Here is a 72,089-nt window from a genome sequence, read left to right on the forward strand (position 1 = left end):
TGGCCACTATTCATGTCCCAATCAGATGACATGAGATAGTGGAAAATATACTGTTTACGTGCATTTTTTAAGCAAACCTATTTGGTGACATAACTAGTAATTAAAACATTTCACAGCTTGGAAGGCATTTTAATTCATAACAGATGGCTGGATAGTGTATGCAGACCCTCCATACCAAGCAACAAACAGCCCCAAGACTATAACTATATGTCTTTCATAGCAATTAAAGTCAAAAATTTTTTTTTCTAAATGGAAATTAAGCAGCTGGGTTATACTTTATTATTAAAACGGAAGTGGATATTATTTACCTTAATGGCTCCCCTTCCTTGCAAGTAGTTTGTGTTGTCTATTATCCTTCCTAATGTCATTTGAATACAGATTGGAGGGCAGAGCAAAATCTAAAGTCACCCCAGGGGGTTTGTTGCAAATGGCCTTCCAAAAGTGCGCAGAACAGCCCTTTGGTTCTGGGATGCCGGTGAGGAGGCCAGAGCAGCCCTGCGCATGACAGTGAGGGCATCTTGGAGCAGCTGCTGACAAAGGTAGGTTGATGGGAGATGTGAAACAGGGCAGTGGGAGGGCGGAACAGGGCAGTGATGGGAGAGGATGATGGATCAAGTTTGGGAAGGGTGCAGGTTAGGCGACAACGGTGGTCACCAAATCCAATCCCTGGGCCGAATTCCATGGCCTTGGTCCATGCAGACTTGCATCAGCAATTTTGTAGACATAAGTCTGAGTAGACCCCTCTGTTCCTCAGAGGCTTACCCCTGGGAAAGAGGACAAATGTTCCCTTAACTTTTTTTGTGTAGCTGTATCACATGCCCAATCTCGTCTGCTCTCGGAAGCTAAGCAGGGTCAGGCCTGGTTAGTACTTGGATGGGAGACCGCCTGGGAATACTGGGTGCTGTAGGCTTATACCATGATCTCGGAAGCTAAGCGGGGCCAGGCCTGGTTAGTACTTGGATGGGAGACCGCCTGGGAATACCGGGTGCTGTAGGCTTATACCATGATCTCGGAAGCTAAGCAGGGTCAGGCCTGGTTAGTACTTGGATGGGAGACCGCCTGGGAACACCGGGTGCTGTAGGCTTATACCATGATCTCGGAAGCTAAGCAGGGTCAGGCCTGGTTAGTACTTGGATGGGAGACCGCCTGGGAATACCGGGTGCTGTAGGCTTATACCATGATCTCGGAAGCTAAGCAGGGTCAGGCCTGGTTAGTACTTGGATGGGAGACCGCCTGGGAATACCGGGTGCTGTAGGCTTATACCATAGTCTTTCGAGACTGAAGGTTGCCAACCAACCATCACAGCCCAATCCTATGCATATCTACTCATAAGTAAATCCCATTAAAGTCCATGACACTTACTCCCAGGTAAGTGTGGATAGGATTGCAGCCTCAGTGGGGGGGGGGAAGCTATTGAGCTCTTAACGTCTTATCAGACTCCCCCCATGAATGGGATGTTTCTGCCTGCAGGATAAACAGGACTGCAACATGTGCTCACATGCAAAGGTGTTTGGTGGGAAAAAAATTATACTTCAGGGGCGACAAGATGCGCATTGAATCCTCCTCCCCCCTTGCACACCTCCATATGTGGTTTAAAAATGAGGTTTATCAGTTTCTTTTTGGTTATAAATTCTTATTAGAATTTTTTTTACGTGCTGTAAATTTGGCTGCTTAAGGCACGTGATGGTTTTGTTTCTTTAGCTGCATATTGCAAAACTGATTAATAAAAACCAAACAACTTTGGTGACTGCTGCACGCATTGGTTTGCGACATCAATGTCCTCCCTCCATGTGCTACATTATAACTTTATTTTCAGAGCATCGTTTATCTCTTATGTTGTCCTCCTACAAGTCTAACAAAGGCAAATGAGCTTCTCTGAGTGCAGTTGCCATTGTTGATGAGAAAAATCCCATGTGTGGCTGTGTATTATCTGAATAGAAGAGAATTTTTTTTAAAAATCCCATTCTTAATCACACGTTCACTGAAAGACAGATTGAAAAGCACGCTCAGGTTACAAGCCACAAAACAGGATACTGGAGAGCTTAAACAAGCATATTCTCATCGGGACTAACCTACTTTGGAAACGAGCACACCCGTGAAGTTCTGCACCCAGCCCTCCACAGCTGTGGTTTTCTTTTCCTGTTGTGTCTTTGTGATCTCCTTTTTTAAAAGACAGGGACAGCAGCAGGTCAACAAGACAGAAGCCATGGTTTTCGAAAGTAAATAAGGAACATCTGCTTGCATAGGTGTCATGTCCCTAGGAACGGAACTGTGGGAATTTTGGGGATGGTGTGGAGGATTTCAAGAAGAAAGGAGGGGAATTTACTCCTTACAGATCCAGAAATATCCTTTGCACAAAGGAAACCCAGGAACCGCAAGCCCTCCACAGTCAGACAATGTGATCCTGCCCCTTTCCTCCAGTTCAGAGGATTCCCTGGAAGACTCCATCATTAAGCCATCAGCAGTGAGCACCGGTTGATACCCCTGGACCAGCTGAGGCAGGTCAGTCAAGAAATTCTTCTTGACATTCTTCTTCTCAAGAGCCCTGCTGATCAGGCCAAAGGCCCAGCTTCCTGGATCTCACAGTGGCCATCAGACGTCTCAAGGAGCACACAAGACAACAAGAGACCTGCACCCTATTGCCACTTCCTTGCATCTGTCATTCTGAGGTAGCCTACTTCGAAAACCAAGAAGTTGCACATGCTCATCATGACTTATTATGAAGCACAACTGATGGACTTTTCCTATCTATCCAATTTAAAAGGGAATCTATCCAAGTCCCTTTTAAAGGCATCCAGGCTAGGTGCCATCACCACATCCTGTGGCAAGGAGTTCCACAGGCTAATCACAACCTGTGTAATTTTCTTTTGTCTTTTCTAACTCTCCCAGTTTTAGGAGTTATCACCGGGTTCTGGTGTTGTGCAAGAGGGAATTGAGCTTCCCTCTATCCACCGTATCAATCCCCTGCAAAGTTTTGTATGTCTCAGTCATAGGATTGGGCTTTGAGAGTGGTAAAACACACCACCTATGTTACAAGCCACAAGTGTCCTTGGGTTACAAGCCCTTGGGCATCTGGTTAGAAAGAAAAGGTTATAGCGGGTATGGAAAATCCTCTGTTTCAACTGTGGATATCTGTGTTGCTAGTCAAGACAGATAGTGCCATTTAGATGGCTCCATTGGAATGACACCACGCTATCAGTTGGAGAGGTGACAATGTGTTAAAAAAGCCACCCATAGTAGCAAAGGGCAGAAATGTTGACTTCCACCAGTAGGGGGTGCTGCAACCTATCTCGCTGGCTGTTCAGAACTTGTTGGGTGTTACTTTCCCTACATCTGATTAACTTCAACCTGAATTTTCTGTTCCCAATTATGTTGTTCTGCCGGTATAACAACAGCTGCAGTTTCTCTTTTGTTGCAGTCAAGTTCTGTACAAAACTCAGCCCTGCTGTGCTGGAGATGGGTTGATCCCTCCAGCTTTGATAACACAACCCAGATTCCAGCGACAGTACTTGGAGCACTCCACCATAGGGTGGGTCTAAGCCACTGCTGCAGACTGGTAGCAGCATTGAACCCTTGCTGCCACAGGTCATGGGCTCTTTGGGTCTGTTGTGGGCAGAAGGGGAAAGCAGGGGAGTTTGGGAGGATCAGGGAGAGCAGAGGGCATCACTCACCAGCTCTTTTGCAAATCCAAGTAGGTCCAAAGGGGTGTGTGGGGTCTGGGCCAAGGCTGAGGCATAGGATATTGGCGCCACTGCGATCCAGCCCTAGTCGATCCTCAAAACACCTCTGGCCTGGCCCAATCCCTGCCTGACCCTCTCACAAACCACGCCTTTGCCACCTTACCTGAATGGGCAGAGCATCCCGGTGGTTCTGGCACATGCACAGAGCCATTCGCGACAGTGGCTCCAAAGTGTGTGTGTGTGTGTGTGATGCTGGCGTGGCTTTTGCACTGCCACAATGGGGCCTCCAGCAGCTGATTGGGAGATCCGCTGCCAAAGAGACTCGATAGGATTGGGCCATATGTAAAGTATTGCTCTTTCCTGTGCAGAGTTGGCCCTTGTTATCCGCAGAGGGTTAGTTCCTGAAACCTCCATGGATGACAAATTTCATGGATGCTAGAGTCTAGTATCTGGTGCACCACAAAGACACAAATAAATGCTCTGTTGGGTTTTTTGGGGGGAAATAAGAATTATGGTGAACCCTCCAAATCCACGATTCCCGTATTCACAGATTTAAACATCCATGAATCAAGCCACCTATGATGCACTGCAAAGACTTACCGGCTGCCTTCAGAAGTTGCTCCTTGGTCACACCAGGACGGTGATGCTCTCTATTGGCCTCTGTGGGTCACAGAAGGCCTCATGAAGCCCTCCGGAAGCAAGTTCTGATTTTTGGAAGCAAACCAGAATTCCCTTCTGAAAACCGTAAGTCATTTTCAGAGGCCTCCATAAGGCATTCTGAGAACGCGGAAGCCAATAGAAAGCATCATGGGCTCGGTGTGACATGGGAGCGGCGTCCAAAGACTGCCAGAAAATCTTTGCAGTGCATCGTAGGACCTCCAGTCTGTGGGTGACTTGACCCACGGATGATTAAATCTGCAGCTTTGGAACCCACAGACATAAGAACATAAGAACAGCCCCACTGGATCAGGCCATAGGCCCATCTAGTCCAGCTTCCTGTATCTCACAGCGGCCCACCAAATGCCCCAAGGAGCACACCAGATAACAAGAGACCTGCATCCTGGTGCCCTCCCTTGCATTTGGCATTCTGACATAACCCATTTCTAAAATCAGGAGGTTGCGCATACACATCATGGCTTGTACCCTGTTATGGACACGGAGGATTCACTATAATTCATATTTCCCAGAAAAATAAAAAAAACACAGAGCTTTTATTTGAGGTTTGCTCCTATATTAAGAGTTTTTGAATTTCCCTTTTATTCTTTCCAAGTTGGGGTAATATAAGGAGAGAAGCTTCTCACAGCTGCAAGTTGGAAGAGAAAATACCAGTGACAAGACGGCTTTCCTTCCCAGGAAGGCTATCAATGAGATACAGCTTTTGATACCCACTGGAAATTGCCTATATTAGCATTACGCATTCATGACACCAGCTTTATCAAGTATAAAGGACAGGGTGGAACCAAAGTATAAATCATATGGTAGTTTTTGGGTTGCTCTAATCTTCCATTCATTTTTTTTTCATCATTGAAAATACAGGGACATACTTTGCTTTTCATTGCCTTAACTAAATCTTAGCTTTATGCAAATACACATCTGCTCTTTAAAATCACACTGGATAAATAATCCACATTTATTATGAAACAACTAAAAGATCCCAAGGTATTTAGAGTGTATCTTTGGTTTTAAATTATTTGCTCCAAGCAGCAGCGAGGTCTAATGGTGATCAGTTTTGATGACCCTTCACTATTAATATATTTCTTCTGAACATAGTTAGTTGGCAGCCTTCAGTCTCGAAAGACTCTGGTATCGCGCTCTGAATGGTGGGAGTCTCTTCAGAACATGGGAGTCACATAATATTGTGGGAGCCAGTGCATATTAGATGCATTGTATGCAGACTGTGCAGCATGGCCTTTCCCAGTTTGAAGAGACACTTGGCCAACAGACTGAGGCAAAGAGGCAAAGAAGGAAGGCCCATAGCCAGGGAGACAGACCAGGGACAGACTGCACTTGCTCCCGGTGTGGAAGGGATTGTCACTCCCGAATTGGCCTTTTCAGCCACACTAGACGCTGTGCCAGAACCACCATTCAGAGCGCGATACCAGAGTCTTCCAAGACTGAAGGTTGCCAACATCTTGTATGTAAGACCATCATGCCCAATTCAACTGTAGAAGGCAACTGTAGATACCAGAAGGCCAACTGGGGAGAAAATACTAATGCTTGAAAAAGAAAAATTGAAAACTCAGCATGATCTCGCGTGCGTACAAAAGAACGGAGCATGGGATCATACTGGGATATCATACTGGGATTCCTTGATAGCCAGCAATTTTCAACCTTTTCCATCTCAGGGCACACTGACAAGGTACTAAAATTGCCAAGGCACACCGTAAGCTTTTTGGTAATTGACAAGGCACACCATGCTGCAGATGGGGGGCTAACATCCCCCAATGGCCCTAATAATAAATGGCCCTCCCCCAAATTCCTGTGGTGCACCTGCAGACCATTTGCGGCACACTGGTTTGAAAATTGCTATAGAAAGAGATTCACTCGCCATTGCTATTATATATAAACATATATAGGTTGGAAAAAACAACAACATCTCTTTCCCCCATCTCTTGTGTCTTCAAAGCAACCCTATGGTTGAGCAGGGATGGCTTTCAGAACTGCTTCGCTGGATAAAGAACTCCACATCGGTCCCTAACATGGGTCCTCTCACCTCTGTGCTGGCAAAATAGTCAGTGTAGACTTGAGTAGCCCTATTGCAGGGCTTGGGCCTTTCCCTGGGGGAAGGAGACAAATGTCCCTGTCCCCCAAGGAGATGCTGGTAGCTGTCTGCTGCATAGGATGCAGTGTCAGCCGTCAGGATTGGGCTGTCAATGAATCCTGGGTCAGACGGTGTTTTGTACCAGTTTCCCCAATACGTGTATTACTGTAGTCCAGATGAACTGTGAGGATGATCCAGTGAAGAAATGCACAAGGAAGGAAGGCAGAATTAAATGCTCACTCTGTCATTTCAGCTGATGTCAACAGCTGCCATCAAAATTAATGGACTTCATGTAAACGATAGGGGGGGAAAAAAAGGCTAGCGTTTGGCCAAGTTCCATTAAAAACCAATGCTACGGTTGTTGTCCTCCCCTCTCAGGGGGACCAAATATTTATTGGCAAAATCTTTACAACTCCTGGTAACTGCAACTGCAAACAAAGCAGCTTTCCTAGTTATTTGTTTGTCTGACTCAATTAGCAAGAATGTGCTTTGATACAGGATATCCAAGTTGCAGGCTCTAAACAGCAAGGAATTTTGCACACCTCAAATTCTCCCAATTTTTTCTTTCTTTCAAACTTAGCTATTCGGAAGGTAAAGGAGACCTGATCTGAGTGCCACTGAAGCCTCCACAATCTAGAGAAGTGGGACTGTGCGTATTCTAAGGTATTATTTATTTTTTCACATTTTTATACGGCCCTTTCTCCAAGCAGTGGCATAGCTGGCCTGATGTGCCACCACGGGACACGCTGGCCACCCCCTCCAACCTTGCCCCCTCACTCCAACCCGGAAGTAATTGCGGTGATATGATGACAACATCTCCACAGTTACTTCTGGACTGTTGCTGAGTTGCCTCCTGTCCACCGCCTCTACTGCGGTCATTCCCACAGTGCAGCCGCTGGGAGTGAGACCAGCCGGCTTCATTCCCAGTGGCCCCACCATGGGAATAATGGCCCCACCATGGCCCCACCATGCTGTGGAGGCAATGGGCAGAAGGACCTGCCCACAGCTTCTGCAGCAGTCATTCGGCATAGTCACTCAAAGTGACCGTGCTAAGAATCACTTTGAGGGTGGCGGGCAGGAGGACCTGTCGCCCCCCCAAGGGAGACCCAAAGAGCCATCCAGTACCATGTGGTACTATGGAGTTACACCACTGCCTCCAAAGAGCTCAGGGTGGTGTGTATTGTTCCTCTGCTCCCTTTGCCCTCACAACAACCCTGCAGGGTACATGAGGCTCAGAGATGGCCCAAGGCCCAAGACTGGTCCAAACTCACAGCCCACTCTGTGGGCCTCTCTGCTGCTCCAGACCACGACCCCCTTCCGGTTTTGTGATTGCAACTCGGATCTGGCCCCAGATACTAAATGACCATGGTATGTCACTGCACCTGGGATCCTCATGCTTGCCACCTTGGGTTCCAGAATTGAAGAATGGTGGTCTACAAATGAAATAAATTAATATCATGGTGTTGTTGGCATCCTTCAGTCTCGGAAGACTATGGTATCACGCTCTTAATGGTGGTTCTGGAAAAGAGTGTCCTCTCCAGTGCGCGAAGCCTGGGTAAAATAGGTATGGAGGATAGGCTGTTACCCATGCAGCAAATCCTCCCTCTCCACGTCACTGAAATGGTCCAATGGAAAGGCAGAGGCCAATACGGTTGGTTCCAGCAGCGTCGCAGTTGCCAGAATGTGACTGTATTCAGCCATGAACTGCCTCAGGGACTCCAGCTCCGGCTTTTGCCTCGAGGTTGACTCCTGAAGCCTCTTCCATAACTGGATGTAGCCACAAGGCAGTGGAGGTTTGGGATCAGAGTTTTCCTTCTCTCAGATGAGCTGCCTATCATGGTGTGTTGGATCAAGCTGCTCAATAGAATATATATAAGGATACATGAAGATTTTGTTTTACAGAGCATTTCATAAATAGGTTTCCACAACTCTAATTTTTAAAATCAAAGAGATATTTATTATCCTTACATAGATCTGTTAGGTGTTGTAAGGCTGGGAAACGGCTGACCCTTCGCACCTCCATACCGAAGGAGCGTGCAGTGACAGGCTAATGTGAGGACTGGAAGTCTCACTGTAAGCTAATTACATGTGGTAATTTAGTCTGGAGGAAGACCAACTTGAAAGTGAATCCAATTTAACGGTGGGGAGATTGTTATAAGAAACATCTCATTGTGAACTCAGAAGTCCCTTAAAGTGCTAATTTTTCACTTCAATAACCAGATTGCCGCAGCAAGGATTTGAAAATTGCTTAATATTCACAGGGTATTACTGGCACTAGGAAATGGAAAGTTAAAAAAAAAAAGAAAAAAAAGAGCTAAGACTTTTTTAAAGTTCCAATTTTGTGTGGGCCATTTAAAGGGCTGGGAGGAATTGGTAATATGCATTTGAGAAATGTCACATAACTTACATATCAAATTAATGCAATAAATAAATAGTAATGACAGAAATTCCCGCCCACCATTTGTACTCCAGGGTCTTATTAAATTGGATTAATTCAAAGAAGTTCCCCAAATATTTGAAATTAAACCAATTTTATACTCAGCCCAAGTTAGTGCTGCCCCCAGGCCGCATTTTGCATCTAATGACGCCATTGGGAGTGTGATGACCTCCCTGTTCACGTCACTCTTCATAGCAGGAACAGAACTTTATCTGATGCCACACTCCCAAATTCAGGAGATTTCCTGGAGGCATGAGCTGGTGGAGAGCATCCTATATGTTCTGAGCAATGTTCAAGATGGAACCATCTAGATGGAACCTAGTTGGAGCCTGGGCTGAAGATACTGTAAATATGCAAGAGATGGAAGCTGCATTGGCCATTTCGGCCAAGAATATTGTTCACATGGTCTTAGGCAGCAGTCAGAGAACTTCAAGGCTGCGGTTGCCTTTTGCAGGTCTTCCTGGTCTTCTCAATAAACTGGTTGAAGGTGAGGAAACATGGAAGGCTCATGGCAAAAATGGATACATTTCAGGTTACCTGAAATATGGTGGGCAGATGGTCTGATCTAAGAGTTTCTTTTGAGGTTGACATATATTTTTTTATTATACAGGTATTTATATGAAATTATGTTCTTGGAAAACCTCATTTGCAAATGTGTCCACATTCCCAGTTTAGAACGGGATACCAGGATTCTACCAGGATAGTCAAAAATTCCCTGCCAAAACGTTTTTGAGTAGACTCACAGTCCAATCCTACGCATGTCTACTCAGAAGTAAGTTCCATTAGTGTCAATGGGGCTTACTCCCAGGAAAGTATGGATAGGATAGGGCTGTCAAGACGAAGACATCAATGTGTCTGCATAAATTTGAACTTTTTGCAAGAGACGGACCTCTCGCAAAGGTTCTTTTTCATCCAGATGTTTTCAAAACTTTGCAGATGTGCCCCTTTGATGGGAAGATTTGAATCTCTGCAGGAGATCAAAAGGTCCACAAAGGCTCACCCTACTCAGGACATTTGCTTGGTATGTTTGCAGAAGATTGGCTATTCCAGTTCCAACAATGGGGAACTCATGCAGTAATTTGGGAACAGCAGTGGCGTTCATGGGAACATGGGTGTTCAGTAATCATGGGAACACCAGTAATATGAATGCCACAATTAACCCAAGGCCTTCTAATGTCATAAAGTGTATGTTTCATCCAAGGACAAATATAAGAGATGGTCCAATCCTAAAGGGGCCACGTGTTGTCAGTTTGCCTCTTCTGCTTGCATTGAGTGCCATAAAGCAGTCAGTGTCAGTCATAAAAGGTGCTCTGGCAGGGAGTTAGTACGCTACCAGAATGCTGGAGCCTTCCTGCCTGCACCAGTGAATCTGTAGGTGCCTGTCAAGAAATGTAAGCTGGTGGGAGAGGGGGGGAGGAGTGGGGATGGCAGAACTGGGGTAGTAGAGGGAGAATAGGGTGGCAATAGGGGCGGGGGGTGAGTGGATCCAGGAAGGGGGTTGGTTCAGTGGCTGCTGAATCCTAAACCACTTCCTGGACCTAACCATTGCATGGGTCCATGTGAACCCGTACCAGTTATTAAGCTAGCACAGGTCTGGGTAGACAACCACCCTGTGCCACGGAAACTTACCCCTAGATAAGGAAATGATTCTTCCCTTATCCAGAGGAGACGTCCACAAGTCCTCCCATGTGGGATTCCGTGGTAGCCATTTTGGTGCCATTGCATTGCAGGGGGTACTGAGAGCTGGATTGGGCTGTATGCGGTTTTTCTTAAAATCTAAAATTATTAATGAATGTCAGTAAATCTTCCTCAGATTTCTTAACTTCAGTGATTGTCTTTAATCTGCTGTTCTTTTAAGGCCCTGCACCGTCGTCAAAGGACGTCGAAATGACTGCCAAATTTTTACGTTCCCAAACCTGATCTTGAGTTAACTCAGCTATATTTAAATATACAAGCATCCCCTCTCACTGCAAACTTTAAAAAAAAAAAAATCCCTTGAGCAAATCCTCACATCAGTCTTTCACTTCCATTTATGATCCTCAAGACATATTAAATTAATTTTAATAGCACAATATTTTCATTTGTACTCCCTGGCTACCCAAATTAAACTAATTTATTTAGAAGACACAGTTTGGTTATTAGATAGGAACACAAGGCGAATACAAAGTCATTTGTTTGGATATAATGTTTTCCCTGGATAGTTGGGTTTTATGGGCTTTGATTTTCTGGTTGCAAAAGGCCTTCACACAGAAGAGCAGCAGTAGTTATACAAATAAATCCTGGGGCCAAACCCCCCCACAATTACATCCTAAAGTTCCATTCATTTATACACAGAGTGCCATCAGAATACATGGTGCCTTACAGCCCAATCCTGACCTGCCCAGCAACCAGAAGAGCAGTGATGTCAAAATAGCTACCCCTGTATCCTTTGGGCACCAAAGCAACCACCAGAGTGTCCTTGGAGGAAAGGCACAGTTCCCTCAATGGGTCTCCTCCAGTCTGTCTTGCTATTTTGCCAGTGCAGATGGGAGGAACTCCATGTCGGGCTTTGGAGCTTCGTGTTGGGCTTTCCAGCATTGGATTGGATCCAGCCGAGCAAGGCTCTGCCAGTCCCACCCCCTTCCCACCCCAGTTCAAGCGCAACTTGATTTTCGTGTTCCAAGTGAATGTCCACCAAAGCGTGAGTCTCCGCAAACCAGCCACTGGATCACGCACAGATGCTTTCAGGTTTCCCTTAAGGTTTCAGCTATTGCAAGCACTGACCGATCATGCAGGACTGCAAATGATCAGATGGTAAAGAACCTTTGTGTGTAGTTCATGCGCTTGAAGTGCATGACTTTTTCCAAGCCCGTTCATGCTACACTTGATTCTGATTAGCAGCTGTTACTCTGAACATACCTGATCTTGTCTGATCTTGGAAGCTAAGCAGGGTCAGGCCTGGTTAGTACTTGGATGGGAGACCGCCTGGGAATACCGGGTGCTGTAGGCTTATACCATGAGCTCGGAAGCTAAGCAGGGTCAGGCCTGGTTAGTACTTGGATGGGAGACCGCCTGGGAATACCGGGTGCTGTAGGCTTATACCATGAGCTCAGAAGCTAAGCAGGGTCAGGCCTGGTTAGTACTTGGATGGGAGACTGCCTGGGAATACCGGGTGCTGTAGGCTTATACCATAGTCTTTCGAGACTGAAGGTTGCCAACCTGATTGCAACCATTCTAGTAAGAGAGATGAAGTTTCCCCTGGTAGAATCTCCGCCTCTGGATCTTGATGTGCTTTTTGGAACCTGATCATCTGTCTGGCCATTATGGTGTTCTTGTCTGTTGCCCCAGTGATCTCAGCTCGCTGCTCAAACCTTGATCTCTGCCTGACCACCTCCACCCCTCCAATGTTTTCTTGCTGCTCCATACATACATCAGTTTCAGCCTGACCTGGTCTTCATACATTCCATTGGACCTTTCAGGGACCACTTGCAGCTTTGATCTCTCAGAGCCCGGAAACCAAATATACATGCCATGAAATTCCAGTTTACAGAATCATGCTGAAATGAACTGGGCTGGAGGTGAGTTTTTCAAGTATTTCTGTGTCCATCTAAAGGTGCCTCCTCTTTTAATTTTTGTACAGTATGTCTACTAAGATGTAAGTCTCACAGAGTTCAGTGGGGCTTATTCCCAGGTAAGAGTGTATAGGATTGTAGCCTTAGTTGTCCCCCCCCCCCCAGGCCAGGCATTCAGAAGGTGCAGAAATGCTCACAGGGGAAATTCAGATGTTTATGTACATTGAAGCAGCAGCAGGGCTTCCAAAGGCTTTTAATGTGCATTGATGCATAGCAACAGACGTTTCAAAAAAAGTCTTAATTCTGCAATTGGTTTTAAAGTTGACGTCTATGAACATCAGCGCACAAGGGGGTTTACCAAAGAATCCACATTACAAAATGAGCAAAAGCAAACACGTCAGCGAGAGCAACTGGGTTAAAAAATGGGTTTCAGTAATGGCATTTTGAATTGTTCTTTAATGACATCAAAATCAGTGGCATCGCTAGGAAGGTGCGGGGGGTGCGGACTGCACTGGGTGACACGCAAAGGGGGTGACGCGCACTGGGAGGGTGATGCGCTAAAATCGTGGTGGTTAGGGGTACACCATCACGTTATATACTATTGGGTGTGGAATTTCTGGCAGAATGCAATGCAAAAAACAGGAGTGAAATGTCTCCTTTCTACCAAAAGGTATTGGCAAACAACCGGAAAACAAAAAATGCATGGAGCCCAATGGAAAGTGAAACCGAGCCGTATTGTGTGTTTACTGGCGAGTAGGTGAACATGCCTTAGTCCGTCTGAAAGGGCAGGCTGAGAGGAATCCAACAACACCAGAATGGTCCTGTTCCAATGAATGTAGCCCCCCCAAAACACCCGAGAAGGAGGTCTCTCCCTCCAAGCTGGCGAATGTATTGAGCCCTATGGAAAGTGAAACTAAGCCATATGGTTGCATTCACTCACAAGTAAGCAAACATGCCTTGGCTCCTGGGCAGTTCAGGCAAAAGGAAATGTGCGGCCACCAGAATGGTCCTGATTTGATCAAATGGAGCTCAACAAATGCCCCAGAAGGCAGCCCCCCCCATAAAAAGAATGAAACAGAGGCTTGACAGGATAAGGTGAATCTTTTTGTTTTAAGCTGCAATTCTATCCACACTTTCCTGGAAGTAAGCCCCACTGACTATAATGGGACTTACTTCTAATTAGATTGGCATAGGCTTGGGCTCTCAGTCTTGAAAAACCAGATGGGTCCTGATAGTGATATGCTTGAAATATAAGAACTTAAACTGAACTGGGTACTGGGTAGGGGTGAAAATCTTACTGATTCTTTTTTTTTGCAGGAGGGGGGTGTTACTGCAGGCAGGCTACAGAGAAAATTCACTTGGTGGAACAGGGCTGACTTTCCCTTATTTATTTATTTTACTTTATTTATAATTATTTATTTTAATTTGCTTTATGATGGTCCTGGACAGATTGTCATTCTAAAAAGTGGGTTGCAGTGCTAAAAGTTTGAGAACTGCTCTAATAAGGTGTTAGTAAGTTGACACCCTGCGGGGAGGTGACACCACTAGTGACCAAAATCACAGTTTGCAAAAATAATACCATCATGTTATATATCAATCAATGTGTAATTTCGTGCAAAATGCAATGAAACAAACTGCGTTGAAATATCTTTATTCTATCAAAAGGTACAGCCCAAAATACCAGTGGGGGTGGGGCGATGGTAGAGCACCATGCCCACCACCTGGGGCGTTGCTCCGCCCACTGCATGGGGGTGACACGCTGGCCTCCTGCACCGGGTGACACGGACCCTAGTGACGCCACTGGGTGTAATGAGGGTGGATGTTGTGTCACAGCTCCTCCCCACTAGGTATCGTGCCTGCTTAAGGCACCCACTAGGTATCGTGCCTGCCTAAAGCTGGTTAGTTTCCCTTTGCTAACTCACCCGGGTAGTCAGAGTCAAGTCCCAGTCCAATAAATGCAGATTGCCAAATCACAGTCCAAAGTCAATATGCCGGGTCACAGTCCAAGGTCAAAGTCCAGGTAAGCCAGTTAGTCAATGCAAGGTGTCAAATCAGAGTCCAGAAACGATATGCCAGGTCACAGTCCAAGGTCAAATTCTGGTCTGGTTAGGCCAGGTCAGGTCTCCTCTGGGTCAGGGTAGCCTTTGTTCCTTCTGAAGCTGCCTTTTATCCTTTGTGTCCCATTAAGTGCAAATGCAGCTCAGCTGTGGGCTACCTCCTTAGCTCATTCAAAGTCCCATCAAGGTCAAATGAAGCTCAGGTGTCCAACCAGGTCTCCATTGGCCTTGATTGATTACAGCTGTGGAGCCAGTCCTGCCCTTCCCAGAGCTGTCAACCAGCTGTCATAACATGGAATCGCTGTCAACACCACAGCATCCACCTGATGATCTTCTGATCTTCCATTACAATGGAGCATGAGGGGCACCTGCCCTGGGTGCTACACCAAGGGGGGTACATGACTGCCCTTCAGGCTCCACCCTAGTTATGAAGGAACACTGGTGGCTTCATGCTCCCCTTGAAGCCTCCACAGGGGAAGAAACAGGAGCATAAAGCCACTGATTGAGTGCTCACTTCTCCAGGGAGAACCCAGAAGTGGCTGTCTTGCAAGTAGTGCAAGGCAGTCACTTTTGGGTTCTCCTTGGAAGAAGCATTAGTGACTTTATGATCCCATTCCTTCTACTTCAAAGGGAAACCTCCACAAGAGATGGAACAGGGGCACAAAGCCTCCACGGTGAGTGCTCCCTGCTCTGGGGAGTAGCCAGAAGTGACTGCTTTGCCCAACGCAGTCACTTCCGAGTTCTCTCTGCAAGAGTTACTTGTGGCTTTGCACACCCATCCCTTCTCTTGTGGAGGCTCCTCAAGGAGATGGAATGGAGCCAGGAAGCTGCCACAGCGAATGCTCCCTCTCCCTCACACTGCCCTGGGCGCCAGGGGAGTGTGTTAGGGCTCTGACTAAAGTCGATTAGGACGGAAAAAAAACACAACAACTTGGAAAACTGTAGGAAACAGAGGGTTGGGGAGAGGGGATCTTTTCAAACCCCTTGAAACCCAGTGCCTGTACTAAAAATCAAACCACGAAAACTCAGTGCCACGTTGATACGAGTTACGACGTGCTGTGATCTACAGACAGGCTTCACTTTAGCTCTTACATCCAATGATAGAAGTTTGGCAATGTGTGAAGTGGCTCAGAGTTTCCTGCACATAAATAAGATTAATTGTCAGGGGGAGAGCTATAAAAAATGTACGCGGAGTAATTCCTTTACAAGTCGGTGCTAGCATGTCAGGCTGGATATCTGTGTAGAATGTTAATATTTAATGGAGAGTTTCGATTTTAATATGCTTTGGTTTTGGATTCGATCTGAGTTTTGATTTGGGGTAGTCTAAATAAATAACAAATCTTTACATTCCTCTGTGTTGCAGGCCTTCAGAAGATGGCCATCATATCTCCCCTCATGGCCCAATTCGATGCAGGGCCTAGGGCAGCGGATCTTATGATCTGCCGTGCAAAAGGCCAGAGTCACCCTGCACCCACCTACAAATCCTTTTACACCTTTTAACACCTGGTTACAGGCCATGGGTCCTGTTTATAAATTGCTGCTGGTTGCTCTTTTAAACTTTTTATGGGATTGCTGTTTTTCAGATGTCTGTGAACATGTTTTTACCTTGTTTTAAATTATGTTTTTAATGTGTGTTTTAATTATTGTCGTAAGCTGCCTTGGGTCCCTTTGAGGAGAAAGGCGGGACATACATACATACATACATACATGCATACATACATACATACATACATACATACATAAAATCCTTCATTAAAAAATACCAAGATTTTAAAAATATTGGCCAGTAGTGGTGTCATCCCCTCCCCCCATGCGCATAATTCAGCCCCTAGCCCCCTAGCAATGCAACTACTGGCATAGATCCTAGTAACCCCATAGAGGCTGCCGGGGTTTTACCTGGAGTAAGGGGTAAGGGACAAATGTCCCCTTCCCATGTTGTAACCTCTGTTCCCAGGCTCACTCATGCAGTTTGTCTCCACAGTGCTTGTCGAGACCTCAAAACACATTGCCTTGTGCAGAGGTTCATATAGGTTTCACCCATTGCTATTCTGGAGTCTTCTGTGTTTAAATCTTTTTTAAAAGTGGCAGCATAAATTACAGCTAGACCAACATACTGGGATTCTGTGCCCGTTTGTGATTGTTTTGCAACCAGCGAGATAGTTCTCTGAATCAAAGACGAAAGGTTTATATGAAGGGGAAAAGTCAGATTGGGTGATTGCAATAATGTTTACCATTTCTTTGTGTACATGAGACAGCCAAACACCAATAAATAGCCTTGTTGTGTTTTGTGTTTTAAAGAACCAGCCATGTTTCTACAGTCCATGCCTGTCTGAATGGTCTCTACATCCCCAATACTATGCACTCACTTTGAATACAATCATATATTCATTAGGAAGTATCTGGAATGATTAAAACAGGATAACTTTCGGGGAAAACATCAAACTATCAAACATTCGTTTCTGCTTATGGTTAGGGTGTTATACAAAGGATTGCTTCCCCGCAACAAAAGAATCAATGAAATGGATTTTCTATGCTGTCTAATTTCTCCAGCATAACAATCTGATACTATCTGTACTTTGAAAATTTAATAAGTAATACAATAGTGTTGGCAAACAATACTCTTCTTTTCCTCCTCCAAAAAGTTTAAAAAAATTCACAGCCTCTTGTAAATACCAAGCTCGGAAGGACTCTAAATTATGCATTAGGACCTGAGGTTCTCCAACCAGACTATTCAGTAACTGTTAAATGCAAAAACACCTATAAATAAGTAAACTTTACAGATCCACTTTATTCTTTTTTTTCCCCACCAGAATAAAATATCTCCACGTTTCCAAACTCTGGTTTAATTTTATACGGGTCTAGTGGCAATTCCTGCTTTTTATAAGGAGAGACACATTTAAAGGTAGTAAGGAACTGTCCAAAGTCACAAGAGTGAAATTTGAGCTACTTTTGGAACTAATCTGCCAGTCACCCTCCTTGGCCTTAATTCTAACTATATCGGACACAGGGGAGGATCCAAGTAGTGGCCGTGGGTCCGTGCCCCTCCCAAAACTGTTGCTCCAGTGGGAAAGGACCCCTGCCAGAATGGGGAGCAAAGTCAGGCACCAGGGGAATACCCACTGGGAAGGGTAGTGACATCACGCTCTGGCTGTCCTGAAGTCTTGCTGGACCTTGGGCAGGCCATGTGGCCAGAAGAAGCAGGGCTCCCTGACCTGGTGGCTGGACTCATTAAGAGCCTTCCTGTTGAGGAAGGAGGTTGCTTTTTTAGGGAGCCCCCCCCCAACACAAACACTTGATCTGCTCTAATTGGACCACCATGTTGGCAACCTTCAGTCTCGAAAGACTCTGGTATCGTGCTCTGAATGGTGGTTCTGGACCAGCGTCTAGTGTGGCTGAAAAGGCCGATTCGGGAGTGACAATCCCTTCCACACCGGGAGCAAGTGCAGTCTGTCCCTGGCCTGTCTCCCTGGCTATGGGCCTTCCTTCTTTGCCTCTTAGCCTCAGACTGTTGGCCAAGTGTCTCTTCAAACTGGGAAAGGCCGTGCTGCACAGCCTGCCTCCAAGCGGGCCGCTCAGAGGCCAGGGTTTCCCACTTGTTGAGGTCCACTCCTAAGGCCTTCAGATCCCTCTTGCAGATGTCCTTGTATCGCAGCTGTGGTCTACCTGTAGGGCGCTTTCCTTGCATGAGTTCTCCATAGAGGAGATCCTTTGGGATCCGGCCATTGTCCATTCGCACAACATGACCGAGCCAACGCAGGTTTCAGCAGTGCATACATGCTAGGGATTCCAGCACGTTCCAGGACTGTGTTGTTTGGAACTTTGTCCTGCCAGGTGATGCCGAGAATGTGTCGGAGGCAGCGCATGTGGAAAGTGTTCAGTTTCCTCTCCTGTTGTGAGCGAAGAGTCCATGACTCATACACTGTTAAAACATTTAATAACTTTTTTTTGTCTTTCAATTACTTTTTTGGTGGAAACTGCTTTGTGAATGTCTTTTGTCGAAAAGCAGTGTAAAAATACTCAGCATCACGATCATCGTGCCAGCCATCGCCAGCAGACTGCTTAACACCCCTAGCCCTCAGTAACTTCAACTGGTGCAAAACGTGGCAGTTAAGTTGTGAACTGGGGTTGCTCAGTGGGCTGACACTGCCTCAATTCTATGTCTCTGAGCCCAAATCAAGGAGCCGGTTGTGACCTTATAACAATCCTATGCATGTCTGCTCAGAACTACGTTCTATTCGACTCAATGTGACTTAGGGCGCAACCCTAACTTGCGCTAGAACAGGCAAGCCAGGAGGCTTGCGCTGTATCCAGAGCGGGATTGTGGCCAGCAGCAGCTTAACCAGAGGCAAGGGGAAACTTTTCCCCTTACCCCTGGGTAAGGGCTGCTGGCCACAATGGGTCTCCTCGGACTTGCGCCACCTCCTGAGATGGCACAAGTCTGAGGAGAGCGGAGAAGCTTAAAGTCGCTCTGTTCTCCCCGGGAACAGGGGTTGGAATATGGCATGACTGCAGATCCCAGCCCTGCCTCCCTCTCCTCACCCGCCTGCCCCCGGGGCTGGCCATTGCTCTCCCTACCCCCACCCAGGAACGCTTCCCTCCCTCCCTCCATAATACAAAGACAGCCAACCTTTCAACTTTAGGGTGGAAGGTGCACCTACCGAAATTCCTTCTTCTGCACATTTGTTAAAGATCCAGGAGCCCTAAAATTCAAAGGTTGGCCACCTCTGGTCTAATACATATAAAATGAGCATTTTTTTTTAATGCTTTAAAACAAGGTTGGGTAAGAATTTACGGAAGTTCTGTGCCTACAAGATAATTTATTTCAATGGACTAATGTTGGGAAATGGATTTGTGCTTTGCCCGGTCTCTAAAGGAACACTTTCTTCTATATGAACCTGTTTGTCCACTGTTAATTTTTACGTTGGTATTTCTACTGCTTTTTAAGATAGTAGACATTGTTGTCTTTTTAGATTTTTTTCTTAGATAGACAATGGCTATTGTCAGTTTAAATTCTGGCTATAAACCACTTTGATGAAAAACTGTTTAGAAATTCAAGAAGTCAGCCAGTAAATAAATACATATTTACAATATTTCCTTACCAGTAGAAGCTGCTATTTCTTATCTTACTATTCATTCACTAGGTAATTTTTTGTGAGTATCATTTGATAGAATCTTTGTTATGTTTTTAAACAGATGTGTTAAGCAAACCATCTTAGCAGAATTTGTCGAGAGCTGGGGCATAAACCCTGTGAATAAAGAGAGCTTTTTTAAGCAGAGTGTTTGCCTGTGCAGAGAAATTGCTTGTTCGTTTCCAATTGTAACTAAGAAGACCCAAGATAGCTGGGATGTCCCTGGTTCTCTTAAGTGCAATGTTATGAAGGATGGCCAACTTTCATATCTGTCTCAGACAGACCCCAGTTTCAGGTAAACCATTTGCTCATTTAATCTTGACAGCCAATAAATATTGTTTCAGAGTAAAGCAGAATGCCCACTTTTTTAAAAGTAGCTCTGTAGAAAGAATTTTTTTTTTTAATCATTGTAAATTACCTGAAGACATCCAGGGCTCCCCATTTCCTGTTCAGAAGAATAGGAAGCACTGGAAACAACAAAGGCAAGAAAAGCATTTCATGATATATGTGGGATGTGGAGAAGCCACTTTTGGCAAAAGTCCCAGAACACTTCTTATTATAGCTGTGTTGGGGGAAAAAAATGTGCAAAAAGGTAGGCGCAAGAGAGCATGAAGCCTTTCTAAGTAAGCAGGCCAAACATATAACAAGCTTGAAAGCAGAATTGAGGTCAAAAGACGAATGGAACCAGTGGCTGAAATGAAAAGTCCATCAAGTGGTCCATACCATACTTAGGTCCCCAGATTGGGGGGGGGGGAGGGAAAGCTTTGATATCGGGGTCATATGAGGGACATTAGATGGGGGATTCGATTATTAGAAACATAGAGAGGGGGGTTTGCGACGGATGTGAGGACCGCATGGTGACTTGCCTGCCTGGTGCGAAGGTTGCGGACATCACTTCTCGTCTAGACAGGCTAGTAGACAGTGCTGGGGGAGAGGTAGCGGCTGTGGTGCATGTCGGCACCAACGACGTGGGCAAGTGTAGCTGGGAGGTCCTGGAGGCCAAATTTAGGCTTTTAGGCAGGAAGCTGAAAGCCAGGACCTCAAAGGTAGCGTTCTCTGAAGTGCTACCTGTTCCACGCGCAGGGCCAGCTAGGCAGGCGGAGATCAGGGGTCTCAATGCGTGGATGAGACGGTGGTGTAGGGAGGAGGGGTTTAGATTCGTTAGGCACTGGGGAACGTTTTGGGACAAGCGGGGCCTGTACAAGAGGGACGGGCTCCATTTGAACCAGAATGGAACCAGACTGCTGGCGCATAACATTAAAAAGGTGGCAGAGCAGCTTTTAAACTGATCCCTGGGGGAAGGCCGACAGGAGCCGAGGGGCATCCGGTTCGGGACTCCTCATCCCTATGGGATGAGGATGGGGAGGTTAGAGAACAACAAGACAAAGGCAGGGTAGGAGAAGAAATTGGGAAAGGTAGGGAGATGGGATGTGATAGACGGTTTGGCACAATGAGAGGATGCGGGGACAAAGGAGCGAATAAGCAGCCCATCCTGGGGCATTCCGTGTATAAATGCTTTTATGCGAATGCCCGAAGTCTACGAGCAAAGGTGGGAGAACTGGAATGTCTGGTGACAAGGGAAAACATTGACATAGTGGGCATAACGGAAACCTGGTGGAATGCGGAGAATCAGTGGGATACCGCAATCCCGGGCTATAAACTCTACAGGAGGGACAGGCAGGGGCGTGTTGGAGGTGGGGTGGCCCTTTATGTTAAGGAAGGGATAGAATCCAGCAAAGTAGAGATTGAAGGTGGGTCCGACTCCACCGTAGAATCTCTGTGGGTTAAATTACCAGGCTTGAGCAGCGATGTAATACTGGGGGTGTGCTATCGTCCTCCAGACCAGAAATCTGATGGGGACCTTGAAATGAGGAAACAGATCAGGGAGGTGACAAGGAAGGACAGGGTTGTAATCATGGGGGACTTCAATTATCCTCATATTGACTGGGTCAATTTGTGTTCTGGTCACGATAAGGAAACCGAATTTCTTGACGTGCTAAATGACTGTGGCTTAGATCAGCTAGTCACGGAGCCCACCAGAGGACAGGTGACTCTGGATTTAATTTTGTGCGGTATGCAGGACCTGGTTAGAGATGTAAACGTTACTGAGCCATTGGGGAACAGTGATCATGCTGCGATCCGTTTTGACGTGCACGTTGGGGGAAGAATACCGGGCAAATCTCTAACAAAAACCCTTGACTTCCGACGGGCGGACTTCCCTCAAATGAGGAGGCTGGTTAGGAGGAGGTTGAAAGGGAGGGTAAAAAGAGTCCAATCTCTCCAGAGTGCATGGAGGCTGCTTAAAACAACAGTAATAGAGGCCCAGCAGAGGTGTATACCGCAAAGAAAGAAGGGTTCCACTAAATCCAGGAGAGTGCCCGCATGGCTAACCAGCCAAGTTAGAGAGGCTGTGAAGGGCAAGAAAGCTTCCTTCCGTAAATGGAAGTCTTGCCCTAATGAAGAGAATAAAAAGGAACATAAACTGTGGCAAAAGAAATGTAAGAAGGTGATAGGGGAGGCCAAGCGAGACTATGAGGAACGCATGGCCAGCAACATTAAGGGGAATAATAAAAGCTTCTTCAAATATGTTAGAAGCAGGAAACCCGCCAGAGAAGCGGTTGGCCCTCTGGATGGTGAGGGAGGGAAAGGGGAGATAAAAGGAGACTTAGAGATGGCAGAGAAATTAAATGAGTTCTTTGCATCTGTCTTCACGGCAGAAGACCTCGGGCAGATACCGCTGCCCGAACGGCCCCTCCTAACCGAGGAGTTAAGTCAGATAGAGGTTAAAAGAGAAGATGTTTCAGACCTCATTGATAAATTAAAGATCAATAAGTCACCGGGCCCTGATGGCATACACCCAAGGGTTATTAAGGAATTGAAGAATGAAGTTGCAGATCTCTTGACTAAGGTATGCAACTTGTCCCTCAAAACAGCCACGGTACCAGAAGATTGGAGGATAGCAAATGTCACGCCTATTTTTAAAAAGGGAAAGAGGGGGGACCCGGGAAACTATAGGCCGGTCAGCCTAACATCTATACCGGGTAAGATGGTGGAATGCCTCATCAAAGATAGGATCTCAAAACACATAGACGAACAGGCCTTGCTGAGGGAGAGTCAGCATGGCTTCTGTAAGGGTAAGTCTTGCCTCACAAACCTTATAGAATTCTTTGAAAAGGTCAACAGGCATGTGGATGCGGGAGAACCCGTGGACATTATATATCTGGACTTTCAGAAGGCGTTTGACACGGTCCCTCACCAAAGGCTACTGAAAAAACTCCACAGTCAGGGAATTAGAGGACAGGTCCTCTCGTGGATTGAGAACTGGTTGGAGGCCAGGAAGCAGAGAGTGGGTGTCAATGGGCAATTTTCACAATGGAGAGAGGTGAAAAGCGGTGTGCCCCAAGGATCTGTCCTGGGACCGGTGCTTTTCAACCTCTTCATAAATGACCTGGAGACAGGGTTGAGCAGTGAAGTGGCTAAGTTTGCAGATGACACCAAACTTTTCCGAGTGGTAAAGACCAGAAGTGATTGTGAGGAGCTCCAGAAGGATCTCTCCAGACTGGCAGAATGGGCAGCAAAATGGCAGATGCGCTTCAATGTCGGTAAGTGTAAAGTCATGCACATTGGGGCAAAAAATCAAAACTTTAGATATAGGCTGATGGGTTCTGAGCTGTCTGTGACAGATCAGGAGAGAGATCTTGGGGTGGTGGTGGACAGGTCGATGAAAGTGTCGACCCAATGTGCGGCAGCAGTGAAGAAGGCCAATTCTATGCTTGGGATCATTAGGAAGGGTATTGAGAACAAAACGGTTAGTATTATAATGCCGTTGTACAAATCTATGGTAAGGCCACACCTGGAGTATTGTGTCCAGTTCTGGTCGCCGCATCTCAAAAAAGACATAGTGGAAATGGAAAAGGTGCAAAAGCGAGCAACTAAGATGATTACGGGGCTGGGGCACCTTCCTTATGAGGAAAGGCTACGGCGTTTGGGCCTCTTCAGCCTAGAAAAGAGACGCTTGAGGGGGGACATGATTGAGACATACAAAATTATGCAGGGGATGGACAGAGTGGATAGGGAGATGCTCTTTACACTCTCACATAATACCAGAACCAGGGGACATCCACTAAAATTGAGTGTTGGGCGGGTTAGGACAGACAAAAGAAAATATTTCTTTACTCAGCGTGTGGTCGGTCTGTGGAACTCCTTGCCACAGGATGTGGTGCTGGCGTCTAGCCTAGACGCCTTTAAAAGGGGATTGGACGAGTTTCTGGAGGAAAAATCCATTATGGGGTACAAGCCATGATGTGTACGCGCAACCTCCTGATTTTAGGAATGGGTTAATTCAGAATGCCAGATGTAGGGGAGAGCACCAGGATGAGGTCTCTTGTTATCTGGTGTGCTCCCTGGGGCATTTGGTGGGCCGCTGTGAGATACAGGAAGCTGGACTAGATGGGCCTATGGCCTGATCCAGTGGGGCTGTTCTTATGTTCTTATGACACTTCCCAGAAGTATTGCTTGAAAGCTGGAAAGTGGATAAATCTGTTTTCTTTTAATGCATCACCTACTGTAATGGCATACATGACTGCAACCTGCACTCCCCCAGTCCTTCTCGAGCCTGCTTGTCAGAGCGTAATGTAGTGGAGACCAAAATACATTCCACTGTAATTGTTTCTGTCTCATGCACCAGCGTACGTCTAGTTCTTTTCATCCCTCAACTCCCTTCTGCACCACTTCGCACGCGCATTCGTGACAAAATATATGAGCGCATAAACACTTAATATTTTTTGTCCAGCAAAGTTGCGTAAGATTTGTTTTGTTTTTGAGAGAGACAGCAGGGGGAAAAAAAAAGTCATGGAAATATCAGACCAGATGCTGTGATTGTCAATCATTTTTTTTTTTTACATGGTAAAGCCACCATGGGACTTTACTTGTCATTCTGATGTGAGAGCGCCTTCTGAATCCGCCCCCGTGCATTGAGATGAGAGGTTTACTAAATGCTGAGAGCTTGACCTTTGGAGGAGGAATGTGTGAAACGTCTTGCAATTATTTTCAGAAATTATTTTTGCCTTGCCTAAAAAGAGACTATCTATTCAGGACAGTTATGCTCAGAACAGAAGCACAGCAGACACACGCCCATAAGTCGACCCCACAGATAAGTCGAGGGCAGGTCTTGAGCCAACAACCATGGAATTTTCTATGACCCTCGGATAAGTCGGGGGTTAAACTTAGGGGGGTGTATGACTATAGTTTTGTCTGATTTTACTCAAGGCCAGATGCTGAAAAATAACCCACCACTAATTGTTACCTAAGAACTGTAGTCTCTAATTTATTTAAAACATAGTAAAAGATCACAAGATACATGTTTATTCTTTTTAAATTCTGGTCTACATCACCTTTTTGTAAGCACTATCAGAGTAAGTGCACTGTAAACAACATACCAGTAAAACAGTGGTTCCCAACCTGGTATTCATGTACTCCCAGGGACACTCAACAGGACCTGTAGGGGTACTTGAAAAAGAATGGAATAATGGCAGAAAAAGGCAAGTCCTGCTCCAGAATGCCTTGCAAGACAGGAATGCCTTGCAAGGACCAGCAAGGCAGGGAGGGAGGTAGCTAGTTGGCTGTGAAAGCCCCACCAATAGCTAGTTTTTGGTCATCAATTCATGTATGAACCAGTGATTGAAAACCAGCACAGTAAAAAAGCTGAAACATAATATGGAAAGTGATCAATCACCCAGAACTTCTCAGCACACTTCTGGTGCAAAGCAGTGCAAAGGCAGAGTCTTCTGTTCTTCAAGCAGATAAAAAGAGAAAGCACTGTGATGAATACATGAAGTCTGGGCTTTCATATAGAGGAGATGAAGGCTTGTATTATTAATTACAAACATTTTGCTAATATGAAGGGTACAATTTATGGAAATAGGCTGCCAAGGGATATGCAAGTGAAAAAGGTTGGGAACCACTGCAGGAGATCCATGAATCAAATCCACCTTTAAGGTGTCTGGTGTGTTAAGCCAGAAGCTCTATGTATAACATACAACCCATAACACATAACTGGGAGTGTGCAATTCAGTTCACAGCAGAGAGATGGAGTTGCATATATTTGCAACCCTTTTTACTCAGAAGCAGACCCACTGCTTTCCATGGGTGTTATTCTTAAGTAAGGGTGCATTGAATTGTAGCCTGCTTCAGATGGAAAGGAGGATTACCATCCTGATATTTCAAAAAACAGACCTGCTTTGCAAGCATTTGCCAAGCAGAACCAGGCTGCAGCAGAAGGAAGGAGAATACAAATTGCTTCTAAGGAGCTGTGCGTGCCTGCTGCTTGAGAAACTTGGCACCTGTCTGCCCTTGAGAAACGAAAGTGTTCAGAGTTGAAAGGCTCTGCCCTCGGATTGACCCTGAGATCAGGTGAAGTGATAACTGGAACTTGATTACTTGGCAGAAATTTCACGTACTATAGGCGAGTATCTACGGTAATTTCCATTAAAAAAAAATTAAGGCTTCCAAATGGTTAGTTTGCATGTTATTTTGGAGTTTGACCAAAGTATAAGAAATGACTTGCTATTTCACTAGTAGTCCGGGGCTTATCATCATTTCCATTCAATTATAAGCCATACTTTCTATAGCAGCCAGTTTGGTTTACCTTTCACCTTTGGACACAGGGTGTAAGCCTATCTATACTTGGAATAACAGCCCAATCCGGACTGCAATGGTGGCACTGGGTGCAGTGGAGCCAAAAGGGTTACCGCTGCATCCAGTGGTCCTGTGGATACCAATGAAGATCCCGTCTGGACAGATCCCGCAATGGGGCTACTTGACTATTTTGCTGGCTGTTTTGCTGGTGCAAACTGGAGATGCTCTGTGTTGGGCTTTTCAGCCCAACAAGGAGGACAGGATCCAGTGGAGGGAACTCCACTGGTCCCACTCACCTCCTGGGCCAGTCCCCCCCCCGGTGGATACCAAAATCTGTAACACCGGGGGCCCAAATTTAAAGGACTTTCTAAAAAGCATGTCAAAATTGAGTCTCCTGCCTACTTGCGGCAAAACCGCACTGCTTCCAGTGCTATTTTTTAGAGCTGAAAGACCCAATTGTGTGTCATGCAGTTGTGTGTCCTGGCTTCTCCAGTGTTTGCTCCAAGATGCATTGTGATGCATTCAGGGGCAAGACTAGGAGGAGCCAGGAACCTCACTGTGACCGAAAGTGGGTCTTACAGCTCTAAAAATAGTTGGAAGTTTGGAAACAGCATCGTTCTGCTACAGGAAGGTAGGAAACTCAGTTTTGGCATGCTTTTTAAAGAAAGCCCCAGATAAAATCCACGGATGATAGGCCTGTGGATACCACAGCCCTTTGGCATATCATAATAAATGTAACACTACAAAATATATGTACATTTCCCTAAGACTACCTGCAGTCTTGCCCTGCAGACTTTCTTTCTTTCTTTCTTTCTTTCTTTCTTTCTTTCTTTCTTTCTTTCTTTCTTTCTTTCTTTCTTTCTTTCTTTCGCAACCAAGACACTATTCTGTGATGCCACACAAATGACTAGTACATCCCAAACTAAAATGATGAATGTTGAGCACAGACCTCTGCTTGATGGATATCCATCACATGACTACCTCCTATCTTTCCTCATGGTTGCAGCGTGATGGAATGAACTCACAAAAAAAATTACGACGAGAAGCCGTGCTTTGCATTTGAACACAATAAATTTCGAAATTGGCCATGAGTGCTTGAATGGAATACATTGCTTTCAATTTATAACCTTAACAGAACGTGGAAAGTGTTTGTAGTATAGGCAAAGGCAATAGATGACTCACTCTGTCTTTACCCACTCTGTTCCAAAACCTTTGCACATACCGGCTAACGTGGTAAAAGCTTGTGGCCAGTACCTTTGTTAGGATTGCAAATTCTCTTTGCGGAATTGTTCTTATTTTTTTCTATGTGTATTTGGTGGGCCGCTATGAGATACAGGAAGCTGGACTAGATGGGCCTATGGCCTGATCCAGTGGGGCTGTTCTTATGTTCTTATTCTTGCAGGTCATAAAATGGAAAATTGGGGGATTTTCCAACTCTTAAGGCCAGAGCTGTGGATCAGGGATTGCAAGGAAAGAGGGGCTGGTTCAGAACTCTTGGGAATAAGTAGTGTTCCCCAGAGTCCAGTCCTATGCATGTCTACACAGAAGTAAGTCTCACTATGTTTAATGGGATTTACTCCCAGGTAAGCTTGCAGCCTCAATGCCTCAACTGCCAGCCTGAATCCAAATTGATCCCTGGGGAAAAGTTCACCTGCTGCTAGTTTAGTAGTCTCAAACATTTAAGACCCAAGGCCTGCCTTTAAACCCAATAACCTGCATAAGATCCACTTTTTCTTGTTAACTGGCAGCCCAATCCAATGCCAAGTGCTAACCCGGCAATGGGTGTCATGAAGGTACCACAAGGCACTTTGCACTTAGCATGTCCATCTTTCTCCACTCTTGGGTGATCAAATGCAAAGGAAGATTATGTCCGAGAAGAGAGGAGTTTTGGCTTTCTCAGCTTTGCATAAGATGCTGCAGCTGCAAGGTTCAAAGAGATTTACTGCAGTTTTTCAGCAGCTGAATTCAGCCGAGGAACCCCTTGCTTTCAGGAAGTAGTTTAATTGCTGCATTATCATCTCGGGGACACACAAGTTTGAGTTAAGCCCAAGAGGCCAAGTGAGAGATGGTTTTTGTCATTTGCCTAGCTCTTGCAGGAGTGTCTGCCCTAGACCCTTTGAGAGACTTTTGCATTGAATAAATAGTTCCTCTTTTCCCCAAGGAGCTATGTGGAACATCTTGCCATTTCCTGAATGCAATATAATAAAATGCCAACTTGCATGATGATTTTTGTTTGATGCCAAAAGGCTAAAATACGGTGACCAAAGAGATGTTGAGTTAGCCACATACATCATTTGTCTTTCTCTCTGTAATAGCAGATTCTCCTGGGATAATAAACATATTATGCTATTAAATTCTCAGCAGTTTACTATAAATAGCACACATTACCGTGGATTCAGGACCTATACAACCATGTCTACTGGGATTCATAATGCACAGTATTAAATTGGTGTGTGTGTGTGTGTGTGCTTTTTTTTTTTTTTTTTTTTACTTCCACTGTGCAATCTAATAGATTCACATGTGTACTGAAAAAAAGTAGAGCAAAAGTCTAGCTCTATTACTAAAATTGGGGAAATGTTCAAATCACAGAGGAATTCCTACCGTCACTTTTTCACTTTCCAAAATTGCAGGAGCTTAAAATTGAAGCGGTTGGGTATAGTTTCCAAAACGGTACATTTCTCTCCCCGGCACTGGAACAACCTTGAGAACTTGGAGGCTGGGGAAGTTTAAATCCCCGGTTGTTGACACGTTCAAGCAATACCTACTATTTCATTTCAAAAAGTGTCAGTACAAGATGGGAGAACTGGTATCTATTAATACACAACGCCTACACAACGCCAAGGAAATGTCATCCTGGCCCACACAATTTGTGACCCACAAAGCTGAATGCAGCCCACCAGCTATGTATTGTGTTGTATCCTGTCAGACACTTTGACAACCACTCTGTTTTTTGAAGTCCCTGCAAGGAACCCAGTTTGACAAAATCCCTGCTGGGCTGTCAAACATGGCAGCACAAAACTATGCAAAACTATGCAAGGAAAGTCCATGATCATTTTTTAAAAAATGAAACGAAACTTTGAAAGGAAACAATTTTGGGTTGTAAAGTGGAAAGAGAAGGGCTTAGAGCAGAGGTTCTGAAACTGTTACCCTGCATATGCCTGATCTTGTCTGATCTCGGAAGCTAAGCAGGGTCAGGCCTGGTTAGTACTTGGATGGGAGACCGCCTGGGAATACAGGGTGCTGTAGGCTTATACCATAGTCTTTCGAGACTGAAGGTTGACAACCATTTTCTGAAACTGCAACAATGCCCCAGCCAGGGAAGCTCTGTCACTGCCCCCTTATGGGGTGGGGTGACAGTGACAATGGCGATGTGACAGCCATGATCACACTGTTGCCAGGGTGGAAAGGGTTTTTTTTTTTTAAACTTACCTTACACTAAGTCTCTCCAGAGAGTCTGGGGAGCCTGCAACCCCCTCTGCAGATCTCCCTGTGCCTCTAAAGTGTTGGAAAGTGCTTAAAAATAAACCCCACTTCTGGTTTTGTGACAAAAACTGGAAGTGGCTTTTTAAAACATTTCACAGCAAATTGGAGGCGCAGGGAGGCCAGCAGAGAGGGTCGCGGGCTTCCCAGATCTTCCAGAGCGCCATAGCAAACCCCAGGTAGGTTAAAAAACCCCTTTCTTCCCTGGCAGAAGTGTGACAATGGTTGATCGTGTCACCACTCCCTCCCCCACAAACACTTATCAGTTTCCAAACTCTTCCAAGGTGGCAAAGCAAAGCGGAGGCATATCCTCTACCTTGCTTTTGCCCCCAAACAGGCTCTGAGAGCAAGGGGCAGCTTACATAGCGAGTTTCTGAGCCGTGTGGCACTTGTAGATCTGCCCCCCTCTGGCTCTGCAAAAGCCTGCCAAAATTCCATCTTCTATACCAGGGGTCTCCAAACCTTGACCCGGGGGCCAGATGTGGCCCGCAGAGAGCCTCTCTTTGAACTGTGCGTGGCCAGCCTCTGATCCCCTGAGAGCCTCTGGTCCAGTTGACCAAACAGAACCAGAGTTGTGCTTGTGTGTGCTTTATTTCCTTAGCTATGTTGGTGCTTGGAGAAATCCTGGACATTTGAACCCATTCATTCATTCATTCATTCATTCATTCATTCATCTAAGAACATAAGAACAGCCTCACTGGATCAGGCCATAGGCCCATCTAGTCCAGCTTCCTGTATCTCACAGCGGCCCACCAAATGCCTCAGGGAGCACACCAGATAACAAGAGATCTCATCCTGGTGCCCTCCCTTTCATCTGGCATTCTGACATAGCCCATTTCTAAAATCAAGAGGTTACATCATGGTTTGTAACCCGTAATGGATTTTTCCTCCAGAAACGTGTCCAATCCCCTTTTAAAGGCGTCCAGGCCAGATGCCATCACTGCATCCTGTGGCAAAGAGTTCCACAGACCAACCACACGCTGAGTAAAGAAATATTTTCTTTTGTCTGTTCTAACCCTCCCAACACTCAATTTGAGTGGATGTCCCCTGGTTCTGATGTTATGTGAGCGTGTAAAGAGCATCTCTCTATCCACTATGTCCATCCCCTGCATAATTTTGTATGTCTCAATCATGTCCCCCCTCAGGTGCTTCTTTTCTAGGCTGAAGAGGCCCAAACGCATCTAAAATGGAATCTAAGTTTCATCTCTAATGCATTTATTTAAATTTTATATTTAATTTTTTTTCCCGTCCCTCGACATCATGCCAGATATTTGATGCGGCCCTTTGGCTGAAAAGTTTAGAGACCCCTGTTCTATACAATGATTAAAGATATAGGCACTCTGCCCCACTTTGTTTCTGGTAGCCCAGTGCATGTACCATCCCGATATGAATGTCCAAGGGCAGTGAATTTCAAAGCTCAGTTGCTGCAGAGGAAAAAGAATGAACAGAGGAAACAGTCGGTGACATCCTTGGTCTTTTTATCTTGAGATTGGTACTGAAGAATTTTGAGTTCTTAGAGGTATCAGAGAAGAGAGTACAAGGGGGCAATGATGTCTAAGCATCTCCAAGTAAACTAATGGATTTTATATTAGATGCAGTAAGGGAAAGGAAGCCAAAAAGGAAAAATGAAGAGGAGAACTCTCTTCTTTGTGCACAAGTCCCTGAATGTGAGTAAAAAAATACCTTTGTCTGCAATGCTATCCACACTTGCCTAGGAGCAAGCCCCATTGATAATAATAACTAGGTATTTATATACCGCTTTTCTGGTCATCGGATTACTCCTCTAACTTTATTCAAGGCGGTTTACATAGGCAGGTGTTTCTAAATCCCTCAAGGGGATTTTTACAATCATAGAGGTTCTCTCTTTCAAGAACCAGCAACATTTCAGATGGATCTTTCTGGTCTGGTCTCACTTCTGGCCTCGAGTTCTCCCACGCAGGCTGACAAGCAGCTCCATCTCTCACGTGGAGGGCAGCCAAGACGCTTCTTGCTCACACCAAGAGCAGGTGGAATCACTCAGCTGGGCTTGTCAGCTGCTTCAAGGTCTCGCCATTCTCAGCCGTTCAGGGAGCTGCCGGTGTCCTCGAACTGGCGACCTTCTGATGTTATCTTCGGGCTAACGGAGGCTCTACCCTCTAGACCAGACCTCCTGCCATTGATTACAATGGGATTTATTTCTGAGTAGATATGGCTAGGATTGGGCTCTTAAGATACAACCTACTGGCATAAATTTATTGTAAGTTCTGACTGCTTCTATGATTGAGGATGTTTAATGTCTTCCCCTCTCTCTAGCTTCTTGAAGGCAAAACACTTTTGCAAAATAGGTGGAAAAATTTAACAAAACAAGTTTTGTTTTGAACAATGAGATCAAGAATCAATTTCAAATAATTTGCATAAATTGAGTGCCTTCATTCCAACACCAATTCAGGTTGCCCGACATTGGTGCGGTTTCCCCACTTAGTAAGGACGGTCATTTGACTGTAGTTAATAATAAGGATGAGAACTAGGGTTCATGCTTTGAAATCACAAAAGAGTCTTCTGCACGGAACAAGATATTATGAGCCTGATGGCAAGTACGCCACCAAGGAACTGCAGTGCTGCAGAAGAACAGTATTTTGTCCCTGCATTAAAAGGCACATAATCAATAACCAAGCTGCGTGTTTCTAATAAAATGTTCTTGCTCTTTAGCTAATCTTATCAGTGCCACAATGCCAGGAAAATAGATGCACGTTCTATGCAATCTCCAGATGCAATACTAATGTATCCATTTATTCAAGGGGGTGGGATGGGGAAACCAGCAAACAGCCAGTAAAATACTCAGGAATAAGAACATAAGAACAGCCCCACTGGATCAGGCCATAGGCCCATCTAGTCCAGCTTCCTGTATCTCACAGCGGCCCACCAAATGCCCCAGGGAGCACACCAGATAACAAGAGACCTGCAAGGCTTCCTGGGAATTGTAGTTAAGAACATAAGAACAGCCCCACTGGATCAGGCCCTAGGCCCATCTAGTCCAGCTTCCTGTATCTCACAGCGGCCCACCAAATGCCCCAGGGAGCACACCAGGTAACAAGAGACCTGCAAGGCTTCCTGGGAATTGTAGTTAAGAACATAAGAACAGCCCCACTGGATCAGGCCATAGGCCCATCTAGTCCAGCTTCCTGTATCTCACAGCGGCGCACCAAATGCCCCAGGGAGCACACCAGATAACACACCAGATGTACACCTGAAACACACACACACACACACACACACACAACAAGATTAAAAATAAACCACGACAAAAATCCATAAATATGAACTCCTGAGCAGGATAGTCGTTCAGCCAGTCTCAAGGAGGGAGGCATCTTAATTCCTTTGCCTCCGATGCGCACTTCTTGGCAGCCTCAAGTAAATAACAAAACTGATGCTCCTGAAAACCAGGAGATAACATCAATGCTTCCAGACCATTCCTGTCACCGCACATCTCTGCTTTGTGCCAAATCAAAGAGCCTTCACATCTTGCTCACCGGCGGCCGGGTCTGTCAGAGAGAAGTGCGCAGGACTTTGCCGTTTTGTTTCAAATGTCAGGAGCATTGATTCTTCTTGAAGATGTGCGCTGAAAGAGATGCTTCGCAGTTAGAGAGCAACTCATGCGGAGAGATGCACATGGATAAGCAGCTGCAGAACCTCACGGGAGAGGAACCACCTTGGCAGCCGGTTCCCCCCTCAGAGGAGGCTGGAGCAGGTGAATAACTGAGGTGCCACTGACGCAGTGAAGCCAACAATTGGCAGACATTCATTGGAATTTGCAAAGTGTGCCACTTTGCCACCTCCTCGGATTTTTTGGGAAATATGAAGTCGGTCTTGAGTCTCCTTTCCCCACTGTATGACCCCCGTGAAGTCACTACCCAGAGGAGATGACTCAGTGACTGGAGCTTGAGAAGAAGAATAGGAGAAGTAGAGAAACTCAGTCGGCTTCTGGGGAAGGCTCTCATCATTATTAAAAATATTTGGATGTCGCTTTACTACAAAATAAGTTTACAAAGCGGATGATGGTGAAAAATCAACGAACAAAATGGTCCCAAACTACCACTAGAAAAGACACTGTGGTGAGGTGAAGAGGGACAGTTACTCTCCCCAGAGGTGTTGCGAGTTTGGGCATTGCCCCGGGGCGGGTGTCACCCCCCCATGCCACATGACACCCCCATCTATACTCACCAGAAGCAAAGTGCAATGCCCATAAGTGGTTCAGCAGTGGTTTGCTGGTGCCTGTTCTGTACCCTTTTAGATTGTAAGTCCTTTTTTGGACAGGAAACCACTGATGATTTATTTTGCTATGCAAAGCATCCTGGGAATGTTTTGGTTAGAAAGCAGTATATAAATATTCTTTTTTTGTAGGTTGGTTGGTTGGTTGGTTGGTTGAGTGAGTGAGTGAGTGAGTGAGTGAGTGAGTGAGTGAGTGAGTGAGTGAGGGCACAAACCTAAACAGATCTACTCAGAAGTAAGTCCTATTGTGTTTAATGGGACTTACTCCCAGGAAAGTGAGGTTAGGATTGCAGCCTGATTGAGCAAGTGGTGGAAAAAAACAACCTGATTTTTTTTTTTCTAAGAAAACCCTTGGAAGAAAAGGAACAGAATTTAAAGGGAACTAAGCAAAACCTGGACAGAAAAGAAATGAAACAACCTCCCGCCGAAAATTTCTGATTACAGGTCTGCACATGTCTTAGCTCTTACTTTCAGTGCCTATCTTCCAAGCACGTAAACAAGATTACCTCTCGTGCCCCTATGAAAGGTAACCAAGTTTTCACTGCATGAGGAAAGGAGAGTAAAGCCATTGGAGCTTTGGAGCAGTAAATGGTCCTGCCCACCCAAGAGCTATTGTGGAAGCTGTTATACTACAGACACACTTTCCCACAGTCATTTCACTAGCGGTACTAGGAAGCTGAATAAACTGTTCAAAACGATGTAAGCTAAGATTCCCTGTTGAAATCAGACTAAGCGGGCCAAAGTATCTAAGGAGTTTCTGCCTGATTGAAGCCAGGTAAAATGTTGCTCTTTAATGAGATAAATTTGACTGACCTATTAAATTAAATGAAAAACTCCAAGGGTCAGTGCTACAAGAATCCACTGGGGTTAAAGCGATTGATTTTTATTTGTCTTGTTTCAGAATGTGGACATCATGCATAATTTTTTATTGAGCTAGAACCAAAGCAGCGTCATTCTGATTTTTTTTTTTAAGGGAAACTAAGCTCCACTGAGAACATTTGATCAACAAATTTAAAAAAGCATTGTTTTCTATTGACTAACTACAATTCTAGAAATTGTCCAACTGTGTAATTAAATATTTGGGGGGATATGAAGGGAAGCTGCAATGAGAACCAGCCAGGGACAAAAAAAAAGAATCTTATTCAAACATTGATAGGTACATAGGAAGAGGGTTTGAGATAGATCACTGCTCGAGGTAGCTCAATACTATTTGACATGACTGACTGTGGTTCTCCAGGGTTTCAGAGAGAGGACTTTATGGAATGCCAGGGATTCAACCAGGGATCTTTTGCATACAAAACAGACTATATACTCAGTGCAATCATGTAAACTACTTTGGAATTCAAGACTTGTGTTTCTTCCTTTAAAAAAAAAGTGCTATAAACTTTTAGGGGCAAGGAAAAACACATAAAAATATGGATCTCATAAAAATAGCTCTTTTGTTATTTCTGTGACAGACTGTTTGAAGTGTCCTGATGGTACGATATACGTGGGCTTGATTCGTCAAATGGTAGGATAATTAATACCTTTGCAGCGCTATTTGTCTTTCCCAACCATCTTTTCCCTTTCTGGAGCATAAATAAATAAAATAACACATGGCACGCGTTAAGTCAATTATTATTTCAGACTTCTAAAAGATCTCAGCCTTCCTATCATCTGATGATAAATATAAATCTTCAGGATCAACCTGACAAAAAAAAAGGGGCGAGGGAAGAGTGTTTTAAAAGAACTTGTCAGTTGACCCAAATTAAATACCACCTTGTCAAACGGAGAAAAATAGAAGTGAACTAAAAGTTGTGTTCAGTGACCTGTCTTTGATTCATTTAAGTTGGCTGTTCTTACTGTTTTTTTTTTGTTTTTTTTTTTGCACAGAGCACAGTAACCAGACATTCTGTTCCTGGATCTCCCCCCCTTTCCAATTTGTGGATTGTTGAAGTGTGTGAAGTAAGAATTCTCACAATCTGTCTCCTTCATGACCTATTTTCCACGGGGAAAACCAGGTGCGAAGCAGTAGGAAATCTAGTGACGGACAAATACTGGAAGGTGGGCCCTGGATGGTCCTTGACCTGGCCAACTTCTGATGCCATCCTGAAAAGGACATGCCAAAGAAGGCAGCAGCTATTTTTATAGCTAGAAAACAAACACATCTTGCAGTTTTTCTAACCACAGAAGTGTCTGTTGCAAACTGCCAACATAGCAGTGTCCTCAAGAAGACTACTCTACTTATACTCAAGGCCAGTCTTCTCAGGGCCAGCTTGCTCATGAGGCTGGCTTACAGCCCAATCCTATCCAGCGCTGGATCAGTGGATCTTCATGGGCCTCGCTGTATCTAGCACTGGGTTTCAGCAGGCTGGAGGTCTCCTCGGGGTAAGGAAACATTTGCTCCCTTACTCTGTGTTGAGCCCCAGTCTGCCTAATGCGGCTACTGGGGTCTGCAACAATGAAATCACTGGTGCAAGAAGAGAAGTCCCATGTAGGGCTTCCAGACCCTGAAAGGGGATTTGGATATGGTGAAGGCCCCCTCCATCATCCCTGTTCCACCCTCCAAGGAAAAGACCAATCAAACAGCATGCAATGATGTATGAGTTTTCGATGGCTCAGGCAGAGACTATCAGCACAGTGCTATTCAGAAGTAAGTGCTATTTTATTCAACTTTCCAGTGCTGATGCAGTTGTGCCAATGGGGCATGCGCTGCATCCTGCAGTGTAGAGGTAAGTTAAGGGAACGTTTGCGACTGCATCGGTGCTGGAAAGTCGGACAGGATTAGGCCCTAAGTCTCAATGAGTTAAATGGAACTTCCTAGCAGGAAAGGGCATACAGGCTAATCCAGTGTTAATATCAGGCTGTATGTAGAATCAAGCAATGCAAGGCTAGTTCACTTTGAGGAGAATGTAACTATTGCTTGTTCTGACACAAGATCAATAGATAAGGATGTAGTTTAGTTTGCATAATGGTCGAGAGCCACTGAAGCCTAAAAGGAGATTTCCTACAGCAAGACCATTTTAGTCTGTAGTCCAGTCATCCTGGAACTAATGTAAAATAGAGGTGTGACTGACTTGGGGCTGGGTTGCAAGCCCTGCCTTGAATTCCCCTGGCAAGGAATCCCTTCCCCATCATTCTTTGCTGGATTCAGCAGATATCAGTGCTGCCAAATGGGCTGCAATGCGCTTGGCCATTCCTTCTAGCAGGGAGCTGATCTCCATCTAGATACCCTGCCCCGACACACAGGTTACTCAAGCAGGGTAGATCTAAAGAGCGGCAACGTAAGAAGAAAAAACCCAATTGTTTCTGGCTTGACCTGTTAATAGCTAACAAGCTGAAAATGTTGGTGGAGGAGATATATTCCCCAGAATTAAAAAGATAATGGCTGTAATAATTCTGAAAAGTACGCTGCTGGAGCAGCCATCATGATGATCAAAAGAGGTAGGACTAGAAAATAGCTTCAAGGATCAGCCTAAACACCATAGGCCATTAGAAAATACTAATTAGAGATAATGTATTCAGCTACTAAAACATCCAATCCCCCATTTTTTAAAATGTAGGAAGCCTTTTTCCTTGTAGCAAATCCTCTTCCTTTGAATATTTTGCTGGTCCATGGTCCATCTAGTCCAGTATCTTGTTTCCCACAGTGGCCAATCAGATGCCTCTGAGAAGTTCAAAAGCAGGACATAAAAATAATGCCCTTCTCCCATCCCCTTGTTACCTAATTACCTGTCTTGGACCCCCTTCTTTCCTCCCAAAGTAACCTGTAACAGCCATCAATGCAGGACATAGAAAGGGGGGAGCAGAACGAAGTTAGGCGACTTAAGGGAAAAGCTCCAGACTTGCTGCCTTGCAAATTTTATTATTAAAAGACCCTTTGCTGACAGCTAACAAACACCGCAGACAATAGCATCATCATAGCTAAAAACAAAAATAGCAGGACATGTTGAACAGGCAGACCCATACCAGACTACTTCCCTGTTGGAAGGTGGGGGGCAAAAGCCATGAGGACAGTGAAGAAGGGCGGGGTAGTGAGGGCATGAGAAGGTCAGTGGAACGTTACCCGAGAAAGTCAACACCCTTTTGGGGGACTTTGTTTTGAATGACAACTGAATTGTAGAAAAGGAGAGTCCCACCCTTTTGACATTGCCTTTGAATCTGAGTGTGCAAACTCTCAAAGGTCACAGACATGTCTGTTGAACAATAAAGAACCTTCAAAGCCTTCCAACTTTCAGTGTCTGCTTATTCGGCCTCAGCGGCACTGGACAGAATCCACCCTACCAAACTGGTGCTGCCCTTCTGGACAGGGGTACGACACCCTCATCCCAGCTCCCCTGGCCTCCAGAGGGTTAAAGTTGCCTTAAATCACTGGTCTCATTATCCGTGGTTTTCGGTATCTGCAGGAGTTCTGGGAACGGAACACTCGCGGATAACAAAGCACCACTTGTACGTAGAACCTCAATGGTCAGGGGCAATATGCCACTGAATGCCAATTGCTAAGGAGCAATAAGCAGGGGGGCTGTCATCTTGGCTACTGTGAGAAGCACGATACTGGACTAGGGTGAATGACTGACCCGTAATACAAACATCGCATATGTTTGCATTAAAGAAATGAAATAAAATCTCGAGCATAATGACATTTGGCTCATTAAAAAAAAAAAAAAAGCTGCAGCAAAACCCACGGCTGCCTTTATGAATATCAATGCAGCATTCCCAACTTTGTTGTGTTGCCAAGCCATTATCAGCCTCTAGCTGAGCAAAGAAATAACTGTTTCTTGGCATGCGGGTTTTCATTGCGTGTTTACATATAAAAGCAAGCCAGAAAAATAAAAAAATCTGGCCTAAGGGCGGACGGAAGAGGCTGCTTTCAAATGAACCTAGGGGGCTCTGCCTCTCAACAGGAAACAGGATTTGACAGGGACTACTTGTGAGGGACTAGTTCCTGTGCTGGAAAACAGGAGAAGTATTCCAAGCAACCTTTTTTTTTTTGCTCACACGTAGCTCTGACTTCATTTATCTGTTCAGTGAATAGGAAATCTGCTCAAGCTGCTGTGCCAAGATCTGCTGTTTCTTGGGCTTCAAATGCATTTTTCACGTTGCCATCACTGTAATGAAAAAAAAGTGCCATGAACAAGAGGGTGTCTCTCATTGCGCAGAATGCTTAATCCACGTGGCGGCGTTTGCTCTGAGCAGCATCGTAAAGGAGGTTTGGAATGCATTGATCCTTCTGTTTCTGGCAGGGCGAGGGCCATGAATTCTGGGGCTTGCCAAAATCAATTGTCTCCAAAAGGACACATGAGGATCACACGGATGATCTTCATTTACCAATCATCGATACGGCATGAAAACTCTGCCCTTATTTACGAACCGCGCCTCCTTCCGCCACGCTGGTTTCCAGCATGCTGCTGAATGACTGAAGTCCACAGAATTGGATCTCATTAATATGTTCACCCATTTCAGGACCACCTGCCTGTCACCGGAATGGAACTAACCCCTCTTCCCCCCTGTAATTATGCCTCTTTCAGTTCTCATTGTGCTACCGCATGCATTCAGTAAAACATGTTTCTGCAAGCTGCATGTGTTAAGTCCTCCATCTCCACTGAAGTGTGATGTTCTTTTGTGCTCTTACTTAATGTTCTTGTTGAATCATGAAATACCTAATCTTTGGCCTTGTTTTGTCAAAAGGCTTAATGACCAAGGTGAGGAGAACATTGCCCTTTCTCCAAGCCACAGGATGCCTTTTGCAGTAGTGATGGGGTCAAGAACAGGAGGTGTTATGCACTGGAGCACACCAGCCAAGGTTTCTCTTTAAAATAAACAATAAATTTGGGAGTGTTTAGAGGGAGTGTGGGGCCTGAGTTCAGGCCCACAGTGAGATTTGCAAGTTGGGCAAAGTGGGTCCACTTTAAGGTGAACCTGTTTGTGGATTATTCTTTCCACCCCACCCATGCAAAGCTTAAGTGATCTGTTAGGTGGACCAGAGGCTAGTTGCATAGAGACCAGACCACACAGGAAGAGGCAGGCACATTTAAGGTCCTGTCATCTCATGTAGAGGATGGGGCAACGTCCTGTGCGGTGGGCGAGGTGATGTACCATTGCCCCATCCTTGCTGGTTTTCTGGTTATAACTTTTGAAAGAATAGAGCTATTTCAATGTGGTTTGTTTCATTGTCTTCTGCATGAAATTACGCATCGACCGATATATAACATGATGATATTATTTGAAAATACCAAGATTTAAAATTTTTTGGCTTGTAGTGGTGTCACCCCCCCCTCCAGGGTGTGTCACCCGGTGTAACCCACACCCCTGCACCCTCCTAGCGACACCACTACTCCCACAACTACTTATTTATACTTGCAATTTTCATGTAAAAAGATTCACAGCTGCATAGGTCAATTTGTGTGGCTCTACAGTGTGACTAAGGCCAGTCTGTTCCTTGCCTGCCATCAACCTAGTGTGACTTCTTTGTAACTGGCTTCCCACCATTACCCACAGGCCAAATAAGTTTCAGTGCATTATGGGCTGGCATTATAGTTGATTTATGGATTTCACCTGGATAGAGGAAAAATGAAGTGAGTAAACAATAAAGCTGTTTTTTCCCCACCTTTCTATGTATTTTCCATAACATTTCCCAGTGTTAGAGAACACATTGCTTCACTGGTAGTTAACAGAACAAAAAAAAAGAATCGAGAAGTGTGTTACATTACCTGTCCCTTATATAAATCACCAAAAAAAATCTTATTCTATAGCATTCCATGCTTCAGAAGGCAGTCATGCAGAATGGGAAATAAAACAATTTAGTAGCTGGAACCGGTGAAGCTTCCTTCAATATTTCTCCAGAGAAGTTTTGACTTTCAAAACTTTGTGTGTGTGTGTGTGTGTGTGTATTTTGATAGAGTAGGACAGTGGTTCCCAAACTGGCAGCCATGGAGCACCAGGCAGGTGTGGAAACCAACCAGGGGAGCCACACAGAATCCTCACAAAAATCCTGACACCCTATACAATGTATAGGATTGTAGCCCTGATGGGAAGCCATGGCCAATGGCCCAATAGGTGAAGTGAACCGCCGGTCAAAAAGGTTTGGGAAACACTGGAGTAGGGTGTTTGAATGCAAGAGAACACTATAAATGATTCAGGCTGGAATCCTATGGTAAAGACCATAGAGAAGACGACAGAGGACCATAGAGTGATGTGAAAAGAAACGTAGTAAATCATTGTACTGTCCCAGGCCTCCAAGAAGAGATTAACTGGAAGCAGGGATCTTCTTTGTGCATGAAGTTCTTGATGGATTGGCTGGGGGAAGATGTGAGGACAGCCCCCTCTCTATATAGCAGCCATTTTCAACCACTTTGCCATAGCACATTGGTTGGCTGTGAGAGGTCCCCAGGTGTGCCACAGTGAGACCAGAGACATGACACAATGAACACTGGTTGGAGGGTCAGCTTGGCGGTCGGAATTCCAAAATATGCTTTTCCACACTCAAGAAAGCCCTTCCATCTATCCTGAGCCTCTTATTGGTATTTGTTAAGTTGCAGCTGGACTCCCAACCACGAAATAACTGCTGATGATGTCATCACCAGTGGTACTTTGAACAAATGGACCATGTGAAGTGGTATGGTGGAGGACAAACATCAAGAAACACTGACCTAAACCCATCCTTTATAACCCATGTATAATTTCCTCCTTGAATGCACCGTCTAGGAAGGCACTATAATTTTCCAGTACCGAATTAATAAAAGCAGCCATCATTCATCTACCAATTATCCATTAATTATGGGCAAGAAAGTGGCTCACTGGAAATTATGTCTTTTATACTCTGGGCCGACTAAATTATAGATTATATTTAACCTGAGACAACTGAATTGTCTCATTATTTTTGCTGCGCACATCAAAGGCACTTCAGCAGAATAAAAATGTGTGTGTGTGAGTGATGGAAGAGACATCAGTTATTGACAACCCACAGCAGTCTTCCACACTGCCCAATCAAATTCACAGAACGCACAGGCACCGGATTGGACGGTCACTGATTCCCTAGGATAATGCATGCATTTTGCAGGGGATGCATTGCTCACAGGTTGCGCTCTCTACATGAAATAGCGCTATTGGAGACCTTGTTGGTCCAATAAGAGGGAAATGGGCACTGATTGGCCCACAATGCATGGATACCACTGGGTCAGTAGCATAGCTGTTGGCAACCTTCAGTCTCGGAAGACTATGGTATCGTGCTCTGGATGGTGGTTCTGGAACAGCGTCTAGTGTGGCTGAAAAGGCCAATTCGGGAGTGACAATCCCTTCCACACTAGGAGCAAGTGCAGTCTGTCCCTGGTCTGTCTCCCTGGCTATGGGCCTTCCTTCTTTGCCTCCTTGCCTCTTTGCCTCAGACTGTTGGCCAAGTGTCTCTTCAAACTGGGAAAGGCCATGCTGCACAGCCTGCCTCCAAGCGGGCCGCTCAGAGGCCAGGGTTTCCCACCTGTTGAGGTCCACTCCTAAGGCCTTCAGATCCCTCTTGCAGATGTCCTTGTTTTGCAGCTGTGGTCTACCTGTAGGGCGCTTTCCTTGCACGAGTTCTCCATAGAGGAGATCCTTTGGGATCCGGCCATCATCCATTCTCACGACATGACCGAGCCAACGCAGGCGTCTCTGTTTCAGCAGTGCATAAGTGCTAGGGATTCCAGCTCGTTCCAGGACTGTGTTGTTTGGAACTTTGTCCTGCCAGGTGATGCCAAGCATGCGTCGGAGGCAGCGCATGTGGAAAGCGCTCAGTTTCCTCTCCTGTTGTGAGCGAAGAGTCCATGACTCGCTGCGGTACAGAAGTGTACTCAGGACGCAAGCTTTGTAGACCTGGATCTTGGTATGTTCCGTCAGCTTCTTGTTGAACCAGACTCTCTTTGTGAGTCCGGAAAACATGGTAGCTTTACTGATGCGCTTGTTTAGCTCAGTATCGAGAGAAAGAGCATAGCTAGAGCAATGCAAAATGGTAAGTATTGCAGGCTCCCCCAACATGTGCGTAAGCAGCCCCTCGCACCCGCCCTTGGAGCCATTCCAAGTGTGGGGGGGCTTACATTTGTGTTAGGGAGCCTGCAATACTTACCATTTTGCACCGTTCTAGCTATGCACACGCACTGGGTAGAACGGGTGTCAATCACATCAGGACAAAGAATACAGTAACAAATCAGGGGTCAGGGAAGCTGGCGTCATCCACGGTATGGCTGTATGTGATGCCTGGTAGCTATAAATACGAATCAAGCTGCCAGAAACAGAAGGAGATTAAACAAGAGGGAACAAAGAGAAGCTAATGGACATCAATCAATCCCCCGGCTTCTCCAAACAAACAAGGCCTTCCTGCAATCTGGCTTAGGAAATACATTAACTAGGGAAGCAGATGAACAAAAACGCGACGAAAAGGATCTCGATGGCGGTAATTTATGCAGCAGAAAAGCTGGTGGATTTTATGGAGGAAATTTCAGAATTTCAGATGGGGTCATAGTTAGGTGCCCTTGTAGGGCTGCACCTTGCCAATATGGCACTTTTCTGCACAGTAGAAAAAGGCACCCCTTCCTCCCTGCCAGAAGTGACCTTTCTCCAGCAATTCTCCTCCTTCCTCTATGAATGGCGCTCCTTTAGATGTGGCGCCTTGCGCAGTGCAGAACCTGTCTCTGCACTACAGGTTTGTACTGGGACCCCTGTAGCGGTTGGCATGACCGGAAGACTATTGTCTGTTTGAGGAGCCAGTTTGCCTGCTGCTTGTTCACTTGGCAAGGCCTGGGAACTGCAGACCCACAACTATTATTTTCTATAATATAGGTATCCCCCGTATCTGCGGATCCAGTATCCACAGATTCATTTATCCGCGGTTCTCTGTGCCCCCTCCCAGATAAACCTTCATTTATCTCCTTTATCCTGGCAGCAAACAATCATGTTTCTTACTTTTACAGAATGCTAAAAGAAAGATGAGACCAAGTAGGCAGGCAGCCTGGACACCAGAGCGGGGATTTCAAATGTGTTTCAAACAAAGGGCCGAAGTTAACATTTATGGTACCTGCTGAGGGCTGGAAATGACATCAATAAGCAGAAAATGACATCATCAAGCGGCTGATGACCAGAAACAGGCACTCTGTTGTCACATAGAAAGTACTAGCTATAAATGACAGAACAGAAAATGTGCAAATCTTGTTCATATTTTCAAGGTATGAGACAGCCCAATTATCAAGCTGGAAAAGCTCAATTATAATGGGGGCCGGGTAAATGGCTTCTGGGGGACACATATGGCCCTTGGGCCTTATGTTTAATATTCATGCACTAGAGCAGGGGTGCCCAAACCCTGGCCCTGGGGCCACTTGTGGCACTCGAGGCTTCTCAATGCGTCCCTCAGGGAGCCCCCTGTCTCCAATGAGCCTCTGGCCCTCCAGAGATTTGTTGCAGCCCGCACTGGCCCAACACAACTGCTCTCAGCATGAGGGCGACTGTTTGACCTCTTGCGTGAGCTGTGGGATGAGGGCTCCCTCCACTGCTTGCTGTTTCATGTCTGTGATGCAGTAGTGGCAGCAAAGGAAAGGCCGGCCTTGCTTTGTGCAAGGCCTTTTATAGGCCTTGAGTTATTTCAAGACCTTCATTCATTCATATAACTTCATCTTTAATATATTCATTTATGTAAACTTATACAAATTTATTCAAATTGGAAATGTAAATTAATTCTTTCTTTTCCCTGGCCCCTGACACAGTGTAAGAGAGATGATGTGGCCCTGCAGCCGAAAAATTTGGACACCCCTGCACTAGAGGGACACAGCAAGGAGGAGGACAAAATAGCTGCCGCTGCCTCCTATGAGCTTTGGGCAGCCTCCAGGGTCTCCTCAAGGGAAGAGGACATTCGCCCCCTTCCCCCAGTGAAAGACCCAAGCCCCGCAATGGGGCTAATCAAGTCTGTGCCTGCTATTTTGCTGGCGCAGAGTTGAGAGGCCCCATGTTGGACCAGGAGGCAGAGCTGGATCCAGTAGAGCACAGCTGGAATGCTAGTTAAGGCCCCCATAGATTTGGGCCATCAGAATGACTGTTAATAGTAACACAAAGCTAATATCTACACTTTGAGAACATCGAAAAACACCGCTGTTGACTTCCTGTTTTGTGTTATTGTCAAGGATCACAGGAAAGAGTGAAGATCTGCGCTTTGAATATCTTTTCATTATAGACTTGCATTTTGGATCAATGAGATTTATCTGAGATACCAGAAACAATCTCTGTCTGGAATAGTAATTCTCCCCAGCCTTTGGTATACAACATGCCATAAAGTACCACATGGCTCTCTCTCTCTCTCTCTCTCTCTCTCTCTCTCTCTCTCTCTCTGCAATGGTACTAAAAATAGGTTTATCAGGCTTGCACAGATTTGGTTCATAACTTAAGTGAAATTGCACTTTCCATAGATGCAACGAAATATTAGTCTTGGGTTAACACAGACTAGTTAAAAAAAAATCAAATGGTCCATTGCAAAAGCAGGAGGGGCAAAGGAAGTCACAGATGCTGACTCCAAACTCGTGCTTGAAAGTAATGACTTCTTCTGTGAAGATGGCAAAACGCTCTGGATGAAGTGCTTCCTTTCGCAGGACCAACGAGTTCTCTGGTGTCTTATTCTAGCAGACTCATAACGGAAACGTCCCGTGGAATACACATTCCAGAATATACTTCAGAAAAAAACATATCCTTTAGAAAAAGATCTTTGAAATGTGCCAGGCGATTGTCACAGAGGAAATTGCTGCATTTTAGCAGCAGCTCAAAGCCTGCCTCCTCCTTGGTTTTTTGGTCCTAACCTGTCCTCCCTCTTAATTGCAAACAACTACCACTCCAATTTCAGCTTATTAAAGTGAGAAGGGTGGAACACTGGGAGCTTTGAGGCAAAGTTTCAACTCTTCCAGTTGGAATGCTAACCTGCAAGAGTGTTTGCAGGCTCCTAGGGACTGAAAAAGCCTGAGAGTAGTACCTGAACAGGGAGACATAGGGAGTCAAAATCATAGGGAGACATCTCCCTATGTGCAAAACATGTGCAAAAAACCATCGGGAAACACCTGCAGCTCAACACACCACAGTTGTCAGAAGCTAGGAGTGGCCGCATGGCAAGCTGCTTCCAAATGTAATGAAAACCTCCCACCCCATGTTTTCCTGTGGTGGTGGTGCTTTTAGTGATCATACATCCCAAGCCTGTCACTCTCATCATTCAGAAAAATATATATATATATATATAAAGGCATGTCAAGGACATTGATTCAAGCAGGGATCCCCTGCAAGGGAAGGAAACTGATTTGCATGATTTAGAAACATCTGACAGGCACTATAATTACTGGATGTACTTATGACAAAGCAGCCTCATTTGTCAGTATTGCAAAACATCATTGCAACTGAAGTAGTCAAAATAATTGTGATTAAACCACTTCTCAGATACTATTTGGAAAAAGAGATAATGAGAAACACAACCACTCCAGAGCCTGACATTTTCAACTCTTGGAAAGATTTCAAACCACTTCCGGAATCACTGATATATGGAAAACGGTTTCCATCTGGAGGCTGCAAAGGTGTTGTTGAAGTAAATCATTTTTAAACTAGATGGCCTCTTAGGCGGGGAATTCTCCTGGTGAACAGGATGCATCATCACTGCTTCCTTCTCATGCTGATATTTTCTCTAGAGAAGACACTCTTCTGCCCCCCCCCAAATATGCTATATATATAGCAACTTTTCCTCTTAACCCATTTTTGCCCAGCCCACAGGTGTACACTTTTGATTCCTGTTGCATATATGCAACATTGGACAGAAATGGTTTAATCCCAGAAATGTGTTGTCCCCGTCCCCCCCAGTGGTTGCTCTAAAGTCTCTCTGCATGTTTTTTTAGACTGTGAGCCCTTTAGGGACAGGGAACCAGCTATTTGTTTAGCTATGTAAACTGCTTTGTGAATGTCATGACTGAGCTGCAGCTATGGTTCACTAGAATCTTTGCAAACAATACAATTTGCCTTCACATCAAAATTCATGGGATCAGGTTTGTGGAATCATGAACCTGGTAAAACCACTTAAAACAACCAAACAAAGTTTCTTTGGGACTTCAGATTACAAACAATAAACAACAAAATCTCTATTACACAGTCCGCCACACATAAGAACATAAGAACAGCCCCACTGGATCAGGCCATAGGCCCATCTAGTCCAGCTTCCTGTATCTCACAGCGGCCCACCCAATGTACTGCTATTCTGTAATAGACAGAGCTACTTACCAGGGTCACCTGGTATCTGTGGATCTGGTATCCATGGATCCAGTTACCCATGGTTCAAGCAAGACATGTTATCATTTCACAGGCATGTAATGAAGCTAAACAAAAGGTAATGGGGTATGGGGGTGTGTTGGGCATAGGGAACCAAGGAGGTAGGGTTCCCCTATATCTGCAATTCCTGGCATCCACAGGGGGCAGGAATGTGCCTCCGGCAGATAGTGGGAGAAGTCTGTGTTAATAGACAGAGTTACCCTGGTGTTTAGGAGACAACGGCTGCAATCCTAACCACACTTTCCTGAGAGTAAGTCCTACTGAACAAAATAGGACTTACTTCTGATTAGACCTGGTTAGGATTGTGCTCAACCTCAACCAGTTGACTGAGGTTGCTCAAGATTATTATGTCCATGAGGCTGGCTTGACCCAAAATGATTTTGAAGTCCATGTTTTCTTAATGCACCTGAACAAGAATGCACTTAATGCACCTGAACAAGAATGCACTTAATACAAGCACACTTAAAAGGTGTGCTTGTATTCATTTATAAATTGGTTGGAGATATGAGATCCAGGAGGTGTTTTGTGGAACAGGAATTGGCCAGCGGTTAATTTTAGAAGGTCCCACCACCGTTTCAGCACCATGGAAAGGTGGTATAAAAAAAGAGCTGGGCAAAAAAAAACCTGTGAATCACCTTGTCCATTTCCTCACAAATCCCCACATTCAAAGGGCATCCGCAAACGGCCAGAGTCGGAAAGGTGTGTGCCATTTGAGCTCCAAACATCCGGCAGATATAGTGTGAATCTGTGTCAAAGCACTTTTAAAAAAGAAGAAGAGGCAGAAGCTGTAATCTTATATTACATTGAACTCGACTGGCTTGTGTGCCTGCAATTTTTCAATAACAACATTGCCTCCGCACTCTGAGCACTGAGTCCCACTCAGAGGGAGATAATAACAGAACCCTGATAACAGATATAATACTGGCTATTGAAATCCATCTGACACGAGGCTTTTCAGCCACAACAAGAACCTCTTACTATTAACTTTCCATTATACCTTATTTTCCCGCTGTTGGTTATATAGGTTAACGGGCAGACACACGTCATCCTTTTGTCATCCTTTTGTAACTGCTACAAAAACCAAAGCACTGTCACTCTCTCTCCCTCTTTCTGTCTCTGCCTGATGGTGTGTGTTGCGAGACAGTCTTGCTGGATAGGTATCTATCCGCCTGTCTGTCTCAATTCACTGAGGGATGATCCATCAACTTGTTCAGTGACACGATAATCACTTCTGTGCAGATATCAGGGTCCATGCATCATTTGAGGGGGGGACGGACGGACAGGATGTAATTTGCAACATTCTCCCCTGCACAGACATTCTGCAATTGCAAACCATGAACACAATTTCTTGAGGCTTGAAACAAGTTTCTCTTTTAATTCAATTATATTTTCTACATTACTGTCATTACACCATGCTTTATAGCAGGGGTGCCCAAACCCCGGCCCTGGGGCCACTTGCGGCTCTCGAGGTCACTCAATGCGGCCCTCAGGGAGCCCCTAGTCTCCAATGAGCCTCTGGCCCTCCAGAGATTTGTTGGAGCCCACACTGGCCCAGGGCAACTGTTTGACCTCTTGCTTGAGCTGCAGGGTGAGGGTTCCTTCCACTGCTTGTTGTTTCACGTCTGTGATGCAGTAGTGGCAGAAAAGGAAAGGCCAGCCTTGCTTTGTGCAAGGCCTTTTATAGGCCTTGAGCTATTGCAAGACCTTCATTCATTCATATAAGTTCATCTTTAATATATTCATTTATGTAAACTTATGTAAATGTATTCAAATTTTAAATGTAAATTAATTCCCTTTTTTCCCTGGCCCCCTACACAGTGTCAGACAGACGATGTGGCCCTCCTGCCAAAAACTTTGGACACCCCTGCTTTATAGTATAATGGGTTTTTAAAAAATTAAACCTATTCCTCAAACACGCAACACACACGTACACCTATCTTGTTGGCTACTTTTGTTTCCTATAACATCCAACCTGAAAAAGAATCCCACAAAGCTTCCTGTTTGGTAACTATTGGGTTGGTCCCAATAAAAGGATTTATCTAGTCACTGTTTTATTCTGCTGGACCAATATGGCTGCTTTAACCCTTTATTTTTAGAGATGGGAGAAAAGGGTTTCATTTTTATTTTATTTTTTGCAGATTTCGGTGATTTCCAAAGTTAGAAGTGCAGAAAGCAGTGTTCAAAATCTGCATTATAATTCTAAATTATAATTGCTTTAAAAGTGTACCAGGTAGGTGATATCGGTGGTATAGGGTCAGCAGATGCAGCCACAGTCATCACCCATGCACCCCCATTAAATAATTAAAAAAACAAATAAAACAGCTTTGTTCACAGATTTTAGGTTTTATTTTTATTTCTTTGAAAAATGAAAAGTGTAGAGAGTGCTGTATTTCATTTTTATTTCGTTATCACCATTTTCTCCCACCTCTACTTATTTTGCTGGCCTTTAGCACTGCAAAAAAAAAAATAAAAAATGAATGACTCTTGAAGTCAATTTCTTTTGCAAATTCACATTCACTAGACCAGGGGTCCACTTTTGGGCTCCTGGATCTTTCATCTTTTGGGCTCCTGGACCTTGAACAATTGTGTAAAAGAGGAAATTTCAGTAGTGGGAAATGAGGAGTCGCACCTGATGAAATTCCCTCCTCTACACAACTGTTAAAGGTCCAGGAGCCCTAAAGTTGAAAGGTTGGCCATCTCTGCAGTAGACAATAGGCCTAACAGATGCAATACCTGAAAGCTTTTGCTGAGGGCTAACTTGCTAAAGCTTCTGCCACGGCGATGAGCAATGTGCAAAAAGAACACCCATAGGGAAATGGGAGATACAGCGGTGAAGGGCAACGTGCTCTTACAGGAGAACGAGGGTTGCTCACAAGCAGACAATTTCCCTTTCTGGTTCTTCCTCTCTCCTTGGGGCCCTTGGCGACCTGAACAGCAGCCCTGTGGACTTGAAGTTGCTGCTGAATGCCAGGCTGGTGATTAGTAAAGACCAGCCTGATCCACGATTCAATCAGGCAGGAAGGCACTGACCTGGCTGGATGAGACTGGGGAGTTGAGTCGCACCCAGCTGTGCCCACCAGGTTTTTGTGTGTTGCAACAACCATGACAGCAGCATGGTAGAGCCTCCGTCTGCCTGAAGATAACATCCACAAGGTCGCCAGTTCGAGGCCACCGGCACCGTGCGACCTTGAAGCAGCTGACAAGCTGAAGCCGAGCTATTCCATCTGCTCTGAGCGTGGCAGGATGGAGGCCAGATCAGAACGAAACATCTGAATTGTTGTGGCTCTTGAAAGATAGAGCCTTCTTTCAATTGTAAAAATCCCTACGGGAATTTAAATAAGCCTGCCTATGTAAACCGCCTTGAATAAAGACCAAGAAAGGCGGTATATAAATACCTGTAGTATAGTAGTAGTAGCAGGGGTGTGGGGTGTCGCAGTTGTCTACCAGGAATTCATCTCCCTTACTGGGTATCCTGACAAGCAGTGTGTGGGTACCTAACTCAAGATCATTTTGGACCACACAGTTTTGTCTTAACCGCAAAGAGGTTTTGTTTAACAAATTTAAAATAAATTGATGGCCCTTGTAGATTTCTCATTTTTTTAAAAAAGAAAAAAAAAGAATAGACTATAGAAATCAGCCTTCCTCTGGCTAAAGAATGGGAGAATTTCCATTCTGTATTTGCAGGCCAAGGGCTAATGAGAGGTTATGATTTTCCTTCTGACGTCCACCCCTACTCTTTTTACAACACGCTGTGGATTTATACCGCAATCACATTAACAAAGGAGCCCATCACCCTATTTGCTTATTGCACTCTGCTGCAGTACCGCTGCTCCTTGTTAAGGTATTCATTAACCTTTTCTGAGCTCGTAATAAGAAATCTGAACTATGGAGGTGATAAGCAGTATTTTGGAAATGAGAACAGTTGTCATGTACAGAAAGTTTAATATGTTTACTAAATTGGCCAATTTTATTAAATGGAACCAGGTGGATTCCTTCTAAACAGCGCTAGCTGTACGAAACTGAGATGCCTTCTGTTACCAGGACTTTCAGAATAATGAATATTTCTGGAGCTAAATGCTACAAAAATATTTGAAATATTTTTTCCCTCTAATTAAAGGTGAGGCTTTTCTTAATTTTATGTCTCCAGTTTTTGGCTTTGCACCAAAAGAATTTGAACTTTCACTGTATGATCCTGGGCATGTTTAATAAAGACTAAGCCCAAGTTGCAGTGCACTGAACATGGTGGATCTCACCCTCAACTCAGAAGAAATTTGCATTCATGGCAACCTAGGGGAAGGGGTAGAGAGAAGATGTCTCAGATAAGGATGGGGTCATAGCAACTGTTACCCCGCACATGCCCGATCTTATCTGATCTCAGAAGCTAAGCAGGGTCAGGCCTGGTTAGTACTTGGATGGGAGACCGCCTGGGAATACCGGGTGCTGTAAGCTTATACCATAGTCTTTCGAGACTGAAGGTTGCCAACCAACCATCACAATGGTTACCTACGTGTATCATGGCCACACAGATGAGAAAGAGAGGAAGGAGACAGGACCTGCGTTCAGGTCTCAGTTGGGACAAAGAGGGAAAGGGGGAGAAGACAGAGGCAGAAGTAGCCTGGAAGAAATGAACCCAACTACAGCTTTATTTCCAAACACATTCCTACTATTTGATGCATATCCGACTAGTTGTGAAATATTGATGGAAATATGACGATGATAGTCTCTTAGATCAAATTCCTAAAAGTGGCTTCCAAGAAGATAACAGCCAGTTAACCATTGCTAATTATTCAGGAGATTATCTCACATGCATAATTACAGTTTTTTTGGTCCACTGGTTCTGTGTAAAATATTGGCCTATAAAAGCCCCTGTTAACCTGACCTTGCTGTAAAAGACATTATGAAATGTCTAAAGCTATTAGCAGAGCCCAATGGATGGAGGCAAAGCTCTGTGTATGAAAGACAAGAGCTCCCTCCATGTTAAAATATTCCCATTACTTGATGACAGTGCAGAAGAAACCAAGGTCAATTTCCTAGGGACCTTCTGGTTTCTATGACCGAATCCTTACTGAAATTCAGGCCTGCTCTACACACAAAATTATGCAGGGATGGACAGAGTGGATAGAGAGATGCTCTTTACGCTCTCACATAACACCAGAACCAGGGGACATCCACTAAAATTGAGTGTTGGGAGAGTTAGAACAGACAAAAGAAAATATTTCTTTGCTCAGCGTGTGGTTGGTCTGTGGAACTCCTTGCCACAGGATGTGGTGATGGCATCTGGCCTGGACGCCTTTAAAAGGGGATTGGACAAGTTTCTGGAGGAAAAATCCATTACGGGTTACAAGCCATGATGTGCATGTACAACCTCCTGATTTTAGAAATGGGCTATGTCAGAATGCCAGATGCAAGGGAGGGCACCAGGATGAGGTCTCTTGTTATCTGGTGTGCTCCCTGGGGCATTTGGTGGGCCACTGTGAGATACAGGAAGCTGGACTAGATGGGCCTATGGCCTGATCCAGTGGGGCTGTTCTTCTGTTCTTAAACTACAATTCCCAGGAGGCCTTGCAGGTCTCTTGTTGTCTGGTGTGCTCCCTGGGGCATTTGGTGGGCCGCTGTGAGATACAGGAAGCTGGACTAGATGGGCCTGTGGCCTGATCCAGTGGGGCTGTTCTTATTCCACACACTTTTTACACAGGGGAGCATTGAGTCATGATAACCTACCATCGGAAGTGGCTCAATTTGTTCTATCACTGTGGGATTCAACCACCTTATGCTACTGAAGCGGGCAGAACCAGTCTCAGTTCATAAGGACTTTGAATTGGATGGACAGGAGACATTATGGATATCGCCTGAGCACCCCCTAATGAACGCTGGAGACTGAGGCTTGAGTTAAACTGGGTCACTTTATTGAAAGCCAATCGGAACAAGAGACGGTAGTGCAGCTAGAGGGGGGCAAAACACGAAGCACTGCAGGTGTGCAATATGCAATGTATTTGGCCCTTCTCACACACCACCAGAGCCATTCCAGGTCGTGATGGGGAGGTGCTTGCCAAACCGAATGGTATCTCCTGTGCACTGCCGTCCCTGTCTGGAGTGGCTCTGATGGCGAGTGGGAGGGGTTGCTTACACGGTGTATTGCAGCACCTGCACTACTTGCCATTTCCCCCCCGTTAGCTACACTCCTGACAAGAGAAAAGCCTGCAGTGGACAAAGCATGAAAACTCCACCTCCTTTAGTGCGGGCAAACTAATTTAGGGGAGACAGCAAATGACTGCCTATTCTATTAATGGGCATTCCATCCTGACTCAAAGCTGCACTAAACAGCATGAAGTTCTCGTTGCCAACCCCAAATGGTCAAAGCACCTGGACTGTTCCGACTCCACCAAGCTGGACAGACTTTGTGGTAGCCTTTGCCATCCATGCCAGAGGCCTCACAAGCTGTTGTTACTGTGCTGGCAAGCCTCTAGGATGAGTACTGGCTCACCCACCAGTGGGCTTACTTCAGGGTGTGCACTGAAATCCCTACTCCTGCCTCCCTGGCTAGCGCAAAAGTCCTGTACTATAGAGTGGCTGGGCAAGATCAGCCCCTGTGCAACCACATCTTGTCTTTCCCTGCAACTGTTTGTCTTCAGTGAATTTATATAATCCTACATATGCGAACACAACGGTTGTATCCTAAGGATCCAGGATGCAACCTCGTTTCATACAGTGGGACAAATAGTATTCACAATTCCTGCTGAGGGTTGGAAGTGATGTCATGAAGCAAAAAGCGATATCGTTAAGCAGGTCATGAGCACTTTTTTCTTACTCAGGAACTCAGCTGCAAACCAAACCTCTGTCTTCTTAGCTTCATCAAGTTAATTGCTTTACGTGCCTTGAGACGCTTGGATGTATGTCCATGTTGAACTAAGGCAAACTGGTGTAGCAATGGAGGCCGCACAATGAAGGCTGCTGGGTTCCCACAAGGACAGCGTGTCCAGGTTAGATAGGAAAATGTAAGATCCCTGGACATTTCTGCCTCCCTCCCCCCAATGTGGCTCTCAAGCCCCCTTTTTGACCTCAGGCATGGGTACAATTTGCACTCTTGGAGTGAGGCATCTTGGGAAAACCAAAATAGCCCCCATAATTTTAACTGCGTTTCAAGGTCTCCTTAAGTTTCACTCCTTCAACATACTTATGAAAAAGTCCCCTGCAAAGAAAATCATTCCCCCAGCCGCAAAGAAAATAGCAGAACATCCCTAACCCATTTTTGAAGACACAGAAAATAGTCGAGAAATTGTCCCAGAGTTTTTAGATCACCGCTAATTCCATTTCCCCACTATTTTTAAGACCTCTAAGAAATCGTTTTCGTCAATGCTTTATTGCTCTCCAGAAACTCTAATTTTGGTATATTGTTCCTGGGTTTTGCTTGTTTTTCTTTCCTTTATGAACTGCTGTATATATTTAAATAGAAAAGCAATCTAGAAACGTTTAAAATAAAGCAATAAGAATACTATTAGAAAAAAGACATACACACACGTATATATCCCAACCACACACATAAGACCAGTAGTCATTAGAGTGCCCTACATATTGTGCAGAAAAGCTTCTATATGGGAAAGGATTACAGCTATTCTTGTCCAAGTAGAGTCACAGAGCTCTGAGTTTAACACAATTTCATTCTCTGTATTTCTTCGGGACAGTAATGTCCATGGCGGGCACTGAAAAGGAGCGCCATTAAACTTGAAAGTGTGCCTCCTCTTGCCAATGGCTGCCCCGGCAAAGCTATTTCCTTCTGTATAATATCAAATGTCTCAAAGCTTACTTCCTTGTCTTCTTTCCAACCAATGGGAGGGTGTCAGTCTTACTTCCCCCCCACCATATGTCTCTCTGTGAGCAAGAACCACTGTGTCCAAATTGGCAATATCATCAGAAAGATGAGACCTTCTTCTGCCTTTCCAGGGTTTTCTCTCTACAGCCAGAAGTTTCCCCCCCCCCCCTTACCTAAATTGTTAATTCCATCTGCCAGTAGCCAATCCAACTCAGATTGCCATCTGTTAGGGATTGACCTCTTATTCCTTCTGGATCTGATACCATTCTGCCCTGCATCCCTGGCATTTCAAAAAATGCTCCCTACTGCCTAATTTTCCTCCTGGAAATAAAGAGTGACAATGATATTTTATATTCACAGCAGTGCAGTGTTTGGCTCAGTGTTTAGAGAAGTCCGATGTGTTTGCAGAGTGTTTAGTTTAAAAGTTTAACTGTTTAGAAGTGAATAAAAAAGTAATTTCAGGTTGCTGTTTTTAATTCTAAAAACATAGGTTTTAAGAGAAACTTCAGATGCTTTCACAGTGTAGGAGGAAAAGCAAATATGAATGGTTAAACATCCAAATTGGACATTGCTCTTGTTGCAGCAAAAAAAAGAAGCAGGTAAGGAGAATGTCTGAGCCGGAGCAGCTTGGTGGAGGAGAGGTGGTGCAATGTAGCAACTGAGAGACTACACAGTAAGGCAGGAAGCCCCTGGCACAACAAGAATATCTGCTATGAACTCACTTCTGGCTCAATCCTATGCTGGCCACCCACTACAATAAAGCACATCAGAACAGCCTTCATTGTGGGGAGTCATATTTTAGAATTTTTTCCCATGCCAAACACCGCCCCCCCCCATAATAACTGCATGTAGTAAACCAGCCAATCAGGGAGAGGTCTGTGTTAAACCTTTCCTCCAGTGTGCTTATTTATTTATTTGTTTGTTTGTTTGCTTGTTACACACACACACACAGAGAGAGAGAGAGAGAGAGAGAGAGAGAGAGAGAGAGAGGTGTATGCAGGCATGGGAGAACACTCTAAAATACTATCACTTGCCAGCAGTATTAAGTGCAACAGTCCAGAATTCTACCAGCTCAATGCACCACCTTGTCGCACTCCAGGTGTGGACTGGGTTAAGTTAGACCAAAGTCCTGGCACTATTATCCAAATTAACCGATTGTGGGCACAATCCTAACCAGGTCTACTCCGAAGTAAGTTCTATTTTGTTCAATGGGGCTTACTCTCAAGAAAGTGTGGTTAGGATTGCAGCCTGCATAACACAGAGATGCCTGAACTCTGTAGTTTGCATATAGGGTTACAAAATCTAAAAGTCATGGCACAACACTAGATTTTTGAACATGGATTTCAGCTGCAATGCTATGCACACTTTCTTGGGAGTAAGCCCAATTGGCTACAATGAGACTTACTTCTGAGTAGACCTGGTTAGGATTGGGCTGCTAGATACTGTCATGATGGAAATGGATCATTTTGTAGGCATGCCCAACATGTGCCCTCCAAAACACCATCTCTGGTGCCATTCTTGCTCTCTTCCTGATTCATAACCTGCTAATCATTAGTCATTTTGAAACACTCACAGCCCAATCCTAGGCATGTCTACTTGGAAGTAAATCCCATTATAGTCAATGGGCCTTACTCCCAGGTAAGTGTGCATAGGACTGCAGCCTCAGTTGACCCAGGAGACTCTTGAGGGATGTTCACATGTTGAATATTGAGAAATGCCTGAACCTTATTTTTGCATATTGAGAAATGCCTGAACTATATTTTTATGTGTATTAACCACAATCAGTTCAGATATGCTTTCAGGTTTCAGAATTTAAAATACACATCAAAAGCTAAATTAGCGTACAGAGTGGTTTTTTAAAAAATTTCTTTATTTTTTAAAATGGAAATGATTAGTGGAGTACTTTTGGACTTCAGGTTTCTCATGGCCTGATATGCGCTCAGACAGATAAAAAATGATTTCAGCACTCAGTGTAAATTTGGTGGAGGCCACTTCATAATCTGAACCACTAACAATTGAATAATTCCTCGTTTGTGTTCTCTGGGGTGTAGTAGCCCAGTTTGTGAATGCACTTGTACTTCATAAATCACTCTCAAGAGCAAAATGGGGAGAAAAAATGGAAAATCCATTTTCCTTTGTCCCCTTGGGTCTTTATTTAATTTTTAATGAAATCGAGAGGCTACTTCATCAAGTATGGCTACAATAAAGTCATTTCAACACTCATCCTTGCAAGGAGAGGAGTAAATGTTTCCCAGAGAATGCAAAATAGTTCTCAGAGGATACAGAGCTTTTAAAAGGTAGAAATGCTTTTGACAGCTTCTTAAATTACTTGCAGAAGGAAGTATATATCAGAACAATATAGGGCAAAATCGTGGTGATACTGGATAGCCAAAGCATAAAGCAATTTTTTTAAACTGCTGCTGAAGAATATCTGAGGTTGTTGTTGGTTTGCACAAGCTGGCTGTGTGAGCTGCAGGGTCACATCTAGAGTATTGTGTACCGTTCTGGTCATCACATCTCAAAAAGGATATAGCAGAACTGGAAAAAGTGCAGAAGAGAGTGACCCAAAATGATTACTGGGCTGGGGCACCTTCCTTATGAGGAAAGGCTACAGTGTCTGGAGTTCTTCAGTCTAGAATAGGGGTCTCCAAACCTGGCCCGGGGGCCAGATGCAGCCCGTGGAGAGCCTTTATCCCATGGCCAGCCTCTGATCCCCTAAGATCTGGCCCAGTTGACCAAACACAACCAGAGTTGTACTTGTGGGGTGGGGGAATGGGGGTCCGTTTAAGTGTGTACTTTATTTCTTGGGCTGTGTTGGTACTTGGAGAAATCTTGGACATTTGAGCCCATTCATTCATTCATTCATTCATTCATTCATTCAACTAAGTTCCATCTCAAATGTATTTATTTAAATTTTATATTTAATTTTTTTTTCTGGCCCTCAACACTGTGACAGATATTTGATACAGCCCCTTGACTGAAAAGTTTAGAGACCCCTGGTCTAAAAGTTTAGAGATCCCCTGGTCAGGTCAAAAAGCACCTGTGGGGGATCTTGATTGAGATGTACAAAGTGATGCAGGGGGTGGATAGAGGGATGTTCTATTCCCTTTTGCACAACACCAGAACCAGGGGACATTTCACTAAAATTAAATATTGGGAGAGGTAGAACAGACAAAAGGAAATATTACTTTACCCAGCTTGAAATTAGTCTGTGGAACTCCTTGCCACAGTATGTGGTGATGCCTTAGGCTGCAATCCTAACCACACTTTCCTAAGCCCTATTGAACAAAATAGGACTTACTTCTGAATAGATCTGTTAGGATTGTGCCCTTAAAAGAAAATTGGGCAGACTGATAGAGGAAAAGCCCATCACAGGCTGCAAGCCATGTTGTGTTCATGCAACCTCCTGGTTTTAGAAGTTTTCTGAACGCCAGATGCAAGGGAGTGGCAACAGGATGCAGGTATCTTGTTGTCTTGTGTACTCCCTGAAGTATCTGATGGGCCCCTGCAAGATTAACTGGATGGACCTTTGGCCTGATCCAGTCAGACTCTTCTTATGTTCCCTTTAGAACTGGGGGCAGTGCCACATTGAACCTGAGGAGAGGAGAGGGAGGAATACTTGCATGAGCAGTCCCTTCTCCCTCTTCTGGTCACCCCCAAGGTCAATCAGGATTACCCCAGGGCGCTCTACCCCTGTAGAGTGCTTCTGGGAGCAAGCCCAATAGGGATAAGAAGCTTCCACATGATTTGCAGAAGCCCCTGAAGCCTTCTTAGAATTATGGAGGTGTAGTGATTCAAGATTTGCTTAAGTATATCCATACTGCACAACAGGAGAGGAAACTGAACGCTTTCCACATGCGCTGCCTCCGACGCATTCTTGGCATCACCTGGCAGGACAAAGTTCCAAACAACACAGTCCTGGAATGTGCTGGGATCCCTAGCATGTATGCACTGCTGAAACAGACGCCTGCGTTGGCTCGGTCATGCCATGAGAATGGATGATGGCCGGATCCCAAAGGATCTCCTCTATGGAGAACTCGTGCAAGGAAAGCGCCCTACAGGTAGACCACAGCTGTGATACAAGGACATCTGCAAGAGGGATCTGAAGGCCTTAGGAGTGGACCTCAACAAGCGGGAAACCCTGGCCTCTGAGCGGCCCGCTTGGAGGCAGGCTGTGCAGCATGGCCTTTCCCAGTTTGAAGAGACACTTGGCCAACAGTCTGAGGCTAAGAGGCAAAGAAGGAAGGCCCACAGCCAGGGAGACAGACCAGGGACAGACTGCACTTGCTCCCAGTGTGGAAGGGATTGTCACTCCCGAATTGGCCTTTTCAGCCACACTAGATGCTGTTCCAGAACCACCATTCAGAGCGCGGTACCATAGTCTTTCGAGACTGAAGGTTGCCAACACACACTTCACAAAGAGTTTCAAAATCTAGAATCACAACATAACACTAGACTTTTAAACAAGGATTTGGGAAAAAGTTGAGGGAACTTTGTATGTTTCACCTGAAGAAGAGAAGGCTGAGAAGGAATGTGATAGCACTCTTCAAAAACCTGAAGGGCTGTACTATGGAAGAAGGAACACATTTCTTCTCAGCTGCCTCTGAGAGTAGAACTAGATCTAATGGATGCAAACCGCATAAGAACATAAGAACAGCCCCACTGGATCAGGCCATAGGTCCATCTAGTCCAGCTTCCTGTATCTCGCAGCGGCCCACCAAATGCCCCAGGGAACACACCAGATAACAAGAGACCTGCATCCTGGTGCCCTCCCTTGCATCTGGCATTTTGACATAGCCCATTTCTAAAATCAGGAGGTTGCACATACACATCATGGCTTGTAACCCATAATGGATTTTTCCTCCAGAAACTTGTCCAATCCCCTTTTAAAGGCGTCCAGGCCAGATGCCATCACCATATCCTGTGGCAAGGAGTTCCACAGACCACAAGAGAACCACAAGAGAAGAGATTCCAGTTGGACATTAGGTTGAAATTCTTGATGGTCAGGGCAGTTCGGTAGTGGAATAGATTTTTGAGGGAGATAGTGGATTCTCCCTCACTGGAGATATTCAAGCAGAGGATGGACTGGAGATGCTCAAGCAGGGGGTGGGACTAGTGGGTCCCGACCAATCTCATGATTCTATGATTCGGATACTGTTATGATGGGAATGAGTCATTCTGTGTTGACCCCAACATGTGCCCTCCAAAACCTCACCTCTGATGCATCTCTCCTTACTGTCCTCTTCCTGATTCACAACTTGTTAATCATTCGTCATTTGGAAACAGTCAACCGACCCAGGAGATTCTTGGCTGATCGACTCATTCCTATGTTGTGTGTATGGAGACTGGACACACTACTTCTTTCAAGCACTGATGCCACACCTGATGTGTTACCTGTTGAGCTCCTCTGGTGCAACAGCAAGTCCCAGCGAAAAGGACTCTGTCACCTCCCCAGGAACACCCTCTTAAGATGGAATCTGCATTCACCACCACCCACCCTTCAGAGCAGAAACTGAAATCCTTGCTTGTTGCGTAAGGGCTTGGCCTCTTCCCCTGCCTTTGCATTTATCTTTCAGGTATTTGCTTCTCAGCAGATGAGGCTCAGAGAGCACTTCAGTCCTTTGAGTTGAGTGAACAGGATTACAGGGAGAAGCAGTCAAGGCTACAAGCATAAAAAATGATCTCCTTCAGAAGAAACAAGTGCGCTCTCATGACCCATTCAAACATTTTGTTTTTTTCCCCCCAGTAGACCCTTTAGAGCCACCTTTGATTAAAAAGAAAACTTTTCACAAAGCACGGAAAGCATTTGCTTTGTGTGGATAAAATGCAGCCCTGTTAGAAGTAAATGAATTCACCCTACTGCCACCTCCTATCTGAAAGTCTTCCTACGTTCTACAGATGCATGCCATGGAGTGCCAACAGTTTAGAAAATGAAAAACAGTTTCAGGAAACTTATGTCAAGAACTTCTTCTCCAGCAGCAGAGGCAAGACCCTGAAGAAGATTTAGCAGGCTGAATATAAGAACAGCCTTGTTAGACCAGGCCAGGGGGCCCATACACCTCCTCCTGCCCTCCAGGGTTGTTCCGAAGGCAGGTGAAGCCCTGTGCTGCTTTGGTGAGAACTCCAAAAGCCTTCTGAGGCCTCCGGAGCACCGTTAAATAGCACCTCCATTTAATAGTATTTCTGATACTTCCGGAAGTACTGTTTAAGGGTTTTATCCCCTGGGGCTGGGGATAAGAATAGGCCCTCAGTTTGGCTGTACTTGTCGTAAGAGGCGACTAAACAGCCACCGGGTAGATGGGACGCATTAGCCTGGGAAGGCAGCTCATCTGAGAGAAGGAAAACTCTGATCCCAAACCTCCACTGCCTTGTGGCTACATCCAGTTATGGAAAAGGCTTCAGGAGTCAACCGCGAGGCAAAATCCAGAGCCGGAGTCCCTGAGGCAGTTCATGGCTGAACACAGTCACGTTCTGGCAACTCCTGCGACGCCGCTGGAACCAACCATATTGGCTTCTGCCTTTCCATTGGACCATTTCAGCGACATGGGGAGGGGGGATTTGCTGCCTGGGAAACAGTCTATCCTCCATACCTACCTTACCCAGGCTTCATGCACTGGAGAGGACACACTGTTCCAGAACCACCATTCAGAGCGTGACACCATAGTCTTCCGAGACTGAAGGATGCCAACAACAAGGCTGTTTAAGGGCACTGTGGAGACCTCAGAAGGTTTTTGGAGCGCTCAGGAAAGTGAAACAGGAGATAGCACATTGTGTGAGGCTCCGTAGGCTGGGGTAAATATCCCCTGGGGGTGTGTGTGATGTGTTGCAGGGGGTGATAGCATGTTGTGGTCCTGTGCCCCGGGGCAGCTGATGGGCCATGTAGCTGCACCAGAGCTGGTTAGGATTGCCCTGCCTGTCAGAATTTGTATCCAAGTATCCTTAGCACAGACACTGGCTCCAAAAGAGCCCACTGACGGAGTCTTAATGAAATCTTGATGGAAAGAATGACCACTACCTTTCAATGAAATCAACCTCATATGCAGGGGAAACGACAACACCCAGGCACGAACATCTCTTGCATGCTACCCTGAGCTCTTTGGAAAAGGATAAAATAAAAATAAAAATGCAATAAGTGCACTTTTCCTCCAACAAGCTTCTTTCTTATTTGGAACATTACCTGGTGACTGTCAATGTGATCTTTTGGAATAAAATTCTGTTTGTGATGATCCCTTCCTCTGTGCCCTCAGGCCTTCAAATCATATATGGAATAAGCCACCGTCCCTCCAAATTGCAGATTACCTGAGCTTTTCCAGGTGAGTGCCAGTCTTTTATATGTTTAGATGGTATATGAAGGAATGAATAATTACATTAGATTGGATAGACAGACACTTCCTTCATGGCCTTCCAGCCATGAAGAACTAAAGCTCTTGAAACATTAACTACAGTGTCACAAGGTACACAATCAATTCCCCCGCTTTATTTCTTGCTTGACCTTTCCTTTTATTCAATAACAACATGGTATTGATAAGGTATCACATACTGAATGTGTGTTTTTCTTCCAGGTTTCCACATCTGGAGAGCTATTCTAATCTTCCTGGCATTAACAGTAAGAGGATATTGACTTTTCCCCCCTGGGTTCATTGAGATTTGTTGCTCTATAGGTAAGTGGTTACTGGTCAATATCAGACTTAAAACAGCTAGCGATCTCTGCACAGAGAGGAAAAATGATTAGAACCAACAAGATGTTTTAACTTTAGTTTTTAAACTAAAATTTGATTTATTTTTATACTCAAAAAGCTGTGTGTGTGTGTGTGTGTGTATGTGGGAGGGGGGAAATTAAGCCTGCTCTGCAAGGAAACCCAAACATAATCCCTTTTTTGGCCTTCTTTACTGCCACCACACATTGGGGTCAACACTTTCATAGAGATGTCCACCAGCACCCCAAGATCTGATCTGTCACATACTGCTCAGAACCTCAAATAAACCACAATAACCTTAGGATTTGAAAACAGAATCCAGGTTCTCAAATTAATATTCTCAAACTTAGCCATTAAACCATGTACTCTGAGATAAGCTCCAATCCAGGCTTTACTACCTCCTGTAAAGGTTTTATTGGCCAGGTTTTTTGCCTCCCTGTTTTAGTGTTCCCTTTCACAGTCATTTTCAAACCTTCCTGGATGCTGTTGGAAGGTCAATCAACACGTATTGGAGTGCAAGGTTGTTATCTTGCTTCCAGCACATCATGTTTCTTCTTTGTTGTTGGCAACCTTCAGTCTCGAAAGACTATGGTATCGCGCTCTGAAAGGTGGTAGTGGAACAGTGTCTAGTGTGGCTGAAAAGGCCGATCCAGGAGTGACAATCTCTTCCACACTGGGAGCAAGTGCAGTCTGTCCCTGGTCTGTCTCCCTGGCTATGGGCCTTCCTTCTTTGCCTCTTTGCCTCAGTCTGTTGGCCAAGTGTCTCTTCAGACTGGGAGACGCCATGCTGCACAGCCTGCCTCCAAGCACGCCGCTCAGAGGCCAGGGTTTCCCACTTGTTGAGGTCCACTCCTAAGACCTTCAGATCCCTCTTGCAGATGTCCTTGTATCGCAGCTGTGGTCTACCTGTAGGGAGCTTTCCTTGCACGAGTTCTCTATAGAGGAGATCCTTTGGGATCCGGCCATCATCCATTCTCACGACATGACCGAGCCAAAAAGGACTCTCCCGCACTCAATTGGGACACAAGTTAGTTGAGGGCCATGACAAACAGTCCTATGATGGAATCTCCATTGCACCCCATCTATTCCTTGATGGCAAATTGGGTACTATTGCTATTACCAATACTTACGGTTTAGTGGTTGGCCTGGTGAGGTGGGCCATCTGATGCACATGGCCCTTGACCCATGGCCCCAATACTAGCCCTGCCCCCACTATAGAAGGATCATGTTCTGGGAAGAGGTTAGCATTTTTTCCTCTTCTTGTGTTCACTTCATGTCCTCAATAGGAAGTTAACCAGACTGTCTGTCTGATCTGTCTGTCTGTCTAATTTTCATCCTGCCCGTCTTCCAAGGAGCTCAGAGTGGCGTACATGACTCCTTCCCTCCTTTTGTCTTCACAACAACCCTGTAAGGTAGGTGAGGCTGAGAGACTGGCCCAAGGTTACCCAAGAAGCATCATGGCTAAGCGAGGATTTGAACATGGCTCTTCCAGGCCTAAGTCCAAACCACTATACTATTCTGACCCTCAGTCATCAGTCGCAACTGTTACCCTGCACATGCCTGATCTTGTCTGATCTTGGAAGCTAAGCAGGGTCAGGCATGGTTAGTACTTGGATGGGAGACTGCCTGGGAATACCGGGTGCTGCAGGCTTATACCATAGTCTTTCGAGACTGAAGGTTGCCAACCATCTCCCTATACTGAACACTATCTCCCGATCTTGTCTGATCTCGGAAGCGAAGCAGGGCCAGGCCTGGTTAGTACTTGGATGGGAGACCACCTGGGAATACCGGCTGCTGTAGGCTTATACCATAGTTGTTGGAGACTGAAGGTTGCCAACCAACCAGTCATCCGTAGCCCCACAGAATAGTTCTTGTCAGTCAAGTGAGCCAGTGTGCCTTGAAATACCGTTTCTCAATACACTACACACCCATCCCCCTGAAAGTGTATTGGGAGTTCCTATTGCCACTGCTCTTGCGAGTTCAAGTGTCCGTCTGGCCATATGAAACTTTGGACAATGACCAACCTAGCTGACCACTGATGTCATCCCTGTCCTCTGACCTGCAGGGTAACTCCTTCCTGATTATGCAAATTCCTAATCTTACATGGCAGTGGGATATTCTATTGTTAACTCTACAGTTCCCTGCCTGTTCAGTGCCAACCTCTCCCTACATATAAAAGCAAGAAACAGGGTTCTTTCGCCTTCGCTGTGATTGTTTAAAATTTTCAATACAGCTTTTAGCTATGGTAATAAAAACAGGCCACTAAGGAATAAAAGCTGGAATTGGGAAATAAAAGGAGATCAAGTATACTGATCACACCATATTATTAATATAGGACCTGCACTGACCTCACTTTGAATTATTAAAAGTCGTAATAAACCTTTTTTTTTTAATTAAGTGGAAGATATACAACACTGAGATGCGGAATTGTAAATCAGCAATGCTTTATTTTTATTTTTCATAAACTTATTTCATATTTCTGTTTGGGGGAAAAAAAACAGAACAAAAAAAAAACACAGAACCTCTCTATGAGTCAAGCTAGGTAAGACCATGGAGAGACAGTAAACATTTGCAAATATGCGGCAGCCACGGGGGACACCATCTTGATTGAGACTGCGATGTATGGTAAGGGTTTAACCCTTTCCTTCTGCATAATTTTTTTTTTCTAATTAAAATTGCACCTTCTGCACTGCTATTTAGGAGAAAAGGCAAACCCCCACCCTAACACAATCCCACAGTAGGAATGGAGGAGGTGGATCTCAGAGACAAAAGCACATGGCAAATCCTGCTCTTAATTTTCTAACCCACTCTGTCCAATCCTCTTCCTCTCACAAGAAGAGCCCTGCTGGATCAAGCCAAAGGCCCACCTAGTCCAGCTTCCTGTATCTCACAGCGGCCCACCAAATGCCCCAGGGAGCACACCAGGTAACAAGAGACCTGCAAGGCTTCCTGGGAATTGTAGTTAAGAACATAAGAACAGCCCCACTGGATCAGGCCATAGGCCCATCTAGTCCAGCTTCCTGTATCTCACAGCGGCCCACCAAATGCCCCAGGGAGCACACCTGATAGCAAGAGACCTCATCCTGGTGCCCTCCCTTGCATCTGGCATTCTGACATAGCCCATTTCTAAATTCAGGAGGTTGCACATACACATCATGGCTTGTAACCCGCAATGGATTTTTCCTCCAGAAACTTGTCCAATCCCCTTTTAAAGGCGTCCAGGCCAGATGCCGTCACCACATCCTGTGGCAAGGAGTTCCACAGATTAATCACATGCTGGGTTAAGAAATGTTTTTTTTTTGGTCTGTTCTAACTCTCTTGACTGGATGCCCCCTGGTTCTGGGGTAGTGGGAGAGAAAAATAAAAATCACTTATGCTAGCTGGAGTGGGACCAAGGGAACTTATAAGCAACTTATAAGCCCTACTGAGGTGTAAGTAAAAAAAGCTTATTTTATAATAAGCAAGTTTTTTTACTTACCTTTCACTGACTCTCTGACCCCCCCCCCCCCCAGCATGCAGCAGGACAACACTGGGCTGTAAGTTTATTATAAGGTACCAGCATACATAGAAAAAGTCATATTTTAATGGAAAGCGACAAGGTTAACGATGTTTGTTCGTGTTTCTTAGGGATGTCTAATTAACACCATTACATTTTACAAGGCTAACTTATTGATGGTGTAATAAAGAAACAGAAATACAAGACCGCATATCAAAACAGCTGGAAACATCCAGGGTTTAAGATCTGGAGGCAGAATTTATTTTTAGTGCTAAAATGAAACAGAACAAATAGTAAAGGGGAAGGAAAGGGGGGGAAAGCCTCTCTCCGGGCTTACAAGTCAAGGGACAGCTAGATGGAAAAAATACTAAGCACTTAAATGAGCCAGTTTGATTGTAGCTCCTGCAATCTCCCTCCTCACCCTGCTGTGCTTCAGATAAAAATCCAAATAAATGTCCAGTAATTAAATTAAGAGCTTAATCATGCTGTTTGCTGAGCTCTGGAAGATTTCAAAGTGAACTCGGGACTCACAGCTCAGACATCATTATCGTGTTTCCCCCATGTTTCTGCCCACCCACTTAAAAGGATAGGTCATGAGGTCCATTAAAGGGCTGGTATACTGTGCAGGGCTGAGAGAACTGCAAACCCCTTATTCATATCTTACCTCCACCATCATCCCTGCAGAATATGCCTTCTAGAACTGGTGCTCCTGATCAGACGGGTCAGGGGGGCCAATGCCTGATAGACCCAACCTCCTCCCGGGTGCGGTCCGCCCACTGGCCCACATTCTGCCCATCCTCCCCCACTCTCCCCCCATCCAAATATACCCTCCAGCCACCTCCTCCCACCCCTGAAGTAGCCTCCCTGCACCAGCGCAAACGTACCAGGTCTAGGCAGCGCAGGGATGGAATTTGGCGGGAACACACTGGCGTGCATCCTTATGCCGGCGAGACCTGCTCAATAGTTGCTGCAAACGTGCTTTACGGCACATTTGTGATACTGGGGACCCTGCAGCACCTGTGCAAGTTAAGTACTCTGCACATGCCTGATCTTGTCTGAAGCTAAGCAGGGTCAGGCCTGGTTAGTACTTGGATGGGAGACCGCCGGGGAATACCGGGTGCTGTAGGCTTATACCATGATCTCGGAAGCTAAGCAAGGTCAGGCCTGGTTAGTACTTGGATGGGAGACCGCTTGGGAATACCAGGTGCTGTAGGCTTATACCATAGTCTTTCGAGACTGAAGGTTGCCAACCAACATCACTTGAGAAAACTTTAGTTGCTTGGGGAGTTATTCCCTTGCCACTTGGAGGTTTGCAGCTGAACATTTGGAGCATCAGCATATTTCTTTCAATGCGCTGCAAGCACGTCACATTTAACGAACTGCTAGCACTTTAGGAATCACGTGTTCTGCACAATTTGAGCCTCCACGGTGGTATATAATTGATAGTTAACACCTCAAAACATGCACAATAAGAATAAACAGCCTAAGAAAATGATGCAAAGCGTTGAGGAAAGGAAACAACCTTTGGCAATTTTCATCAAAATTTAACCTACCAACAATTTTTGAGATGAAGGCTTGAAGCAGATGATAAGAACATAAGAACAGCCCCACTGGATCAGGCCATAGGCCCATCTAGTCCAGCTTCCTGTATCTCACAGCGGCCCACCAAATGCCCCAGGGAGCACACCAGATAACAAGAGACCTGCAAGGCCTCCTGGGAATTGTAGTTAAGAACATAAGAACAGCCCCACTGGATCAGGCCATAGGCCCATCTAGTCCAGCTTCCTGTATCTCACAGTGGCCCACCAAATGCCCCAGGGAGCACACCAGATAACAAGAGACCTCATCCTGGTGCCCTCCCCTACATCTGGCATTCTGACTTAACCCATTTCTAAAATCAGGAGGTTGCGCATACATATCATGGCTTGTACCCCATAATGGATTTTTCCTCCAGAAAAATGTCCAATCCCCTTTTAAAGGCGTCTAGGCTAGACGCCAGCACCACATCCTGTGGCAAGGAGTTCCACAGACCGACCACACGCTGAGTAAAGAAATATTTTCTTTTGTCTGTCCTAACCCGCCCAACACTCAATTTTAGTGGATGTCCCCTGGTTCTGGTATTATATGATAAAAAAAATAAAGCACAGGCATATGTTTGGCAAGAAGTTCCTGCCCTCCCAACTCTCTTATTTACTGACAAATACCTTTCCCCCTCTCTTCTGGTCTAGAGGGAGGTGTTCAAGGCACCTCAAAACAGTTAAAAGTTAACACAATAAGCCAACAACAAGTTAACCAAAGCAAAATCCTCTCGGCATCGAGAGGAATAACACCCATCACCAGGAGAACAACAGGACAATCCCGAAAGACAAATGGAACTAAGGGCCCAATCCAAATAGGCCCTTGGGCCGGTGCGCCAGCCTGAAGGTGTCGCAAATGTACCGTAAAGCACTTTCACACCACCGAGAGAGGAGCGAGGCTGGCGCACCCACCCTGTCCCACAGCCCATTCCTCCCCCCTCCCTGCCTCTGGTTTGCCCCTTCCCTCAACGGTTTAACCCCCTCCCCACCCCTGCCACAGCCTTACTTGCTCTGAGGGCCACGGCAGGGTCCGGTGAGAGACGGAGAGCTCTGCACTCCATTGGCAGCCAATTTATGAGAGCAAAATCCTTTTCCACTGTCATAAATCCCTCCCTTATTCCCTCCTATTCTCGTATAAACTGCTTTTCCAAACTTAATGCAAAGCACTTAATGCAAAAAAAAAAAAATAAAAATAACAGTAGCATACATTAAAACAACAAAAACAATTTAAAAATTGTAAAATACAAACTAGCCACAACTGCTAGCAATTCAAATATCAATTATAAGAAAAAATGCCATTATCCGTAATAATGGCTGTGCCTTTTCCAAGTCAGAAATTCTTATTTATGAATGATTCAAGTCCATGAAGGGGTGACCGGTCTCTCCTTATCACCACCACAAATTCCTTGATTTATGAAAAGCCGCGTTGTATTATCTGACTAAAAAAGCAACACCTTCAGCTGCCCTACACCAAATTTTCATTTTTCAAGGGAAGAAATAAAATCAGGCTGGGTGAAAGAAATCAGTTCTTTCTCTCCAACCTATCCTTTGCTTACTTCCTAATTTCATCTCAGATGACAGCACAACCTCACAAATGAAGCAAACATTTACCTTCCCCCCCACCCCGTACAGATAAAAGTTTTAAGCTGTTGAAGTCAATTTCATGTCCATGCAAGAAAGCAAATATCCCCCTTTCATAAAGACTGCAAAGAACAGTGATTCAACAGCTTCTTCCAGAAATCAGGTTGCAGTCCTGTACACATTTTTACCAGAGATCAAGTTCCATTGAACTCAGTTAGGTTTCTTCGATATGCTGTGTTGGAATTATATTGGAAGATATTATATTGGAATACAATTGGAACTGTATTGGAAGATATTACCGAGGAGATAGGGTGTGGTGTCCACAGTGCCCCTGCTCTAAGTAAATGCAGGGTTAAAGCCCAGGTGGTAGCTGGAGGTGTACTGCACAGCTGCAGCCACTAGAGGCTAAAGTGAGCATGGGAGCATATAAACAGCACCTGGAGGAACCAGTGGTGTGGGTTGTAGGGGGAGTGCAGGTTGGAGACTGACTGGGGAATCTGACTGTGACTTGGCTTAATAACTTTGACTTGGATACCCTGACTGATTTGACTGACTTACCTGGAACCTGACCTTGGACTGTGACTTGGCTTACTGGCTCTGGACTCTGATTTGGCAACTCTCATTGATTGGACTGGTTTACTTGGAATCTGTGGACTGGAACTGGACTCTGACTTTTGCTTACTGCACTGGTGAGTTTCACAAGGGAAACTAATCAGTCTTAAGCAGGCACGAGGCCCAGTGGGGAGGAGCTGTGACACCACATATGCTTAGGATTGCACTGACAATCTCTTGCAAGTCCTGGGCAGCAAAATCATGTCCAGGAGAACTCGGAATCAAGGCAAGTGTTTCTTGAGGGTGTGCAAAGTTGCTTTGCCTTGCTGTTGAGTAATCCCTGCCCACCCAGGAGATAAATGTAGAGGTGTTATCTCACTGTCCTGGTACCTGGGACAGTGACAACATGACATCACATAACATCAGATGTTTATTTTTTAAATTTGCATTAATTTAGTTGCACCCTAATGATGGGAGCATAATTTGCTAGCATCAGCCTGGCCACTGTTTGTGCACATGTCTTGATAAGATGTCTCCTAATGATGAGAACTCAGGACCCAATCCCATTCAGTTTTCCAGTGCTGGTGCAATTGTGCTAACGGGGCATGCACTGCATCTTGTAGTGGGGTAGCAGTCACAGAAGCCTCCTTAAGGTATGGGAACATTTGTTCCCTTGCCATGGGGCTGCATTGTAGTTGCACTGGGGCTGGAAAATCGGATAGGATTGGGCCCTCAGGCAACTACCATATTTACAATAATACCCATATCATTTGCTGTCAGTTTATTTCCCCCCCCCAATTAGCACCAATTAACCAATCAGTGTGCACCTTGCCTATATAATCTTGCAATAACTTAGCTCGAAAGAGAAAAGAGACTTCTCTTTCAACGCCAGCAGCATGCTTCAGTGTCACTCTGAGAGTCCACCTGGCAACACTTTGTACGTTTTGCTTTGCCCTGTATCAATCGGTTCCCAAACTTTTTAGCCCTGAGACTCACTTTTTAAATGATCAGGACCCTCCTAGGTTTACAAGACTTTAAAAAAATCTAAAAATAATAATAATTCTACTTATTTACACATAATTATAGCCAGGAAAAAAAAAAAGCTCTAAAATTTATCTCCCTGTATTTGCACATGCTTGCAAACTGCAGGAACTCTGTGCAGGGCAATTCTGATTTTTGAGTAATCTCAGGGCTTGAGAGAATTAGTTATGTAATCCTTCCATCACCTGTGTTTTCATTGGGGGCTCAGCTCTGCTGCTATTGGACCCACTAAATTAAGGCTGAGACCCATCAGTGGGTCCCGACCCACAGTTTAGGAACCACTGCTCTATATGCTTTGTTTTAGACTTAAGAACATAAGAACAGCCCCACTAGATCAGGCCATAGGCCCATCTAGTTCAGCTTCCTGTATCTCACAGTGGCCCACCAAATGCCCCAGGGAGCACACCAGATAACAAGAGACCTCATTCTGGTGCCCTCCCTTGCATCTGGCATTCTGACATAGCCCATTTCTAAAATGAGGAGGTTGCATATACGCATCATGGCTTGTAACCCGTAATGGATTTTTCCACCAGAAACTTGTCCAATCCCCTTTTAAAGGCATCCAGGCTAGATGCTGTCACCACATCCTGTGGCAAGGAGTTCCACAGATCGACCACATGCTGAGTAAAGAAATATTTTCTTTTGTCTGTCCTAACCCTGCCAACACTCAATTTTAGTGGCTGTCCCCTGGTTCTGGTGTTATGTGAGAGTGTAAAGAGCATATCTCTTTACACTTTATCCTTCCCATGCATAATTTTGTATGTCTCAGTCATGTCCCCCCTCAGGCATCTGTTTTCTAGGTTGAAGAGGCCCAAACGCTGTAGCCTTTCCTCATAAGGAAGGTACCCCAGCCCAGCAATCATCTTAGTTGCCCTCTTTTGCACCTTTTCCATTTCCACTATATCCTTTTTGTGATGCGGCGACCAGAACTGGACACAACTGCCTTTGCATCCTGACTCTAGACTAAGCATATTTCTTCCTTTCTATGAATCCAACCCCCCCCCTCCCAGACTGCAGCTAGAGCTGCCAAGCTGAAACGAAGTTCTATCTTTCACCAAATCAAGGCAGCTGA

At 45.1% G+C, this 72,089-nt stretch overlaps 2 pseudogenes; both read left to right on the forward strand.

Moving 5' to 3' along the window:
- The first annotated feature begins 11,750 nt into the window (after window positions 1-11,750).
- LOC136663377 (5S ribosomal RNA) lies at window positions 11,751-11,867 on the forward strand (annotated as a pseudogene).
- A 39,725-nt stretch (window positions 11,868-51,592) lies between these two features.
- Window positions 51,593-51,712, forward strand: LOC136663442 (5S ribosomal RNA; annotated as a pseudogene).
- The last annotated feature ends 20,377 nt before the right edge of the window (window positions 51,713-72,089 follow it).

This window comes from Tiliqua scincoides, chromosome 12, assembly GCF_035046505.1.
Source record: "Tiliqua scincoides isolate rTilSci1 chromosome 12, rTilSci1.hap2, whole genome shotgun sequence".
NCBI lineage: Eukaryota > Metazoa > Chordata > Lepidosauria > Squamata > Scincidae > Tiliqua > Tiliqua scincoides.